Below are 72,089 nucleotides of genomic sequence, written 5' to 3'. Positions count from 1 at the left end.
GAAACTTGAAGAAAAGGTATGAATTTCTACCTTTTTATTGTGTTGTGAAGTTTTGATTGTGTTGTAGTATATGGAAATGTGTTGATTGTATGAAGAAATGGAAGTTTGCAATGTGGGTTTGGTATATGGCTTGTAGCCGTGTGTATATGCATGTTGTATAGCCAAATTGTATTGAATTTATGTTATATTCTAGTTATGATTGTGATGAAATGCATGTGGGAATTGAAAGTTGGATGAATTTAGTTGATATGGAAAAATAAGCATATGGCCGTGTGGTATCTTGGCTATGGAGTGGAATTGATTAAGTTTGTTTAGTGTATTGGAGTGTTGTTGTAATGCTTGGCATAGAAATGAAGTTAGAATGATATAAGTTTGTATTGAATTGGAATGTAGAAACTTATGTCGTTTTAGTATGATTTTCTGACATTAAGGAAATGAAGTTGTTTGGTTGTTAATGGTGATAATCATTGATGAATTTGGAAGTTGGAAACTTGTTATGGAATTGCATGCCAAAGATTTGATGTTTTGCATAAGTTAAGACTTTGGCGGACAATTGTATATTATGTATATCAAGTGTATATCTTAAGGCAATCGATATGAAATGTATCTAGAACTATATGGTGATGATCTTGATTGTTGATGAATGTGAAATTATTGATATTAGTGAAAGTTTGGATTGAAATGAAGGTTATGTCAACTTGTGAGAAAAATGTCTTGTTGAAGGATATTTGTGTTCTTAATGTTCTTTGTTGATGTTAATGTCGTCGTTTGGGTTGTTGTTGATGATTTCTAGCCGAGTTGAATTCTCGGGGTGCCATATGTATAGGGGAAGTGCTGCCGAAATTTCGGTAGGCAAATATGATTAAAGTTGTAATAATGGCATTAATAACTCACAATTGGTAAACTTGACCAATTGTAGTTTTTCGACGAAACGGGAAGTGAGTTTGGAAAGGCTTAAGGAGCGTGAAAGGTATGTAAAGCAAACCCAATTCTTCCCTTGGCATGCCCTTAGTGTGTTAGAGTCGGATCCGGGCCTCGAAGGACCCCTTGTCCCTCGGAATCCGCAAGACAAAATTTCAGTTTTTCCTTCAGTAGAATTGAACCATCTTTGATACGCTATTTCTTGAAATTATGCAACTTTGCTCCAAATTACTTGGAAAGTCATAGAATGTCTGTATAACCTTTTTAGGTGATACCATAAGCTTAGAGGGCATAATTTGAGCCCACCGCCTTATTTGTCCCGAGGCGGGCCCACTATTTCCGGTTTTGCCCCTAATATGCTAAAGCTTACTTTTTAAGCGATTTTTGAAAGAAATGTTTTGATTACCTTACTAATCGCTTAAAGAATATTATTTTAAATATTCTATTAAATCTTATAAATTATTTTGACACTCGGAATGACTTCAGGAAGGTTATATTCCTGTAAATTATTATGATATCTGAATTGTATTAGTTCTGATTCCGTTCGACTCCATTGGATTTGTTTGGCTTTGATACGCTTCATCGAGTCTTTGAAACCATTTATGATATTTTTAAATTGCATTAGTCTCTCACTACTCCATTCGTGGATGTCCCAATGTTTCCCACACTGAGCCCGGGCCAGGATATGTTGTCAAGCGTAATTCTCTGCATTGTTCGCCGCGTCCCGATTTGAGGGGGCAGGTATACGCGTACATGGGTCTGTGGAGTATGATGTGCCATGTCCGCCTATTCTGATCTGATCTGTTATGGCCATTTTGATATGACATTATATGATACGGGGCCACGCCCCTTTTTCTGATTCCTCTGTATAGTGGCACCAGCGTCGGGAGGGTGGCCACATTCTGTCTGCCGAGTCCCGTGGCAGGGACCGGATATGATATGATATGACATATGTTTCTGTACACATTCTGTCTGATTTGGAAATATGCATTTGACACTCTGGATTTTGTACCCATTTTCTGTAATCATTATGATTTGACTTCTGTGATTCCGCTTTACATATTCAGTACATATTTCGTACTGACCCCCTTTCTTCGGGGGCTGCGTTTTCATGCCGCGCAGGTACGGACGACAGGTTTGCTGATCCGCACGTTTAGGATCCCATTTCTGCTATTTTGGGGCGCTCTCTTCTACAGAGCCCATCTTTTGGTACAGTCTGTCACTGCTATCTGGATATGTACTTTGTTCAGGGTATGTCGGGGCCCTGTCCCGTCTTATGATTGTGATATGTTCTGTAGAGGTCTGTGGATACATCTGTGTGGGTTCTGTACATATGTTTGGGATGTTTTGTTATATGACAGCCTTATCGGCTTCTGTGTGCCAAGTCTGCTCTTCTGCTAAATTCTGTAGCATCCACTAATGTTATTATTATATTATTATTCTGATAATATGCTAATTTGGGTATCGGGTACGTATAGGTGCCCAGCTAGGGCACTGGTCGCGGCCCACGGGGTTGGGTCGTGACACGGCATTCAGGACTAGATATGGGCATTATGAGTTCCGCGTTATGTCATTCGGATTGACTAATAATCCAGCTGTGTTTATGGACTTGATGAATCGTGTGTTCCGAGCCTTTCTAGATTTGCTTATGATTGTATTCACAGATGATATTCTGGTTTATTCACCGTCAGAAGCCGAACATGCAGACCACCTACGAGCGGTGCTTAGAGTTCTTCGAGATAAAGAACTATATGCGAAGTTTTTTAAGCGTGAGTTCTGGTTGAACTCTGTGGCTTTTCTTGGTCACATTATCTCAGATGAAGGTATTAGGGTGGATACCCAAAAGATTGAAGCCGTGAATAATTAGCCAAGGCCTATGACACCATCGGAAGTACGTAGTTTCTTAGGTTTGGCAGGTTACTATAGGAGGTTCGTAGAGGAATTTTCTTCTCTTTCAGCTCCATTGACCAAGCTGACTCAGAAATCGGCTAAGTTTCAGTGGACGGACGCATGTGAGTGGAATTTTCAGACATTGAAGAATAAGCTGACCTCAGCACCGGTCTTGACTCTTCCAGAAGGAATAGATGGCTATGTGATTTATTGTGATGCCTCAGGTGTTACGCTAGGCTGTGTATTAATGCAACATGGCAAGGCTATTGCTTATGCTTCTAGGCAGCTAAAGAAGCATGAGCAGAATTACCCAACTCACGATCTTGAGTTAGCTGCGGTGATTCACGCCTTGAAAATATGGAGGCACTACTTATACGGTGTTCATGTTGATATTTATACTGATCATAAGAGCCTCCAGTATATCTTTAAGCAGAAGGACCTGAATTTACGACAGAGGCGATAGCTAGAGTTGCTGAAAGACTATGACGTTGATATTTTGTACTGTTACAACCCGGAATAATTTCCCGTTAACGTATAGTGAATAGACTAACGAAGGGCACGATGTATACGATGTTTTAATAAGTAAGAAATAACATTTGATGATTCTAAATGAGATTTCAAAGACATTTGAGGTAGGAGAGGAAAGTTGTTAAGGAAAGCAGGGCATATGTTGTGTGTCGGGCAGAATTTACGAGTATCGAATTAATGATGGCTTAATGATGTTTTGGAGAAGAGTTATAATGTCCCTTATATTGTTAACGAGGTGTTAAACAAGTATCGAGAAGGTTACATAAGGATTTGAGATCAAACTAAATGACGAGAACAAAAATCGGAGAAGAGATAGATTATACGACCAATTATACGGTCCGTATAATATTATACGGTCTGTATAATGGTTCGCAAAATCGTCACAGTGAAGGTCCCACACTGATGGGATTATATGGTCACTTATACGGACCATATAAAATTATACGGACCGTATAATGTGCCGTATAATGGTCAAAGAATGAGTTGTTGCTGGGGATGATTTTACGGTCACTTATACGAACCGTATAAGTGTCCGTATAATTATGTCTTAAGTTTTAAATAAAGGACCCAAGTTCATTATTTTCATTTCCCAACTTCTCATTTCTTCTCCACACTTCAAGAACACTATAGAACCCTTTCCACACTCTTCATCTACAAGAATCCAAGTGAAACTAAGGATCAACTTCATCAAATCAAGAGAAACAAGTGCAAGAAACTCACTAGGGTTCATCTAAAGCAAGAAATCTCATGGGAAATGGAACTAGGGTTTTGCTCAAGTGAAGTATTTCCACTTAAAGCTCAATCCTACACTATCTAAGGTAATTTTTATGGTATTTCCCTGTTATTTAAGGTATTGAAAAGTTGAAACATTTGGATTGTAGGACGATATAGGGAATGGGTCATGAATGTAGGAATAGTGTCATTTTGAGTAGTAGTTTAGAATAAATCATGAATATTGATATGCTGTGAATGTAATTACGTTATGAAGGATGTTAAGAGCATGTTAGAAACATTAGATGAGAATGAATGAAAATTTGTATTGTGATCATGATTATGGAGGACCTTGAGAGGAAATTGTGGAGATTGGATAATGATGAATTTGACAAAAGTCATTGATGATGATATTAAGAATGTTATTATTGACGTTTGGTAGTTGATATAAGATATGGAGAAGTAGTAGAAACAAAGGAGATGCTGCTCAATTTTCTCTAGCTTTAGTTCAAACGCGCTTATGTTATCGATTATCTAATATCAGTATGAACTCTCTTGAAGGTAAAAATGTGAATATTGGAGAGGAACGTTCAAGTGATAGAGTAGCTAAATGAAGAGGTACGTAAGGCTAATCCTTTCCTTCTAAGGCATGAATCTTCCATAATCTTCCTAAATAATGGAAATTATGAGTCCATGACTATAAAAATCTACTTACGCACATGATAAAGAAAGGAGATATGATACGAGCATGTTAATGATGATGATGAATTTAAGTATGAAGAATCCTAGAGTAATATAAAATGTCCATGAAGCTAATGACCCTAAGTATAGTTCCATTGATGATTTTCCTTATGTACACTCACCTTAAAATTCTTGTCCCTCCAAGGTAAGATATGACGATTATGATCACTCCATAACGTAGTCGGGGGTTCACGACCTCATGTCACCCCGACATAGACACGGTTACCTTCAAGTTTTAATGTAGGATTAATGATTAATGCATGATGATGTTAAGTTATGATGAGATTATGATATGCCTATGAGATGTGTAAAAATGATAAGTTTATGTTGACTATATGACGATACGATTCCACCGTGCCTAGTTGGCCGGGCATGTCACCGCGAATGCGGGTTGCGTATGATTCCACCGTGCCTAAATGGTCGGGCATGTCACCGCTAAGGCGGGCTGCTATGTTTACAACGAGCCTAGAGGGCCGGGCATGACACCACTAGTAGGCGGCATATGATGGTTACCCGGACACGGGTTAACGATGATGATTTATGTGATACGATGATGTATGTGCTATGATGATACATGCACTATGATTGTATATATGATATATGTATGAAATGTATCCACCATTAAAAGTTATGCAGGTTATATCTTCATCTTATGACTTATGATTTCTCTATTATTAGTTTCATTTCATTCATGCCTTACATACTCAGTACAATGTTCGTACTGACGTCCGTTTTCTTTGGACGCTGTGTTCATGCCCACAGGTAGACAGGGAGGTGATCCAGACTCGTAGGAGCTACTAGCAAACTTGAGAGCACTCCATTGTTCCGGAGGTGCCATGGACTTATTCTTTTATGTATGTTTATGTATTTTGGGAACGACGGGGTCCTGTCCTATCCCTATGTCTATCACTCTAGTAGAGGCTCGTAGATACGTATGTGTGGGTAGTATGGTCTCACGACGTCCTCACATGTATATATATTATTTTGATAGACGGAGGGCTGATATATATATGAGGTAATTATGTTTCCAAATGAAAAATGATTTTCCTATGAATTGAGTATAAGATTAATGAATGAACGCTTAATGTGTACGATGGGTAACGAAATAAGTGGTGTTCGGTGGTTAGCCCCGAGTACCTATCATGGCCCCTAGTCGGGTCGTGACAAAAGTGGTATCAGAGCAGTTCAGTACTAGGAAGTGTCTACGAGCCGTGTGTAGTTCATGGTGTGTTGCGCGCCACACTAATAAACAGGAGGCTACAGGGCATTTAGGAAAAATGACCATCTTTCATCTTAAGAGATCGTGCGATAGAGCTGTGTTATAAGATTTTATCCTTCCTGATAGTGTGCCATGATTTCAGAAATGCCACCAAAGGGAAAAGCTACAGCCGCCCAGAAGGGCAAGACTACGATGAAAAGGCGAGTAGAAAGAGAGCCGCCAATGAATGTAGAAAAGGGTGAGTCACATAATGAGGCTCCATCTAATACTTCTCCCACTCCGCCTATTATATAAGAACAAGAAGGGGCTTCAGCTCCAGCTTCTATGCTTCCAGTTCCTCCACCGGCTACTTCGGGTCAAAAAGTGACCGGGGCTATTCATCTATTGACGCAGTTAGTTGCCGCCCAGGCACAGTGGCAGAATGTGGGTCCAAGTGATCGAGCAGCTAGTACCAGAGCCCGTGATTTCATGAGTTTGAATCCTCCAGATTTTTTTGGGTCAAAGCCGAATGAAGACCCGCAAAGTTTTATTGATGAAATGTTGAGGACGTTGAAGATTATTCATGCCTCTGAAACTGAATCTATGGAGTTGCCATCTTATAGACTCCGGGATGTGGCGGTATTATTACATCTCAGAAAATCTTTCGTTGATGCACAAGTGAATGAACTAGTGAGGAGTACGAGTATACGATATTTCCATGTGTAATAAATGGCATTTGATGACCCTAAGTGAGATTTCAAAGGCATCCAATGTTAGACGAGAAAGGTAGCCAAGAGAAAGCGATGCATACGATAGGTTTTGGAAAGGATATACGAGTAACGAGTTAACGAGGCTTTAATGATGTCTTGGAGAAGAGTGATAACGTCCCTTAGATTGGTATTGAAGTGTTGAACAAGTGTTAAGAAGGTTCCATAAGGATTGGAGATCAAATGAATCAACGAAACGAACTTCGGAACCACTGGGGGTTATACGGTCAAACATACTGGTCGTATAAATTATACGGTCCGTATGTTTAGGACCGTATAATCAGCCCAGAAATGAAAAAGTTTCTGGACCAAATATACGGCCAAACATACGGCTCGTATAAATTATACGGACCGTATGTTGGTCCGTATATACGGTCGGGCAGATTTTGGATCAATAAATGAAGGGGCCAAGTCTTATTTCATTTCACTTCTATATCACACCCCTTCTCTCTAAAACATCTCTCTACATTTATTCCACAAGAATTCAAGGATATTTGGTGATCAACAACATAAACCAAGTGAATCAAGTGTAAGAAAACCCATCAAAGATCATTCAAGTCAAGAAATCCAAATGGAGGTAAGCTAGGGTTTTTGCTCAAGTGGAGTATTATCAACTAAGGCTTGTTCCTACGACATCTAAGGTAATATTTATGATGTTTCTATGTTGCTTAAGGTATTTGAGAGTTGAAATACTCGGATTGTAGAAGGGTATAGAAAAATGGGTCATGAATGTGGAATAGTGCCATTTTGAGAAATAGTTTGAATTGAGTTATGATTCTTGATGTGTTGTGATGTAAATATGTTATAAATGACGTTGAGAAACATGGGATAGGTAAATGTACGTGAATGTACAAAGTCGTTTGATATGACCACGGGTATGGGGGATTGAAGGTAAATTAAGAAATGTGGATAATGTGGATGAATAATGACTATTGTTATAGTATTGTGGATGTATTATTGACCTCTGAGGGTTGATATACGTTATGGAGGAATGTCGTATAAATAAAGGAGATGTTGTCCGATTTTCTCTAGTTTTAGTCATATATGCTAGCTATCGATTCTAATGATAGTATGACTTTAATGAAGGTAGAAACGCGATCGTTGAAGGAGAACGTGCAAGTGTAGAATAGTTCGGCGGAAAGGTATGTAAGGCTAACCCTTCCTTCATAAGGCATGGTTCTTTGGCCAATTATCTAAATTTTCCATAAGTCTATGATGTCTCACAAATGATTCGATCTTCCGAGCTATTGAGCTCACGATTCTTGATATGCTACGATTGTACTAAGTTCCCCGTATGACGAGTAAGCTTATAAAGATAGATGTGATGAATGACGATAACAGCGATAATGATATTGACGACGACTACAATGGTAATAGCGATGACGATAACGATGACGATAACGATAATGATGATAATAGTAAAGATGCTTACGAGCTAATATGTATGTGTGCCTATGTATGGCTATTATGAGGCCCCGAGCCTATATGGGCGGGTAGAATATACAGATGAATATATATAGCTATATGACGATGCGCACGCACCACTGCAGTTGGGTACGGACAACACTGAGCCTTGGTAAGGCCAGGTATGTGTAACACTGAGCCTTGGTTGGCCAGGTATGCATAATCACCGAGCCTAGCTATGGTCGGGTACGTGAAACACCGAGCCTTCGTGGTCGGGTACGCTATATAAATGAGAAATGTATGATACGAATATGTATATGCTATGGTAGATATATGATACAGATATGAGTATGAATACGAATATGATATGATTATGAAATAGAATATGTACACGATATGAATGTGAATAAGTATACGTAAATGAGTACGGATATGAATATGGATTTGGATACGGATGTATGTACCAAATCACGCAAGCGAAATGGAAAGATCCTATGTAAGGCAAGTAAGTGCCCATGATGATGACATTACTATCTCCCATCTTATGTTGTTTCTTATGTTGCACATTATGCTTCTATATTGATATTCCTCATGCTTTACATACTCAGTACAATCTTCGTACTGACGTACTTTTGTTTGTGGACGCTGCGTCATGCCCGCAAGTGCACAGGGAGACAGACTTGATCCATAGCTACATTCTCAGGGACTACGTAGCAGAGCTCCATTTCATTCGGAGCCATAGCTTTTGGGTACTTATTTTTTTGTGTACATAGTTATGGGCATAGCGGGGTCCTGTCCAAATCATGTGATATGTTATACTCTTCTTAGAGGCTTGTAGACATTTGTATACGGTTAGATATGTCTGGCCTTGTCGGCCTATATTTTGTATATCATTTTGATAGCCTCGTCGGCTCATGTACGTTGATGTGGCATAGATGTCAGTGATGTTGTAAAGGCATTGTTGTCCAATGGGACTAGCATGATGAATGAACAGAATTATGTGTTTAATTATGTAGCTCACCTAGATGTAAGTGTAAGTGTAAGCCAAGGGGTGCTCGGGTGGGCTAGCACCGGGCGCTCGTCACGGCTGCCTAGACGGGTCATGACAAAAGTGGTATCAGAGCAGTTCAGTCCTAGGGTGTGTCTACGAGCCGTGTCTTGTAGAGTCTTGGTTATGGGTGTGTTGCGCGCCATACTTATAAACAAGAAGCTGCGGACATTTTAGGAATAAGTGACCTTTTTTCTTCATAAGAATCGTGCGATAGAGCTATGATATAAGAAATTCTTGTTCCTTAATCGTGTGTTGTGTATTTCAGAAATGCCTATAAAAAGAAATGCTATAGCTGCCCAAAAAGGCAAGATGGTGGCAGAAAAGCGGGCTGAAAGAGCACCGCCACCGGTAGTAGAGGAAAGTGAGTCCCAGAGTGCGGCTCAATCTCAGTCCTCCCGTTCAGTACCTATATTAGAGGAGCGTGAGGGAGCCTCATCCCCAGCTCCAGCACCTCCGGCTCCTCCACCGGATGCTTCAGGCCAAGATGTAAAAGAGGCCATACATTTGCTTACTCAGTTGGTTGCTGCTCAAACTCAGCGGCAAAGTGCAGGGCATGGTGATAGGGCTGCTAGTGCAAGGGCCCGTGACTTCATTACTTTGAACCCTCCGGAATTCTTTGGATCAAAGTCGGGGAGGACCCTCAGGATTTTATTGATGGTATGTTGAGGACGCTTCGATTGATACATGCTTCGAACACCGAATTGGTGGAGTTAGCATCGTATAGATTGAGAGATGTCTCGAGGTTTGGATGGCTTCACGGGGAGCCAATGCGCCTCCCCCGGTATGGCAAGAGTTTTTTGATTCTTTCCTCCGACACTATATGCCTCCAGAAGTTCGGCGAGCTAGGGCCGATAAATTCTTGAATTTGAGGCAAGGTAGCATGAGTGCTCTAGAGTACAGTCTCCGCTTCAATTCTTTGGCTAGGTATGCTTCGACTATGGTAGTGGATATGGGTGACCGAGTGCACCGATTTGTTAAAGGCCTAGGGCCGCATTTGATAGATAGATGTTTGACTGCGTCCCTTCAGGATAATATGGATATTGCACGCAGTCAGGCTCATGCTCAAAACATAGAAGAAAGCCTACAGTAGCAAAGAAGCGAACGTGAGCAGGATAGGGGTCATAGCAAAAGGGCCAGATCTTCAGGTCCGATGAGTGAGTTCAGAGGTGGGCACAGGCAACAGTTTTCCAGGCATTCAGGCTATTCTATGACTAGTGCACCTCTACTATTTCCAGGCCAGAGATTCAATAGATCTACTCATTCTGGGCCGAGTCAGAGTTTTTCAGGGTCCCAGTTCAAGGGTGATTCAGGTCAGGCAAGGCCACCCATGCCACGATGTTCCCAGTGTGGGAAGTTGGATTGGGGTCAATGCCGATTGGGTTCAGAGGGTTGCTATTCATGTGGTCGGTCGGGCCATATTATGCGTGATTGCCCTTCGATTCATGGTAGAGGTAGGACCCATCCTTCAGGGTCAGTAGCCGGATCTTCATCTTCTATGCGCCCTATGGGGCCAGGTTCACATGCGCCACTCGGCTATGGTAGAGGTAGAGGGAGAGTTCCCAGTTCTAGCGGTCCTCAGCACTGTGTTTATGCTTTGGCTGGACGCCAAGATCTTAAGTTTTCTCCTGACGTGGTTACAGGTATATTATCGGTATTCTCTCATGATGTATATGCTTTGATTGATCCAGGCTCCACATTGTCATATGTTACTCCATATATTGCGGGTCGATTTAGAGTCGAACCGGAGTCGATCAAACCTTTTGAGGTGTCTACACCCGTGGGTGAATCGCTAATAGCTAGCCGAGTATATAGAAATTGTGTAATTGTGATTTGTGATCATCGTACCATGATTGATTTGCATGAGTTATAAATGGTGTATTTTGATGTTATTATGGGCATGGATTGGTTGGCTTCTTGTTATGCCAATGTTGATTGTAGAATGAAAATGGTTCATTTCCAATTTCTAGGAGAACCAGTCTTAGAATGGAAAGGGGATACGGCGTCACCAAAAGGTAGGTTTATTTCCTATCTAAAGGCAAGGAAAATGATCACAAAAGGTTGCATTTATCATCTAGTCTGGGTTCAAGATGTAGAAGCTGAATCGCCGACTCTTCAGTCAGTTCCCATAGTAAATGAATTTTCGGATGTGTTCCCGAAAGAGCTTCCAGGCCTTCCTCCCGAGCGGGAGATTGATTTTGCTATTGATGTTTAGCCAGGCACTAAGCCGATATCTATTCCTCCTTATAGAATGGCTCCCGCAGAATTGAAAGAATTGAAGGAGCAGTTGAAAGACTTGCTTGAGAAAGGTTTTATTAGGCCTAGTTCATCCCCGTGGGGAGCACCCGTATTGTTTGTCCGAAAGAAAGATGGCTCCTTGAGAATGTGCATTGATTATCGGCAATTGAATAAGGTGACGATTAAGAAAAAGTATCCTCTTCCGAGGATTGATGACTTATTTGATCAATTACAAGGTGCCAGATGGTTTTCAAAGATAGATTTGAGGTCCGGGTATCACAAGGTGAGAGTTAGGGAGAAAGATATCCCTAAGACAGCCTTCAGAACAAGATATGGTCATTTTAAGTTCCGGGTAATGTCATTTGTGCTAACTAATGCGCCGGCGGTGTTTATGGATTTGATGAACAATGTGTTCAGGCCCTTCCAGGATTTATTTGTGATCGTATTTATCAATGATATCTTGGTGTATGCTAGATCCGAGGCAGAACATGCGGATCATTTGCGTATTGTTCTTGGAGTTCTTCGAACTCGAGAGTTGTTTGCAAAATTTTCCAAATGTGAGTTTTTGTTGAACTCAGTGACATTTCTGGGGCATATTGTTGCAGCCGATGGTATTCAAGTGGACAGTCAAAAGATTGAGGTCGTGAAGACTTGGCCAAGGCCCACGACTCCTACGGAGGTTCGTAGCTTTCTGGGCTTAGCAGGTTATTACAGGAGATTTGTTGAGGGTTTTTCTTCTATTTCTTCACCACTCATGAAGTTGACCCAGAAATCAGCAAAGTTTCAATGGACAGATGCTTGTGAACGTAGTTTCCAAGAGTTAAAAGGTAGATTGACTTCCGCCCCAGTCTTGACACTTCCAGAGGGATTGGAAGGGTATGTTGTTTATTGCGATGCTTCAGGCATTGGGCTAGGCTGTGTATTGATGCTACATGGTAAGGATATTGTGTATGCTTCAAGGCAATTCCGGAAACATGAGCAGAATTATCTGACCCGTGATTTAGAATTGGCTATAGTGGGTCATGCGCAAAAGATATGGAGACATTATTTATATGGTGTCCATGTGGATATTTATACGGATCACAAGAGCCTTCAGTATATCTTCAAGCAGAAAGAGTTGAATTTGCGGCAACGACAATGGTTGGAATTGTTAAAAGATTATGATGTTGATATCTTGTATCACCCCGGAAAGGCAAATGTTGTGGCTGATGCTCTTAACCGTAGATCGATGGGAAGTTTATGTGATGTACGACCAGAGAAAAGAGAAATGGCTCGTGAGCTCCAGCAGTTAGCTAGCCTAGGAGTTCGAGTAGTGGACTCAGGTAGCAAGGGAACTACTATTCAGAATTCAGCAGTCTCGTCGCTAGTAACGGAAGTGAAAGAGCGGCAATACGAAGATTCCATGCTAAGGCATTATAGAGATACACTCCCTCAGAAAGAGGAGTCCTCATTTGAGCTTTCAGGAGACGGAGTTCTCCGATGTCGAGGCAGATTATGCGTTCCCGATGTGGCAGGTCTACGCCACTAGATATTGAGGGAAACTCGTTGTTCCCGCTATTCTGTTCACCCCGGTGCGATGAAAACGTATCATGACCTTAAGTCTATATATTGGTGTAATGGAATGAAGAAAGATATAGCGGAATTCGTAGCTCAATGTCCGAATTGTCAACAAGTGAAAATCGAGCATCAAAAGTCGGGTGGATTGCTGCAAGCTATAGAAATCCCAACTTGGAAGTGGTAAGTGATTAACATGAATTTCATTACAGGCTTACCCCTTTCTTGATGCAAGTATGACTCTATATGGGTGATTGTAGACAGGCTCACAAAGTCAGCTCATTTCTTACCGGTCAGAACGACCTATGTGGCAGAAGATTATGCAAGACTTTATGTTAAAGAGATAGTGAGACTCCATGGTTTTCCAGCATCTATTATCTTTGATAGGGGGACTCAATATACAGCAAATTTTTGGAAGTCTTTCTAAGAGGGTTTAGGGACCCAAGTGAGCCTTAGCACGACATTTCATCCGCAGACCGATGGGAAAGCTGAACGCACCATTCAAACTCTTGAAGATATGTTATGGGCATGTATGATAGATTTTGGAGGTAATTGGGATGATCATTTGCCACTCATTGAATTTTCTTACAATAATAGTTACCATTCTAGCATTCAAATGGCACCGTATGAAGCTTTATATGGGCGAAAGTGTAGATCCCTGATCGGGTGGTTTGAAACAGGAGAGACTAAATTGATAGGCCCAGACTTGGTCCAGCAATCCATAGAGAAAGTCAAGCTCATACAAGATCAGTTGTTAGCAGCCCAAAGTCGTCAAAAGTCCTATGCTGATAATCGTCGAAGGGACTTAGAGTTCCAAGCGAAAGATTGGGTGTTCTTGAAAGTGTCACCGATGAAGGGTGTAATGAGATTTGGCAAGAAGGGGAAGCTTAGTCCCCGATACATTGGGCCTTATGAGATTGTGCGCAAAGTAGGAAAAGTGGCCTATGAATTAGATCTACCTCCGGATTTGGAGTCAGTCCATCCAGTTTTCCATGTCTCGATGCTTCAAAAATGCATTGGAGATCCTAGTAGGATCGTGCCAATATGTGATGTGCAAGTGACAGAAAAGTTGACTTATGAATAGGTACCCATTGCCATACGAGATAGGAAAGTACGGAGGCTTAGAAACAAAGAAGTGGCCTCAGTTAAGGTTTTATGGAGAAGCAGTAAATGAGAAGAGATGACATGGGAAGCGGATGAAAGAATGCAATCCAGATACCCGCATTTATTTCAGCCCTTGGAAGAGATCCAAGATGAGACGTCAAGATCATAAGGTACGTATGTTTTCCTTTTATGCTTTTTGGTCGAGTGTGGCCACATTTTTGTTGCTATTATGTTGTAGCCCTGTGAGGCATCGATATTATGGGGTGTTGTGACAGGATGGTAGTGCCATATTATAGGGGAAACTCTGGCGAATTTTTTATAGAATCCCCAAAGACTTTAACATTCGAGGATGAATGTTCTTAAGAGGGGAAGAATGTTACACCTCGAAAAATCATTCGTTGATGCACAAGTGAATGAACGATTGAGGAGTACGAGTATATGATATTTCCATGTGTAAGAAATGACATTTGATGACCCTAAGTGACATTTCAAAGGCATCCAATGTTAGACGAGAAGTTAGCCAAGAGAAGGCGAGGCATACGATAGGTTTTGGAAAGGATATATGCGTAACGAGTTAATGAGGATTTAATGATGTCTTGGAGAAGAGTGATAACGTCCCTTAGATTGGTATTGAAGTGTTGAACAAGTGTTAAGAAGGTTCCATAAGGATTGGAGATCAAACGAATCGACGAAACGAACTTCGGAACCACTGAGGGTTATACGGCCAAACATACTGGCCGTATAAATAATACGGTCCGTATTTTTGGGACCGTATAATCAGCCCAGAAAGGAAAAGGTTTCTAGACCAAATATACGGCCAAACATACGGCCAGTATAAATTATACCGACCGTATGTTGGTCCGTATATACGGTCGGGCAGATTTTGGATCAATAAATGAAGGGGCCAAGTCTTATTTCATTTCACTTCTATATCACACCCCTTCTCTCTAAAACATCTCTCTACATTTATTCCACAAGAATTCAAGGATATTTGATGATCAAAAACATAAAATAAGTGAATCAAGTGTTAGAAAACCCATCAAAGATCATTCAAGTCAAGAAATCCAAATGGAGGTAAGCTAGGGTTTTTGCTCAAGTGGAGTATTATCAACTAAGGTTTGTTCCTACGACATCTAAGGTAAGATTTATGATGTTTCTATGTTGCTTAAGGTATTTGAGAGTTGAAATACTTGGATTGTAGAAGGGTATAGAAAAATGGGTCATGAATGTGGAATAGTGCCATTTTGAGAAATAGTTTGAATTGAGTTTTGATTCTTGATGTGTTGTGATGTAAATATGTTATAAATGACGTTGAGAAGCATGGGATAGGTAAATGTACGTGAATGTACAAAGTCGTGTGATATGACCACGGGTATGGGGGATTGAAGGTAAATTAAGAAATGTGGATGAATAATGATTATTGTTATAGTATTGTGGATGTATTATTGACGTCTGGGAGTTGATATACGTTATGGAGGAATGTCGTATAAATAAAGGAGATTCTGTCTGATTTTCTCTAGTTTTAGTCATATATGCTAGCTATCGATTCTAATAATAGTATGACTTTAATGAAGGTAGAAACGCGATCGTTGAAGGAGAACGTGCAAGTGTAGAATAGTTCGGCGGAAAGGTATGTAAGGCTAACCCTTCCTTCATAAGGCATGGTTCTTTGGCCAATTATCTAAATCTTCCATAAGTCTATGATGTCTCACAAATGATTCGATCTTCCGAGCGATTGAGCTCACGATTCTTGATATGCTACGATTGTACTAAGTTCCCCGTATAACGAGTAAGCCTATAAAGATAGATGTGATGAATGACGATAATAGCGATAATGATATTGATGACGACTACAATGGTAATAGCGATGACGATAACGATGACGATAATGATAATGATGATAATAGTAAAGATGCTTACGAGCTAATATGTATGTGTGCCTATGTATGGCTATTAGGAGGCCCCGAGTCGGGTACGTGAAACACCGAGCCTTCGTGGTTGAGTACGCTATGTAAATGAGAAATGTATGATACGAATATGTATATGCTATGGTAGATTTATGATACAGATATGAGTATGAATACGAATATCATATGATTACGAAATAGGATATGTACACGATATGAATGTGAATAAGTATACGTAAATGAGTACGGATATGAATATGGATTCGGATACGGATGTATGTACCAAATCACGCAAGCGAAATGGAAAGATCCTATGTAAGGCAAGTAAGTGCCCATGATGATGACATTACTATCTCCCATCTTATGTTGTTTCTTATGTTGCACATTATGCTTCTATATTGATATTGCTCTTGCTTTACATACTCAGTACAATCTTCGTACTGACGTAATTTTGTTTATTGTCGCTGCGTCATGCCCGCAGGTGCACAGGGAGACAGACTTGATCCATAGCTACATTCTCAGGGACTACGTAGCAGAGCTCCATTTCATTCGGAGCCATATCTTTTGGGTACTTATTCTTTTGTCTACATAGTTATGGGCATAGCGGGGTCCTGTCCTGCTCATGTGATATGTTATACTCTTCTTAGAGGCTCGTAGACATGTGTATATGGTTAGATATGTCTGGCCTTGTCGGCCTATATTTTGTATATCATTTTGATAGCCTCGTCGGCTCATGTACGTATATGTGGCATAGATGCCAGTGATGATGTAAAGGCATTGTTGTCCAATGGGACTAGCATGATGAATGAACAGAATTATGTGGCTCACCTAGATATAAGTGTAAGTGTAAGTCAAGGGGTGCTCGGGTGGGCTAGCACCAGGCGCTCGTCGTGGCCCCCTAGACGGGTCATGACAGGTATTATGGTACAATAATTGGCTATCATCAAGAAAAGAGGATGCGCTTCCTCCCGTTTGGTAAGAATTTGTAGATGCCTTCATCCACCACTGTCACGACCCAACTAGGGGCCGCGACGGGTACCCGATACTACTATACCGAGTACCTCTTATTTCACATCTTACTCTTATTACTGAGGGGGCCGTATGAACGATACCGTCGTTTCTTTACTCGACACCATCATTAATAACATGCTCGTAAACAAGTGGTAATAAACTTTGCTAACATATTATACAGCGACAAGGACGAACAACAGTGTGAAACATCTGACTGTACCTATCTGTCTACGAGCCTCTAAACAAGATGCATATAATCACAAGGAGGGTCGGGTTCTGTCGTGCCCGAGTATGTACACAAAAAGTAGTACCAATAAACTGAAGCGCTGGAACAACTGGAGCGCTCTCAATATACCGCTGATGGAGCTCCTAGGAGTCGAACTCGTCTACCTGCTTACCTGCGTGGCATGAAACGCAGCGTCCGCAATAAGGGACGTCAGTACGAGTAATGTACCGAGTATGTAAGGCATGAAAAGCAGCATAATAAGGAACATAAAGTATGAATAACAATATCATAGGATCATAGAGCATATAGTGAGATAAGAGAGTAACCTGTACATATGAGTGCCTTTTATGACGGATGCCATGCATGCTTATCTTTCTTTTGAAAAGAAAACATTTCTTGTCCATATATAGAAAATAGAACATGTCATCATGTCATAGCGCAGAATAACGTCGGCTCCCCCACATATATCCCGCGTCCGGGCATCCCGCGTCCGGGATGAGTTACGCCAGCTGACCAGGTGGCAACGCGTCTATAGCGCAACATATGTCCCTTCCCCCATATCCCCCATATACATATACATATATCATGTCCATGTGTAATATACATATATCATATAAGCAGCATGCATGAGAGCCCAAAGAAGGTCATATATCCATCGGAGTGACGTAAGGTCGGTAACCTCCGATTATATTATGGAATAACCGTGGTCGCTTTGTCTGACCTTGAAGGAACGATAATTATAAGATGAGACTAGCAACGAATCACAGCGTTAAGAGAACATGTAATAGGACCACAAATCTCATAGGGCGTCGTTTCATATACATATGCACATAGAACAAATTCTTTTGACTCGGTGGGTACGTACATAAATCGACACATGAAGGCTCGAAACAAGTTTCGGGTCAATCGGATTTAGTATAAGAAAGTTATGAGCGTTTGAAGTACAAAACCTTCTATGAACGTTTTGGAAGCTATTTTTGGAAAATCAAAGCAATAATCATATCAAGTACCTTTAAACATGAAATCATAGAAACATTCTCATCCTTGACATCATCAACGTCATTGTAAAACATATCCATCGTTATCGTCATAAAGGCTTACAATACCATAACCTTTGTTTTGGAAAATACGGACATTTTTGGAAAACATTAACGGTTTATCGGGAAGGGAATCATTCCTTAGAATCATAAACATCTAACTTTTGAAAAAAAGGAAAATATGGAAGCAATTATGAAATCATAACATCGGAATCATGCCTTGAAAGAAAGGGGCGAGCCTTAACATACCTTGTCCGCTTCCTTAGTCAATCCAACTTAACTCTTGGCCTTCCCAAAATATATAACAATGTTAATGAATACAAACATTAGCTATAGATATCCAAGAATCTCATCCTAACTAACACTTTGTCTACCGAAATTTCGGCAGCATTTCCCCTGTAAATACACTGTCCCCGAGAATCTAACTCGGCCAATTTTATCAACAACAATCCGAGAATTCAACTCGGCCAAACCATCAACAACAATACCATCAATCATACTAACAATTTTAACAATGAATCCAAAATATATTTTAACATCAACAATACTTGCCGCACAATTCATCGGCATTTTATTTGTATTCTATTCAATCACATATAATCCAACTAACACCAATGATTCCACATTTAAGTATTAATCCGAAATCTTTCTAACATGATTCAAGAATACTTCAAACCATTCACATGACATTCAAAACAACTCGATTAACATACTACTTCCCCTGAGACCTTCCAACTTCAATAAGAACAATGACAACCTAATTTCTTCTTTCAAGTTCAATCACAACAACCCAACAATTTACACACTCACAATATTACCTTCCATAAATACAAGAAGACTATTTTCAAATCACACTAATTTCTAAAACAACTCTCCAACCATCACAACCTCACTAGAATCATCCAACTTTCATTATCCACATAGCATCCACAACAACAACAACCAAACACTAGATAAAACAATTAAATCATTACTCCTACACACATACATACATGCACGGCCACAACAAGTGTCCATATTTCCATGAATTTCATCCACTTTCACATACTACAACATACATAACCATCCATAACATATAAGAAAAGGATTAAACCTTACCTTTTTCCTTGATTCTTCACTTGGCTAGAATTCGCAACTTGTATGAATATATGTTTTTCTTGCTCCAATAACCACTTCACTTTGCTAAAGACCCTTCAATGGATTTTTTAGCTAGAAGAAAATAATTTTTGATGAATTTTTTCCAAGGTTCTTGTTGGATTGCATAGGGCCGAATGGCCTCTTGTTCTTTCTCCTTCTCTTTTGTTCTTTAAAGTTCTTGAAATTTCTAGGGAATAAAATGAATAAGATGACTTAGTCATCTTTTTATTTGTCCATTAAAATTCTAGGTGGGCCTAAGCCCACTCCAAATGGGACGGCCCAATTGGCCCCTTTTTATTCCAAGCCCCCCCCCCCCCCCCCCCCCCCCGCTTTTTTTTGTTTTGTTTTGCACTTCATGAAAATTTATTTTTTTCAAATTCCAAATTTGCCCTTCGCCTTCCTCCATATTTCCACGAGTCATATTGCGAATTTCCCTTTTTACCCTTAACCTTTCTTAATACTTTCACTTCAAAATTTTCATACACAACTTGTGTGCTAAACCAAAAATCAAAATATAACCTCGTCCTTAACTTTCCGCGATTATCTTAAATTATCCGAACGTACAAAATGCGGGATATAACAACCACTATTTGCCACCCGAGGTCCGCCGAGCTAGAGCGGATAGGTTCTTAAATTTGAAACAAGGGAATACGAGTGCCCGGGAGTGTAGCCTTCAGTTTAATTCATTGGCTAGATATACCCCGACTATAGTGGCCGACATGGGAGATAGAGTGCACCGATTGGTGAGTGGCTTAGGGCCACATTTGTTCAAGGACTGCTTGACGGCTTCGTTGCAAGATGGGATGGATATTTCTCGCATTCAAGCCCATGCCTAGAATTTAGAAGGACAACAACATCCACAAAAGGGTGATCGTGATACTGATAGAAGGTAAAGCAAGAGGGCCAGATCTATGGGGGCAGGAAGTGATTATAGAGGGGAATCAAGGCAGGTATATTCTAGACATTTGGCCCAGTCAGCCACTAGTGCACCTCCATGATTTGCAGGTAGGAGATTTGATCGCTGTTATACCCCGTATTTTTATACGCCGAATTATTCGCAAGGAATCGACACGAGTTAAGGACGGAACTCTAATTTTGTTTAAATTTCTAAATTAGAATTAATTGTTATAAATTTTATTTAGTGTAAAAATATTATTATTGGAGATTAGGAATTAATAAATGGTGCTTAGATTATTTAGTGGAAATTAGTAATTAATTCAATTAATTAAAGTTAATTAGTAATGTGGGCCCCACCCGAATTAAGTACAAAAAAAATGATGAAATCATCAAGTACATGCCACCTTAGAAGGGCACGTGTAGGGCCTAGACAATACATATATAAGTTAGTAATATGACTCATATTCATCACTTTCAACATTGCAAAACAAAACAAAAAAAAGGAGCAAATTGGAGAGGGAGGTTCGGCCATGGGCAATTGAAGCCAAGAGAGAGCTTTAGGGGAGGCATATAAATGTATGTTGGATGAGTAATTCATCCATTACATCTTCATTATAGTTAAACAATTGAAATTTGAAAGGAGAAAAAGAAGTGAGGCTCTCGGCCAAGGTGGTTTGGCCGAGAATAGTGTTGAAGGAAAATTTCAAGTTCACGGTGATGTGATGATCAAGGTGTTATGAAGATTCAAGTAATTAGCAAGATTAAGAGGTCAAGTGTATTAAGGTAAAAATTTGATCTTCTTTTACACGTTTAGGAGGATTGTAAACTTGTTTAACTTGATAAAGGTGTGTTGAATATGAAAGATTTTAAATGTTGTTGTTGAAATGTAAATTGAGACCGTGTAGGGACTGTTTTGTGTAGAAGGTGGTGAACTAATTTTAATTGGTATTTTGATTGTTGTTGTTATGAATTTTATGATGAGAATGCAGGTATTTAATGGTTAGAGTTGGAGTTAAATTTGTTTGTGGGCTGTTGTAAGGATTATAGTGATAATAATGTAGCTTACTTGCATATGAATAGATGATGTAGTTGTCGTGTGGCTGCTGTTGTAATTTTACCAAAATTAGATGAAAAGATTATATGAAATAACGTGTAAGAATCGTATGTGGTTTGCTTGGTGTGTTCGTAAGTATTCGCAAGATTTTCGAGCACATTTTATGTCATAGTTAGGGGCTGTTTTTGATATGTCATTGTTGTTTTTGTTGAGCTTGAAAGGTTAAGTGTAACTAAAGTTATACATGATGTTATTGTATTGGTTGGGCTGTTAGAAGATCGTTCGATGAAAACGTTAAGACTGTGGATTATTAAGGGTAACTTGAATGTGTAGTAGTAGTATGTGGTTGGTTTGAAAACAAGGGAAACGCCGTCTAACTATCTAGAAAGGAATTACTAACGTTGGAATACGTTTTGAATCTCTCCGTAGCTTAACCATAGTTCTTGACGCTTTAATATAGGCTAAGACGACTCGGGCAGCATATACGTGTTGTGTTGCAAACAAGCGCTAAAGGTATGTAAAGCTGACCCTTCTTTCTTTTGGCATGTCTTAGATTTAAGTGATGAATGATACGAACTTTGGGGTAATTCCATTCATAGACTTAGAGTGATATTTATGACTTTTATTCACTTCTTGATATTGCAATTCTCAAGTGATTGAGCCTCCCTACGCAGTTTTCGGTATGTTGGATAATAGTCGATATATATCCGTTCCTATTCTTAGGAACTCTATGATAACTAGTGACTGGACTTCTATAAGGCGTTTCATACCATAGTGACATATGACTATGATCCTTAAGGCTTTGTGATATACTTATAATGACGTTCAAGGGATGTTTGATATGTTTCCGAGTGACATTCGAAAGGTATTTGATACGACTATTGTCTTGATTTTCAAATGGTAATTCGTGTTGATTATTCTATTGAGTCTTTGAATTTTTTTTTAAAATTGCATATAGTTTCTCACTACTCTGCTCGTGCCTGCCTCAATATGTCCTCCACTGAGTCCCGGGCCAGAATCTGTTATCATGCGCACTTCCACTGCATTATTCACCGAGTCCCTCACTAGAGGGTCGGGTACGGTATATATATATATATATATATATATATATATATATATATATATATATATATATATATATATTATGGTGTTATGCTGTGTTATGGTGTTATGCTGTGTTATGGTGCTATGCTGTGTTACGGAGTTATGCTGTGTTACAGAGTTATACTATATTCTGGAGTATGTTGTGTTATGGCGCCAAAGATGGAGTGGCGACCATGTTCACCGAGTCCCATAATGGGGCCGGATATGATATATGATATTGACATGCATGTTTTATGTTCAAAAGCAAGTATTTTGGTATTCTTATTATTGTACTCGTTTTTTGTACTTCTTATGTCAGTTATGATCCTGTTACTGTATTTCATGCTTTACATGCTCAGTACATATTCCGTACTGACCCCCTTTCTTCGAGGGGCTGCGTTTCATGCCCGCAGGTGCAGATACTCGCTTTGGTGATCCGCTAGCTTAGGATTTCCTTTCTGTTGTCTTGGAGAGCTCCGTCGTTCCGGAGCCTAGATTTTGGTATAGACTTCCTGCTATGTATATATACATGTATATGTTTTTGTCCAGGGGTACGACGGGGCCATGTCCCGTCATATGTTACTGTTAATACTCTTAGTGGTCTGTAGACATATATACGAGTTGTATTCAGATGTGATCAGTTGTGTGTAGGATCAGTATGAGTGTTCTATCGTTGTAGCAGCCTTGCCGGCTTGCATATATTGTCATGTTGTGGTAGCAGCCTTGTCAGCTTGCTTGTGTTATTGTTTCATAGTGGCAGCCTTGTCGTCTTGCGTATATATCTAGTTGGGACGTTCCCACATGTTATGACAGCCTTTTCGGCTTTTGTATTGTGTTATCTGTTAACAGTTGTGACTCCTCAGGAGACAGGTTGCTGGACATGTACATACATTTATGCGACACCTCCGAGAGTATGTTTTGGTCTTTATAAGTTCCATGTTATGTTTTGTTATGGATTGATCATATAGCTAACAGGTGTGTATACGAGTGTCCAGCTCGGGCACTAGTCACGACCTACGGGGTTGGGTCGTGACAATCGCTCCTTTCTTTCAGAACAGGGTCAGAGTTCGAGAGCTTCAGGTTATCAGTTTGGGGGTGATCATAGTCAGAGGAGACCCCCAGTGTCGCGATGTAGTCAGTGCGGTAAATTACATTCGAGGCCATGTTGTCAGGGCACAGATGCTTGCTATGTTTGTGGACAAATTGGACACTTCATGCGAGATTGTCCCTCGAGGTATGGTAGAGGTGGGGTTCAGCCCACAGGATCAGCGACTGGTTCTTCTTCGATGCGCCCGGTAGGGCAGACTTCCCAAATTCCAGTAGGTCGAGGTAGAGGCAGAGAGGGAGCATCTACTTCAGGTGCCACTCAGCCCCATATGTATGCTTTAACTGGACGACAGGATCTTGAGTCCTCCCTTGATGTGGTTACAGGTACATTATCCGTATTTTCCCATGATGTGTATGCATTGATAGATCCGGGTTCTACCTTATCTTATATTACTCCGTATGTTGCTGGTCGTATTGGGGTGAAACCTGAGCCAATTAAAACTTTTGAGGTATCTACTCCGGTTGGTGATCCCGTGATAGCTAGACAAGTGTATAAAAATTGTGTAATTGTGATATGCGACCGCCAGACTAAAGCTTATTTAATTGAGCTGGAAATGTTAGATTTCGATGTGATTATGGGTATGGATTGGTTGGCCTCATGTTATGCTAATGTTGATTTTCGGATGAAAGTGGTCTGATTTCAATTTTCGGGAGAGCCCGTACTTGAATAGAAGGGTAATACAGCATCTCTAAGAGGTAGGTTTATTTCCTATCTTAAGGCAAGAAAGATGATAGCTAAGAGATATATTTATCACTTAATCTGAGTTCATGATGCCGAAGAGAGTCGCAAACTTTTCAATCCATTCCGGTAGTGAATGAATTCCCGGATGTATTTCCAGATGAACTTTCAGGTCTTCCACCGGAAAGAGAGATTGATTTTTCCATTGATGTGTTGCCGGACACCAAGCCTATTTCTATTCCTCCTTACTGAATGGCTCCGGCATAATTGAAAGAATTAAAGGCACAGTTGAAAGATTTTCTTGAGAAGGGATTTATTAGACCCAGTTCATCACCGTAGGGAGCACCAGTCCTATTCGTGAGAAAGAAAGATGGTTCCTTACGAATGTGCATCGATTATAGACAGTTGAATAAGGTGACGATAAAGCACAAATATCCTCTCCCAAGGATTGATGATTTGTTTGATCAACTACAGGGTGCCAAGTGGTTTTCCAAAATAGGCGGTCAGGTTATCATCAAGTGAGAGTTAAAGAAGAAGATATTCCCAAAACAGCTTTCAGAACGAGATATGGCCATTATGAATTCCTAGTGATGTCGTTTGGGTTAACCAATGCTCCGGCAGTGTTCATGAATTTGATGAATAATGTATTCAGGCCTCTCTTGGATTTATTCGTAATAGTATTCATTGACGATATTCTGGTATACTCTCGCACAGAATCAGAACATGCAGATCTTTTACGTATTGTTCTTGGAATTCTTCGAACCCGAGAATTGTATGCAAAATTTTCAAAGTGCGAGTTTTGGCTAAATTTTGTGACATTTCTGGGCCATGTTATTTCAGATGATGGCATTCGAGTTGATACTCAGAAAATCAAAGTTGTGAAGACTTGGCCAAGGCCTACGATGCCTGCAGAAGTCCATAGTTTTTTGGGATTGGCAGGGTACTATAGAAGGATTTTCCTCTATTTCAGCCCCATTGACGAAGCTAACCCAAAAGTCAGCTAAGTTTCAATGGAGTGATGCTTGTGAACGTAGCTTTCAAGAGTTGAAGGATAGATTGACCTCAGCCCCAGTCTTGACACTCCCAAAAGGGCCAGATAGTTATCTTGTATATTGTGATGCTTTCGGCGTTGGGTTAGGATGTGTACTGATGCAGCACGGTAAAGTCATTGCTTATGCCTCGAGACAGCTGCGGAAACATGAAAAGAACTACCCAACTCATGACCTTGAATTGGCTGCAGTTATTCATGCATTAAAGATGTGGAGACATTACTTGTATGGTGTACATGTTGATATCTATACAGATCACAAGAGTCTTCAATATATTTTCAGACAGAAGGAGTTGAATCTGCGACAGAGGCGGTGGCTAGAATTATTGAAAGATTATGATGTGAGTATTTTATACCACCCCGGCAAGGCAAATGTAGTAGCTGATGCGCTTAGCCGCCGATCGATGGGCAGCCTATATGAAGTTCCTCCGGAAAAGAAAGAATTAATTTATGAGCTCCACCAACTAGCTAATCTTGGAGTACGTTTAATTGATTCAGGTAGTCCAGGGATTGGTATTAATAATCCCACAGTTTCGTCCTTGAATATGGAAGTAAAAGAGCGTCAATATGAAGATCCTCAGTTGAGCCAATATAGGGACACACTTCATGAAAAAGAGAAGTCTCCATTTGAAACTTCTATGGATGGAATTCTTAGATACCGAGGCAGGCTATGTGTTCCGAATGTTGCAGAATTGAGCCGTCGAATTATAGAAGAAGCTCATTATTCTCGGTATTCTATTCACCCAGGTACAACAAAGATGTATCATGATCTCAAGTTTATATATTGGTGGGATGGCATGAAGAGAGACATAGCAGAATTTGTAGCTCAATGTCCAAATTACCAACAAGTGAAAATCGAACATCAAAAGCCAGGAGGATTATTTCAAGCAATGAAAATCCCTACTTGGAAATGGGAAGTGATCAACATGGATGTTATTATGGGGTTACCTCATTCCCGAGGCAAGTATGATTCCATATGGGTGATCGTGGACAGACTCACGAAAGCAGCTCATTTTCTTCCAGTCAGAACCGCATACTCAACAGAAGATTATGCAAGGTTCTATCTCAAGGAGATTGTGCGACTCCATGGTATTTCGACATCCATTATCACAGATAGAGGAGTGAAATTTACAGTCAAGTTCTGTAAATATTTCCAAGAAGGTCTAGGTACTTAAGTAAAGCTCAGCACGGCATTCCATCCGCAAACTAATGGGCAAGCTGAACGTACTATTCAGACCTTGGAAGATAAGCTATGGGCATGTGTACTAGATTTCGTTGGTAGCTGGGATGACCACTTACCTCTTATTGAGTTTGCATATAACAATAGCTACCATTCCAGTATCCAAATGGCTCCGTATGAAGCTCTATATGGAAGGAAGTGCAGGTCTCCAATTGGATGGTTTGAAATAGGAGAAGTACAACTAATAGGCCCTGAGTTGATTCAACAAGCAGTAGAAAAAGTCAAGGTGATCCGAGATCGATTATCGACGGCCCAAAGTCGCCAAAAATCTTATGCGGACAACCGCCGGCGAGACTTAGAATTTCATGTTGATGATTGGGTATTCTTAATGGTGTCACCAATGAAAGGTGTGATGAGATTTGGTAAGAAAGGAAAGTTAAGTCCTCGATACACTGGACCTTATAAGATTATCCGCAAGGTGGGTCAAGTAGCTTTGAATTGGACTTGCCTCCAGAACTTGAATCAGTCCATCCAGTTTTCCATGTCTCAATGCTCCGCAAGTGTGTTGGAGATCCTATGAAGATTTTCCCAATAGATGATGTTAAAGTGACAGAAAAGCTAGTCTTTGAAGAAGTGCCCATTGCCATACTAGACAGGCAAGTACGGAGACTTCGAAATAAGGAAGTGGCCTCAGTTAAAGTCTTATGGCGAAACAACAACCGGGAAGAAATGACTTGGGAAGCAGAAGAGAGAATGAAATCCAAATACCCGCATTTATTTCAGCCCCCAGAAGAGATCCACTATGAAACATCAAGATTATGAGGTATGTATGTTTTCCTTTTATGCATATAGGTCGTGTGTGGCCAACTTATATTGTTATTGTGTTGTGGCCCTGTGAGGCAATGTTATTATAGGCTGTTGTGACAGGATGGTAGTGCCATATTATAGGGGAAACTCTGGCGAAAGTTTCTGTCACACCCCGACCTTACTAGGGTGTGATGGGCACCCGACCCTTACTTAGGGCCGAGCGAACCCTCAGACTCTTGCCGCACATAAAATTACGTCAAACTTTTTAAATCAAATCAGGCAAAATACGCAGTAAAATATTTTTATTTTTTTTTTGAAATATTCCTTCTCGAATCTTCCAAGCGAACAAATCTGTAGTCATACACAATTCAATACACAACACAGACCAACATATCGGCTGACGGAGCCGCTTACAGACTGACACACCATACCCACGACGCTGTCTGCAAAGTCTCTACCATATATCAGACATCACAGCACACATACTCTGACTCGGCAGCACTCCAGCAGCAAATGGAGTTTGCCATCTTCGCTGGAACATCTTCTATATTATCTTCAACTCATCTGGGAGTACCTGCGCGGCATGAAACGCAGCCCCCGAAGAACAGGGGGTCAGTACGGAATATGTACTGAGTATGTAAGGCATGAAATACAGAAAGAAGAACCATAATCGAAACAAATAGTACAAAGGGTAAGCATATTATCCAGATTGCCGAATTACTTACTTCTCAGACACAGATCATACAGACCAATACAGATCATACAGGCCGACACAGATCGTACAGACCAATACAGATCATACAGACCGTACAAATCATACAGAGCATATAGAATGCTGACATACTCACTTTCCAAACACAGATCGTACATACCGTTGTCAGATATCAGAAGGAGTGTGGCACGTACAGAACGCACAGATAATGTCATACGTCGGACGGAGTTCAGAACGTACCGATTGCTCCGATGATGTCATATATCGGACGGAATACAGAACGTACAGTATACTCGGATAATGCCATATATCGGACGGGATTCAGAACGTACAGATTACTCAGAGGATGTCATATAGCAAACGGAATACAGGATATACGGAAGGTCAGAATGCTTACTCTCCAACACAAGTCATGCATATCGGAATCGGATATCATATCACATACGCGGTAACCCCGGGGACATATACCACGCCGGGACAAATACCATATCATACATACGGTAACCTCAGGGACAAATAACACGCCGAGGGACCGGTCACATCCTATCATATACATGGTAACCTCGGGGACAGGTAACACGCCGAGGAACCGGTGAGCAATGCCAAGGGATGAGCACGATAACATAGGAGCGTGGTCGCCACTCCTACCTTTGGCGCCACAACACATCATATTTCAGAAAATTTGCTCCGATCTCCGTCACACATCATAACATAACCACGGTACCCGGGGGCGGACAGATAACACGGCACCCCGAGCCCGGACACATCATACTTCATAATATATCCTCGGTAACCGGGGATGGACATATAACACAGTACCCCGGAATCGGACTCATCACACTTCGGAATTCGTATATGGAACCCAGCCCTCAACAGAGGACTCGGCGAACCATCCGCACGATACATACCGGCCCGGGACTCGGTGAAGGAAATCATAACATATGCACGAGCAGAATAGTGAGAAACCACATGCATAGAAATCAAGACTCGACAGACCGGTGTACTTACCGATACCTGGAGGCTCGGAACAGATTTCAGGTCAATCCGGCGTAGTATGAGAAAGTTACAAGCGTTCAAAGTACAGAACGCTTTATAAGCATTTTAGAAGCCTTTTTCGGGAAATCGGAATCATAGTCATATCAGACACCTTCAGATGTCCTTACGAATCAGATCAAATAGAGATTTTGGAACCATACTTACGTATAAGAAAATTATAGACGTCTTGATACAGAAACCTCTTCGAACATTTCAGAGCAATCCGAGATCGTATACGGAAGTTAGGGACATTAAATCTTACAGAAGTTCTCGAACCAGAATAAACATATCAGAATGCTCTTATCAGGATACTGATTTCGGAATTCTCATATCAGGATACTTATATCGGAATACTTATATCAACATACTTACATCAGAATACTTATATCAAAATACACATATCGACACACTTATATCAGAAGACTGATATCAAAAATGCTTATATCAAGACACTTATATCAAAATACTTATATCAGAATACCTATATCAAAATACGTATATCAGAATACTTGTACCAAAATACTTATATCAAAATACTTATATCAAATACTTATATCAAGGGATGAACTAGGATCACAAACTCAGGTCAAGAAGTGAATTAGAATCATAATCAGACTCAGCATCACAGAACAGAGTTACCCCAAGGCAGCATATCACATTATACCTTACTTGGCTCTAGGACATGCCAAATAAATAAAGGGTAACCCTTACATACCTGCGCCGTGACCAACTAGTTACGCTTGTGCCTCCAACTTGTTAATATACATTCAAGAGGATTCATCCATTCATTAGATTCGTTGTCACATACTTGCCCTAATCTTTCAAACACATTCTCTTATATTCTGCCGGAATTTCGGCAGCATCTCCCTTGTAAATGTACCAACCCCGAGAATATGGCTCGGCCCAATTCAACAACAACCAAACCAACAACCAAGCTATGGCATCAATAATCAATTCAAGAATACATTCTAACATTAGTAACTCTTTTCTACATAGTTCATCAACATACCATTCACTAGATGTCTCAAGCTAATTCCAATGCTCATACATTCATTACTAACTCAAGATCAACCAAACACCATTCAAAAGCATTTTATACCATTCTACAACATATACAAATTTTTAACCAAGACCACAATCCATCCGAAACCTCCAAATTTTTAGCATATACTTTCACAACACATTTTCATCTTCCAAATTCATAAACCACATTAGCAACTAGCATGTTAACTACATCATTTGCACAAATACAGGAAATGACACTATAATCTCATTAGCTTCCAAATCAGTCCATAATCATTCCAACATCAATTTAAACCACCAAGTTCCCATTCCCATCATAGAATACATATCAACAACAATCAAATTGCTACATAGAAATTTATTCATTTTTCCTACACAACACACATACCACACGGCCAAGACTCCAACATCTATAACCTAATGAGTTTCATCCACTTTCATTGTCAACATAGAACTTACAACAACTAAAACACCAAACAAAATAATTACACCATTATTCCTACATACCACATGCATGCACGGCCAACACCCAATTTCCATGCTTTCATGAATTTCATCCATTCCTATATACAACAACATACACAAGCCTCCTATAACATACAAAAGAACATGAATTCTTACCTTTTCCTCCCAACTTCTTTACTCAACCAAAGTGCGGAAAACAATGAAACGGATGGCCTATCTTCCGAAACAATTACACCACGTTGTAGAGGGCCCTTGAATTAGTAGTAATACATGAAGAAAATAATTTTTGGAATTAAAATTGAAGACTTGGATTTCCATGGTCATGGCCGAAACCATGGCCTTCTTGCTCTCTTATTTCTTTCTTGAATTGTCTAGAATGCAAGTGATAGATTTTTGTATTCTTTTTCAAGACTTTAGTCCTATATATACATATAGTTTTAGTGGCATGTGAGGGGCACATGCCCCTCTCTAGAGTTTTCTTGAAATTCCACAAAAAGAAGACTAATTTGTCATCCTTTTTAATTCTTTTTCTTTTTCATTTCATATATATAGTTTTTGTCACATGGCCAATATGGCCCTTTTTAAATTCTCATGAACCTCTTGGTGAAATTCCCGTTTTGCCCCTATTCTTTCCGCAATATTTCCATAAGCCATTTTGCGAATTTCTCTTCTTGCCCTTAGCCTCTTACCATATTTCCATACTAATAATAGTCACAAATAATATTCATGACAACTTGTGCATTAATATAACTTTTGAAAATGGTTTCGCCCTTAACTTTCCACGACGACTTTAGAATTTCCAAACGTACAATATACTGGCTATAACAGTTTCGTAGAATTCCCGAGTGCTTAACATTCGAGGACGAATGTTCCAAAAGGGGGGGAAGAATGTTACACCCCGAAATAATTTTTCGTTAACGTACAGTGAATAGACTAACGAAGGGCACGACGTATACGATGTTTTAATAAGTAAGAAATAACATTTGATGATTCTAAATGAGATTTCAAAGACATTTGAGGTAGGAGAGGAAAGTTGTTAAGGAAAGCAAGGCATATGTTGTGTGTCGGGCAGAATTTATGAGTATCGAATTAATGATGGCTTAATGATGTTTTGGAGAAGAGTTATAATGTCCCTTAGATTGTTAACGAGGTGTTAAACAAGTATCAAAAAGGTTCCATAAGGGTTTGAGATCAAACGAAGTGACGAGAACAAAAATCAGTGTAGAGATAGATTATACGACCAATTATACGGTCCGTATAATATTATACAGTCCGTATAATGGTCCGCAGAATTGTCACAGTGAAGGCCCTCACTGATGGGATTATACGGACCGTATAAAATTATACGGACCATATAATGTGTCGTATAATGGTCACAAAATGAGTTGTTGTTGGGGATGATTATACGGTCACTTATACGGACCATATAAATATATACGGACCGTATAAGTGTCCGTATAATTATGTCGGAACAGATTTTTAAGTTTTAAATAAAGGACCCAAGTTCATTATTTTCATTTCACAACTTCTCATTTCTTATCCACACTTCAAGAACACTCAAGAACCCTTTCCACACTCTTCATCTACAAGAATCCAAGTGAAACTAAGGATAAACTTCAACAAATCAAGAGAAACAAGTGCAAGAAACTCACTAGGGTTCATCTAAAGCAAGAAATCTCATGGGAAATGGAACTAGGGTTTTGCTCAAGTGAAGTATTTTAACTTAAAGCTCAATCCTACACTATCTAAGGTAAGTTTTATGGTATTTCCATGTTATTTAAGGTATTGAAAAGTTGAAACACTTGGATTGTAGGAGGATATAGGAAATGGGTCATGCATGTCAGAATAGCGTCATTTTGAGTAGTAGTTTAGAGTGAATCATGAATATTGATATGTTGTGAATGTAATTACGTTATGAAGGATGTTAAGAGCATGATAGAAACATTAGACGAGAATGAATGAAAAGTTGTATTGTGATCATGATTATGGAGGACCTTGAGAGGAAATTGTGAGGATTCGATAATGATGAATTTGACAAAAGTCATTGATGATGATATTAAGAATGTTATTATTGACGTTTGGGAGTTGATATAAGATATGGAGAAGTAGTAGAAACAAAGGAGATTCTGCTCAATTTTCTCTAGCTTTAGTTCAAACACGCTTATGTTATCGATTATCTAATATGAGTATAAACTCTATTGAAGGTAAAAACGTGAATATTACAGAGGAACGTTCAAGTGATAGAGTAGCTAAACGAAGAGGTACGTAAGGCTAATCATTTCTTTCTAAGGCATGAATCTTCCATAATCTTCCTAAATAACAAAAATTATGAGTCCATGACTATAAAAAGCAACTTACGCATATGATAAACAAAGGAGATACGATACAAGCATGTTAATGATGATGATGAATTTAAGTATGAAGAATCTGTTACACCTCAGAAAATTTTCCATTGGTACGCAAGTAAATGAACTAATGATGTGTGCGAGGAGTGCGAGTGTATAATGTTTCATGGGAAATGTATGTAAAGGGATGTGGATGATTAGAATGAAAAGTCGAGAAATGAGAAAAATTGAAAGTTGGCAAAACTGCCCAGTGGTCGTATAGTGCAAAATACGGACCGCAAAGTGCAATACGGTCCGTAAACTTGACGTCGTAAACTGTCATGTCTAACTTCAACTTTCTACCAGCTGAGGAAGTGGCTAAAATACGACCTGGTGGACGGACCGTAAAGTGATTTACGGCCCGTAAACCATGGTCGTAAATCACCATGCATGCAGGCCAAAGTTTCTGGTTCTGCTTAAGCTTAAAGACGACCACGAGGGACGGTCCGTAAACTGAAATACGGACCGTAAAACTCCATGGACGACCACTGTTCACCCAGCACAGATTTTTCAATTCATTAAATATGAGGATCAAGACTTGTCTTATTTCATTTACAACATTACACCACTTCTCTCTAGAACTTCTCTCTACATTTATTATATGAGTTTCCAAGGATTATAAGTCATCCATAACATTAAGACAAGTGAATCAAGGATAAGGGAGTCATCAAGGATCATCCAAGTCAAGAAATCCAAATGGAGAAAAACTAGGGTTTTGCTCAAAGAAGAGTATTATCAACCAAAGCTTGTTCCTACAACTTCTAAGGTAAGATTCATGATTTTTTCAAGATGTTTAAGGTATTGAAGAATTAAAATACATGGATTGTAGAAAATGTGGTCAACTAGGTCATGAATGATGAATAGTGACATTTTGAGAAATAGTTTGAATTGAGTTATGAATGTTGTTGTGTTGTGATATGAATGTGTTATAAATGGTATTAAGATCATGAACTAAACACTTTAGACGAATGGACGAAGATGGGTGTTATAATCATGAATGTGGGTGAATTAGAGGCAAATTGAGGAATCTAGATAATGTGGTTAATGTGAATGACTAATGGCCATTGTTATGACATTAATGAAGGTATAAACGCTAGCATTGGAAGGGAACGTGCAAGTGTAGAATAGTTCGACGGAAAGGTATGTAAGGCTAACCCTTCTTTCATAAGGCATGGTTCTTGGCCAAATTCCTAAATTCCTCTATATGAGTATGTTGTCTCCACATGGTTGGCATTCCGAGCTCATAAGCTCACGACCCTTGATATGTACTATGATTATACTATGTTCCTCGCTTGACGAGTAGGTCCATAATGTAGATGTAACGATAGTGATGAGGATAGAAATGATGATGAGAGTAAAATGAGATTAAAGATGCTTACGAGCTATGATATATGTATATGTGCCTATGAAGGGCTATAATGATACCCCGAGCTTATAACGCCGGGTAGGATATATATGTATATGATTATGTATAAAGTATGTATACGATTACGTAACGCGCGCACACCTCTGCAGAGGGTACGGATAACCCTGATGCCTTGGTAGGGCCAGGTATGTATGACCTTGAGCCTTGGTTAGTCAAGTATGTATAAGACACCAATCCCATGAGGTCGGGTATGCTATGTAAATGCTATGTATATGAAATGACTATGTATATAATATGAATATAAATGTGAAAAGACTATGTATAGGAATACGAATAAGAACATGAATACGAATATGAGCACAAGTATGGTACGAGTATTATTATGGGATACGAACGACGGTGTATGCAAGTAAGCAACATGATGATGATATTACTGTCTCCCCTCCCATGCTATCTTCATATGATATCTATTATGCTTCTATATTGATGTTGATCATGCTTTACATACTCAGTACATTCTTCGTACTGACGTCCTTTTGTTTGTGGACGCTGCGTCATGCCTGCAGGTGCGCAGGGAGACAGATTTGATCCTTAGCTGCTTATTTGGAGATTTCATAGAGAGCTCCATTTCCTTCGGAGCCATATCTTTTGGGTACTCAATCTTTTGTGTATATAATTATGGGCCTAGCGGGGTCCTGTCCCGCTAATGTGATATGTTATACTCTTAGAGGTTCGTAGACATGTGTGTGTGTGGGTAGATGTGTTTGGCCTTGTCGGCCTATGTTTTGTATATCATTTTGTCGGCCACGTTGGCCCAAGTATACTGATGTGGCATAAATGCCTATGGTGATATAAATGTGCGGTTGTCCATACGGGACTAGTTGACGAATGAATTGAAATGCATGTATAATTATGTGGCTCACCTAGATGTAAGTATAAGAGTAAGCTAAGAGGGTGCTCGGGTGGGTTAGCACCGGGTGCTCGTCGCGGCCCCGAGTCGGGTCGTGACAAAAGTGGTATCAGAGCCAGGTTCAGTCCTAGGATGTGTCTACTAGCCGTGTCTAGTAGAGTCTTGGTTATGGGTGTGTTGCGCGCCACACTTATAAACAAGAAGTTGCGGACATTTTAGGAATATATGACCTTCTTTCTTCATAAGAATCGTGCGATAGAGCTATGATGTAAGAAATTCTTGTTCCTAAATCGTGTGTTGTGTATTTCAGAGATGCCTAAAAAGAAAGAGGCTACAGCAGCCCAAAAGGGCAAGACGGTGGCAGAAAAGCGGGCTGAAAGAGCACCGCCACCGGTAGTAGAGAAAGATGAGTCCCAGAGTGCGGCTCAATCTCAGTCCTCCCAGACAGTGCCTATTACTGAAGAGCACGTGGGAGCCTCAGCCCCAGCTCCAGCTCCTCCACCGAATGCTTCGGGCCAAGACGTAAGAGAGGCCATTAATTTGTTGACTCAGTTGGTTGCGGCCCAGACTCAGAGGCCAAGCGCTGGGCAAGGTGACAGGACTGTTAGTGCAAGGGCCCGTGACTTCATTGCTTTGAAACCCCCGGAATTCTTTGGGTCGAAACTGGAGGAGGATCCCCAGGACTTTATTGATGGTATGCTAAGGACGCTTCGGTTGATACATGCTTCAGACACCGAATCGGTGGAGCTAGCGTCATACAGATTGAGGGATGTCTCAATCCAGTGGTATACGGTTTAGATGGCTTCGCGGGGAGCCAATGCACCTCTGCCGGTATGGCAAGAGTTTTTCGATGCTTTTATCCGTCACTACATGCCTCCAGAAGTTCGGCGAGCTAGGGCCGATAAATTCTTGAATCTGAGGCAAGGTAGTATGAGTGCTACAGAGTATAGTCTCCGCTTCAATTCCTTGGCTAGGTATGCTTCGGCCATGGTAGCGGATATGGGCGATCGGGTGCACTGGTTTGTGAAAGGCCTAGGGCCACACTTGATGGATAAATGTTTAACTGCATCCCTTCAAGATGGCATGGATATTGCACGCATTCAGGCACATGCTCAGGAATTAGAGGAACACCTACAGCAGCGGAGAAATGAACGTGAGCAGGATAGGGGCCATAACAAGAGGGCCAGACCTTCGGGTTCGAGCGGCGAGTCCAGGGGCGAACACAGAAAGCAGTTTCCCAGCCATTCAGGCTATTCTATGACCAGTACACCTCCACAGTTCACGGGGCAGAGATTTGACAGATCTACTCGTTCCGAGCCGAGTCAGGGTTATTCGGGGTCTCAGTTTAGAGGTGATTCAGGCCAGCCAAGGCCACCCGTACCACGATGTTCTCAGTGTGGAAAGTTGCATTGGGGTGAGTGCCGATCAGGTTCAGACGCTTGCTATTCAGGTGGTCGGCCAGGCCATATTATGCGTGATTGCCCCTCAGTACATGGTAGAGGTAGGACCCAGCCATCAGGGTCGGCAGCCGGATCTTCGGCATCTGTACGTCCTACGGGGCCAGGTTCACATGCGCCAGTCGGCCATGGTAGAGGTAGAGGCAGAGCTCCCAGTACTAGCGGTCCTCAGCACCGTATTTATGCTTTGGCTGGACGCCAAGATCTTGAGTCTTCTCCTGATGTGGTCACAGGTATATTATCGGTATTCTCTCATGATGTATATGCTTTAATTGATCCGGGCTCCACATTATCATATGTTACTCCATATATTGCGGGTCGATTTATAATTGAGCCGGAGTCTATCAAACCTTTTGAGGTGTCTACACCCGTGGGTGAATAGGTAATAGCTAGCCGAGTATATAGGAATTGTGTGATTGTGATTTGTGATCGTCGTACCATGATTGATTTGCATGAGCTAGAAATGGTAGATTTTGACGTTATTGTGGGCATGGATTGGTTGGCTTCTTGTTATGCCAATGTTGATTACCGAATGAAGATGGTTCGTTTCCAGTTTCCGGGAGAACCAGTCTTAGAATGGAAAGGGAATGCGGCATCACCAAAAGGTAGGTTTATTTCCTAACTAAAGGCAAGGAAGATGATCACGAAAGGGTGTATTTATCACCTAGTGCGAGTTCAAGATGTAGAAGCTGAGTCGCCGACTCTTCAGTCAGTTCCGGTAGTGAATGAATTTCCGGATGTGTTCCCGGAAGAGCTTCCAGGCCTTCCTCCCGAGCGAGAGATAGATTTTGCGATTGATGTGTTGCCAGACACTAAACCCATATCTATTCCTCCCTACAGGATGGCACCCGCAGAGTTGAAAGAGTTGAAGGAGCAATTAAAAGACCTGCTTGAAAAAGGCTTCATTAGGCCTAGTTCATCCCCGTGGGGAGCACCCGTATTGTTCGTCCGGAAGAAGGATGGCTCCTTGAGAATGTGCATTGATTATCGGCAATTGAATAAAGTGACAATTAAGAACAAGTATCCCCTCCCGAGGATTGATGATTTATTTGATCAATTGCAAGGTGCCAAATGGTTTTCAAAGATTGATTTGAGGTCCGGGTACCACCAAGTAAGAGTTAGGGAGAAAGATATCCCTAAGACAGCTTTCAGAACAAGATATGGCCATTTCGAGTTCCGAGTAATGTTGTTTGGGCTAACTAATGCACCGGCAGTGTTTATGGACTTAATGAACAATGTATTCAGGCCTTTTCTGGATTTATTCGTGATTGTATTCATCGATGATATCCAAGTGTATTCTAGATCCGAGGCAGAACATGCGGATCACTTGCGTGTTCTCCTTGGAGTTCTTCGAACTCGATAGTTATTCGCGAAGTTTTCCAAATGCGAGTTTTGGTTGAACTCAGTGGCATTTCTGGGCCACATTGTTGCAGCTGACGGTATTCGAGTGGATAGCCAAAAGATTGAGGCAGTGAAGACTTAGCCAAGGCCCACGACCCCTACGGAGGTCCGTAGCTTTTTGGGCTTAGCCGGTTATTACAGAAGATTTGTTGAGGGTTTCTCTTCTATTTCTGCATCGCTCACCAAGTTGACTCAGAAGTCAGCTAAGTTTCAATGGACAGATGCTTGCGAGCGTAGTTTCCAAGAGTTGAAAGACCGACTGACTTCAGCCCCAGTCTTGACACTTCCAGAGGGATTGAAAGGATATGTTATTTATTGTGATGCTTCAGGCGTCGGGCTAGGCTGTGTATTGATGCAAACTGGTAAGGTGATTGCGTATGCTTCTAGACAATTACGGAAACATGAGCAGAATTATCCTACCCATGACTTAGAATTGGCCGCGGTGGTCCATGCATTAAAGATATGGAGACATTACTTATATGGTGTCCACGTGGATATTTATACAGACCATAAGAGTCTCCAGTACATCTTCAAGCAGAAAGAGTTGAATTTGCGGCAACGACGATGGCTAGAGTTGCTAAAGGACTATGATGTCGAAATCCTATACCACCCCGGAAAGACAAATGTTGTGGCTGATGCTCTTAGTCGTAGGTCGATGGGAAGTCTAAGTGAGGTACGACCAGAAAAGAAAGAGATGGCCTGTGATCTTCAGCAGTTAGCTAGCCTAGGAGTCCGAGTGGTGGACTCAGGTAGCAGCGGAGCTACTATTCAGAATTCAGCAGTTTCATCGTTAGTAGCGGAAGTAAAAGAGTGACAATATGAGGATCCCATGCTAATGCAGTACAGAGATACACTCCCTCAGAAGGAGGGGTCATCATTTGACATTTTGGAAGACGGAGTTCTCCGATGTCGAAGCAGGTTATGTGTTCCCGATGTGGCAGGTCTACGCCATCAGATTTTGAGAGAAGCTCATTGTTCCCGTTACTCCGTTCACCCCGGAGCGACGAAAATGTATCATGATCTTAAGACTATATATTGGTGGAATGGGATGAAGAAAGACGTAGAACAATTCGTAGCTCAGTGTCCTAATTGCCAACAAGTGAAGATAAAACACCAAAAGCCGGGTGGCTTATTGCAAGCTATAGAAATCCCAACTTGGAAGTAGGAAGTGATTAATATGGATTTCATTACAGGGTTACCCCGTTCTCGACGTAAATATGATTCTATATGGGTGATCGTGGATAGGCTCACAAAGTCTTCGCATTTCTTACCGGTCAGAACGACCTATGTGGCAGAAGACTATGCCAAGCTTTATCTTAAAGAGATAGTGAGACTCCATGGCGTTCCGGTATCTATTATCTCCGATAGAGGGACTCAGTTTACAGCCAAGTTTTGGGGGTCTTTCCAAGAAGGTTTAGGGACCCAAGTGCGCCTAAGCACGGCGTTTCACCCACAGACCGATGGCCAAGCTGAACGTACTATTCAGACTCTTGAAGATATGTTACAGGCATGTATGATAGATTTTGGAGGAAATTGGGATGACCATTTGCCACTCATTGAGTTTGCTTACAATAACAGTTATCATTCTAGCATTCAAATGGCACCGTATGAAGCTCTATATGGGCAAAAGTGTAGATCCCCAATTGGGTGGTTTGAAATCGGAGAAGCCAAGTTGATAGGGCCAGATTTGGTCCAGCAAGCAATAGAGAAAGTCAAGCTTATACAAGATCGATTGTTAGCGGCTCAAAGTCGCCAGAAGTCCTATGCAGATAATCGTCGAAGGGACTTAGAGTTCCAAGTTAAGGATTGGGTATTCTTGAAAGTGTCGCCAATGAAAGGCGTTACGAGATTTGGCAAAAAGGGGAAGCTCAGTCCCCGGTATATCGGACCCTATAAGATTATACGCAAAATAGGCAAAGTGGCCTATGAGCTAGATCTACCTCCAGATTTGGAGTCAGTCCATCCAGTATTTCATGTCTCGATGCTTCGGAAGTGTGTTGGAGATCCTACGAGGATCGTCCCAGTGAATGATATTCAAGTGACAGAAAAGTTAACTTATGATGAAATACCCATTGCCATATTAGATAGGCAAGTACGGAGGCTTAGAAACAAAGAAGTGGCCTCAATTAAAGTTCTGTGGAGAAATAACAATCGAGAGGAAATGACATGGGAAGCAGAACAGAATATGCGATCCAAATACCCACATTTATTTCAGCCCTTGGAAGAAGTCCAAGATGAGACGTCAAAATCATAAGGTATGCATGTTTTCCTTTTATACATTCAGGTCGTGTGTAGCCAAATTTCTAGTGCTGTTGTATTATTGCCCTGTGAGGCATTGTTATTGTGGGTTGTTGTGACAGGGTGGTAGTGCCACATTACAGAGGAAACTCTGGCAAATTTGTTATAAAATTCCCCAAGCCTTTAACATTCGAGGACGAATGTTCCTAAGGGGGGTAGAATGTTACACCTCAGAAAATTTTCCGTTGGTATGCAAGTAAATGAACTAATGATGTGTGCGAGGAGTGCGAGTGTATAATGTTTCATGGGAAATGTATGTAAAGGGATGTGGATGATTAGAATGAAAAGTCGAGAAATGAGAAAAATTGAAAGTTGGCAAAACTGCCCAGTGGTCGTATAGTGCAAAATACGGACGGTAAAGTGCAATACGGTCCGTAAACTTGATGTCGTAAACTGGCATGTCCAACTTCAACTTTCTGCCAGCTGAGGAAGTGGCTAAAATACGACCTGGTGGACGGACCGTAAAGTGATTTACGGTCCGTAAACCATGGTCATAAATCACCATGCATGCAGGCCAAAGTTTCTGGTTCTGCTTAAGCTTAAAGACGACCACGAGGGACGGTCCGTAAACTGAAATACGGACCGTAAACCTCCATGGACGACCACTGTTAACCCAGCACAGATTTTTCAATTCATTAAATATGAGGATCAAGACTTGTCTTATTTCATTTACAACATTACACCACTTCTCTCTAGAACTTCTCTCTACATTTATTATATGAGTTTCCAAGGATTATAAGTCATCCATAACATTAAGACAAGTTAATCAAGGATAAGGGAGTCATCAAGGATCATCCAAGTCAAGAAATCCAAATGGAGAAAAACTAGGGTTTTGCTCAAAGAAGAGTATTATCAACCAAAGCTTGTTCCTACAACTTCTAAGGTAAGATTCATGATTTTTACAAGATGTTTAAGGTATTGAAGAATTAAAATACATGGATTGTAGAAAATGTGGTCAACTAGGTCATGAATGATGAATAGTGACATTTTGAGAAATAGTTTGAATTGAGTTATGAATGTTGTTGTGTTGTGATATGAATGTGTTATAAATGGTATTAAGATCATGAACTAAACACTTTAGACGAATGGACGAAGATGGGTGTTATAATCATGAATGTGGGTGAATTAGAGGCAAATTGAGGAATCTAGATAATGTGGTTAATGTGAATGACTAATGGCCATTGTTATGACATTAATGAAGGTATAAACGCTAGCATTGGAAGGGAACGTGCAAGTGTAGAATAGTTCGACGGAAAGGTATGTAAGGCTAACCCTTCTTTCATAAGGCATGGTTCTTGGCCAAATTCCTAAATTCCTCTATATGAGTATGTTGTCTCCACATGGTTGGCATTCCGAGCTCATAAGCTCACGACCCTTGATATGTACTGTGATTATACTATGTTCCTCGCTTGACGAGTAAGTCCATAATGAAGATGTAACGATAGTGATGAGGATAGAAATGATGATGAGAGTAAAATGAGATTAAAGATGCTTACGAGCTATGATATATGTATATGTGCCTATGAAGGGCTATAATGATACCCCGAGCTTATAACGCCGGGTAGGATATATATGTATATGATTATGTATAAAGTATGTATACGATTACGTAACGCGCGCACACCTCTGCAGAGGGTACGGATAACCCTGATGCCTTGGTAGGGCCAGGTATGTATGACCTTGAGCCTTGGTTGGCCAAGTATGTATAAGACACCGATCCTATGAGGTCGGGTATGCTATGTAAATGTTATGTATATGAAATGACTATGTATATAATATGAATATGAATGTGAAAAGACTATGTATAGGAATACGAATAAGAACATGTATACGAATATGAGCACAAATATGGTACGAGTATTATTATGGGATACGAACGACGGTGTATGCAAGTAAGCGACATGATGATGATATTACTGTCTCCCCTCCCATGCTATCTTCATATGATATCTATTATGCTTCTATATTGATGTTGATCATGCTTTACATACTCAGTACATTCTTCGTACTGACGTCCTTTTGTTTGTGGACATTGCGTCATGCCCGCAGGTGCGCAGGGAGACAGATTTGATCCTTAGCTGCTTATTCGGAGATTTCATAGAGAGCTCCATTTCCTTCGGAGCCATATATTTTGGGTACTCAATCATTTGTGTATATAATTATGGGCATAGCGGGGTCCTGTCCCGCTAATGTGATATGTTATACTCTTAGAGGCTCGTAGACATGTGTGTGTGTGGGTAGATGTGTTTGGCCTTGTCGGCCTATGTTTTGTATATCATTTTGTCGGCCACGTTGGCCCACGTATATTGATGTGGCATAAATGCCTATGGTGATATAAATGTGCGGTTGTCCATACGGGACTAGTTGACGAATGAATGAAAATGCATGTATAATTATGTGGCTCACCTAGATGTAAGTATAAGAGTAAGCTAAGAGGGTGCTCGGGTGGGTTAGCACCGGGTGCTCGTCGCGGCCCCGAGTCGGGTCGTGCCAGAATCCTAGAGTAATATAAAATTTCCATGAAGCTAATGATCCTAAGTATAGTTCCATTGATGATTTTCCTTATGTACACTCACCTTAAAATGTTAGTCCCTCCAAGGTGAGATATGACGATTATGATCACTCCATAACGTAGTCGGGGGTTCACGACCTCATGTCACCCCGACATAGCCACGGTTACCTTCAAGTTTTAATGTAGGATTAATGATGAATGTATGATGATGTTAAGTTATGATGAGATTATGATATGCCTATGAGATGTGTAAAAATGATAAGTTTATGTTGACTATATGACGATACGATTCCACCGTGCCTAGTTGGCCAGGCATGTCCCCGCGTAAGCGGGCTGCGTACGATTCCACCGTGCCTAAATAGCTGGCCATGTCATCGCTAAGGCGAGCTGCTATGTTTATACCTAGCCTAGAGGGCCGGGCATGACACCACTAGTGGGCGGCATATGATGGTTACCCGAACGCCGCTTAACGATGATGATTTATATGATACAATGATGTATGCGCTGTGATGATACATGCACTATGATTGTATATATGATATATGTATGAAATGTGTCCACCCTTAAAAGTGACACAGGTTACATCTTCATCTTATGACTTATGATTTCTCTATTATTATGCTCATTTCATTCATGCCTTACATACTCAGTACAATGTTCATACAGACGTCCGTTTTCTTTAGACGTTGTGTTCATGCCCATAGGTAGACAGGGAGGTAATCCAGACTCGTAGGAGCTACTAGCAGACTTGAGAGCACTCCATTGTTCCGGAGGTGCCATTGACTTATTCTTTTGTGTGTGTATATGTATTTTGGGCACGACGGGGTCCTGTCCCGTCCCTATATCTAGCACTCTAGTAGAGGGTCGTAGATACATATATGTGGGTAGTATGGTCTCACGATGTCCTCACATGTATATATATTATTTTGATAGTCGGAGGGCTTATATATATAAGGTAATTATGTTTCCAACTGAAAAATGATTTTCCTATGAATTGAGTATAAGATTAATGAATGAACGCTTAATGTGTACGATGGGTAACAGAATGAGTGGTGCTCGGTGGTTAGCCCCGAGTACCCGTCATAGCCCCTAGTCGGGTCGTGACATGTACCATCCTGGAGAGACCAACGTAGTTGCAGATGCTCTTAGTCGTAAATCCATGGGTAGTTTGTCATATGTGTGGCTAGAGAAAAGCGAGATAGCATGTGATGTTAGTCAGCTAGCCAGCTTGGGAGTTCGGTTGATAGACACAGGTGATGGAGGAGTTACAATTCTAGGTATATCTGAGATAAAGAAGCAGCAATACGAAGACACCGAGATGCAGCTCCTCAGAAAGAAAAGACACCCTTCGTGGTCACAGGAGATGGAGTACTCAGGTATCGAGGTAGGTTATGTATTCCTAATATTGCGGGTCTTCGTCAGCAGGTTATGGAGGAAGCTCATTATTCCCGCTATTCGATTCACCCAGGTACAACAAAAATGTACCATGATCTCAAAGAAGTTTATTGGTGGGATGGTATGAAAAGAGATATATCAGAGCTTGTCGCTCAGTGCCCGAATTGTCAACAAGTCAAGATAGAACACCAGAAGCCCGGAGGTTTACTGCAGGCTATGGAAATTCTGACATGGAAATGGGAAGTAATTAACATGGACTTTATTACAGGATTGCCCCGCACTCAGCGGAAGTACGATTCAATATAGGTCATAGTTGATAGGCTTACAAAGTCCGCCCACTTCTTGCGTGTCAGAACTACATATTCGACCGAAGACTATGCGAAGCTTTATCTTAAGGAGATTGTACGACTTCATGGTGTTCCTACAGCCATTATCTCAGATAGAGGAGCGCAGTTCACAGCTAACTTCTGGAGATCTTTCCATGAATGATTAGGGACTCAGGTGAGTCTCAGTACTGCATTTCATCCCCAGACAGATGGGCGAGCGGAGCGTACTATACAGACACTTGAAGACATGCTGAGAGTTATGTAATTGACTTTCGAAGTAGATGGGATGATCATTTACCTCTTATCGAGTTTGCATATAATAATAGTTATCATTACAATATCCAGATGGCTCCTTATGAGGCTTTATACGGGCGGAGATGTAGATCACCTATAGGTTGGTTTGATGTTGCAAAGAATCAGTTAGCCGGCCAAAATTTGATACAACAAGCAGTCGACAAAGTGAAAACCATCCAAGAAAGATTATAAGCGACACAGAGTCGACATAAATCCTATGCAGATAACCGGCGTCGCAAGCTAGAGTTCGAGGTAGGATATTGGGTTTTCTTGAAGGTCTCGCCTATGAAAGGGGTGGTGAGGTTTGGCAAGAAAGGTAAGCTAAGCCCTCGGTACATCGGACCATATAAGATTATTCGTACAGTGGGTAAAGAAGCATATCAGTTATAATTACCTTCTGAGTTAGAGTCCGTACATCTGGTATTCCATGTGTCCATGATCCGTAAATGCATAGGAGATCCCTTGAGTGTCGTGCCAGTAGATGATATCCAGGTGACTGAGCAATTATCGTATGAGAAGATCCCTGTGGCTATATTAGATAGATAAGTCTGTCGGTTACGAACTAAGGATGTGGCTTCTGTTAAAGTACTCTGGAGAAATAATAATGTCGAGGAGATGACTTGGGAGGTTGAAGAAGAGATGAAGACTAAGTACCCGCACTTGTTTCCGTTGTCCCGGGAGGCCCAGTTTGAGACATCATAACCCCCAGGTATTGGATTTACTTATAGCTATTATAATTGGTTGTGTGGGGCCATATTGTCGTATATATTAGTATGTGGCCCTGTGTGTGGCATCATCTTGGTTCGCTGTGTATAGGTTGGATTCATATATTTGCAAAGGAAACTCTGGCAAAATTTTCGTAGAATTCCTAAGAGTTTTAACATTCGAAGATGAATGTTTCTAAGGGAGGGAGGATGTTACACCTCGTAGATTGAACGTTGAGTGTCGTAGGTGTCAACTGCTTGATAGTGAACACTGGAGTGATATGCGCCTATTTTATGGTTATAAGGGTTTACGATCATTTGTGAGAAGTATTGGAAGGATTGGAGGTCAAATGGCCGGAAGATGAAAAATTGGGCGAACTGGGCAGAATTGCCCTTCGCGTTCGCGAGATGGCCTAGTGTTTGCAATGGCCATGCAAATTCTAGACCATCGCGTTCACGAGAGGGCCTCGCGTTCGCGAACTTCAATTATTAAGTCGGTTCCACCAACTTTGACCCCCTATATAAAGGGTAAAAACCCTTCTTTTTCACCAGATATTTCCCAAAAAACCTCAGAAAATAGATGAGGGTGTGAGGATATCATGAATAGTGATTTTTAGGTGGCGGAATATTAGTTTGGGTTCGAATAGCGCGTAGTTGTGATTTGTAGTATTGTTTTGAGATGGATTCGGTTTGGATTCTAGGCGAAAACTGAAGATATTGCTGTCCTAGTAAGAATAAGGTATGAATCCCTCCCTATTGATATTAAACATCTACGGAAATAGAGTGATTAAATGGTCGTATAATGAAGTAGTTGGTTGAAAAATCGGATAAACATCATATGGGATGTCTTATGGAGTATTTGGACATTGATGGTAACATTGTTGATGATAGTATTGTGGTTGTTGTTGGTATTGTGATTTCGGGCTAGGGATATAAACAGGGGAGATGTTGCCGAAATAACAGCAGATTCTAGGAAGAGTTAATTTAAAGGCTTAAGATAAGCACTTGATAACGAGCCTAACAATAGTATGAATTACCTTGATTGTAGATTTGCGAGTTCGGGAAGTAGAAGTTGGGCGCATAGATAAGCTTTAAGGTATGTTAAGGCTTCCCTTTTCTTTCATTTTAGCATGATCCTTATCGTATGTGTCACGACCCAACCCCGTAAGCCGCGACTAGTGCCCAACATGGACACTCGTACATACTTACTGACCAAATTTCACTTGCGTTTACATATTATAAATCTCGTGCATACAAAACCATATACATATCGTTTAAATCGTTACTTATATTATAACACATAAATCGATCAAGTTAACGTGGTGTAAGGGAAAGCCGGACACAACCCAAATAAACATCACTGAACAACCACGACCCACGACCCACATACATGTCTACAGGCCTATAATACAGACAACAGAATCATATGACGGGACAAGGCCCCGCCGTACCCAAACTAATCATAAACACAAAGGTATGTACAACAGAAAGATCTTTACCAAAAGTATGGGCTCCGGATCAAAGGAGCGCTTCAGAACAGCAGAATGTGTACCCTAGGCTGGCAGATCACCTCAATAAGCGTCTGTACCTGCGGGCATGAAACGCAGCCCCCGAAAAAAGGGGGTCAGTACGGAATATGTACTGAGTATGTAAAGCATGGAATACAGAAGACAGAATCATAACCGGAACAACAGTACAAAAAAGTAAGTATACCAGTCAAAATACCAAGGTGCTTATCTTCCAGAATGCAAATCGTATATACCGATGTCGTATGTCAGAAGAAGTACGGAAGATAAGTAAGTCGTTCAGAGTGCCAAAACACTTACTTTCCAAATACAGATCATGCGTGCCGACATCATATGTCGTCATATACATATACACATAACCGAACCATATGTAGTCTGATAGTGCCGAGGAACGTACGACCCGATCCATAAACATATATTATATTGCTGCGGAATGTGCAACCCGATCCATACATATATATATATAGTACTGACGACATCATATCTCAGAAGAAATACAGAAGGTAAGTAGCTTATCCAGAATGTCAGAGTGCTTACTTTTAAATCACAAATGATGCATATCAAAGTCATGCATAGGGCACAGGAACATGGTCGCCACTCCTGTCTCTGGCGCCATAACACATCATACTCCAGAAGATTTTATATCTCCGAACGTCTCCGTCACATAACACATCATAGCATATACACGGTACCCGGGGACATACCACACGTCGGGGAACCGGACACATCATACTTCGTAACATATACACGGTACCCAGGGACATATCACACGCCGGGGAACCGGACACATCATACTTCGGAATTCATATATGGAACCCGGCCCTCAAGCAAGGGACTCGGCGAACCATTCGCACGATACATACCGGCCCGGGACCCGGTGAAAGAGATCATGACACATGCACGAGCAGAGTAGTGGGAGACCAAATGCACATATATCCAGACTCGATAAATACGAACACTTGCCAATGTTTGAAGATCACAAACACGTTCCGAGTCAATCGGAGTTAGTATGTGAAAATTTCGGATAATTTTTACCACAAAGCTTTACGTACATTTCAAAGCAAATCTGAGATCTCTTACGAAAGTTAGGGACATCAAAACTTACAGAACTCTTTTAGAAACAAAATTCTTTATACTTATTTCGTTATTCATTCATATAATAAACTCAACTATACCGAGCGTACTCATGTCTAAAGTGAATAGGAATCATAGACGGACTCGGAAACATATCAAATAGGGCTTCAGAAGTCATAGATACATATCAAAACCATATGTCGATGGACGAATATACTTACCGACACCCGAAGGCTCAGAAACAAGTTTCGGGTCAATCCGAATTAGTATACGAAAGTTACAAACTTTTGAAGTACAGAACTTTCTAAAAGCATTTCAGAAGCTCTTTTTGGAAATTCAAGTAACAATCATATTTAGGGAACTTTCAACTATCGCTATGGAGCAAATCAAATGGAGCCTTAGAATCATATGTACATATCAAAATATATATCCAAGACTTTAGCCATATCAAATATTTTCCGGACATCTGTTATATCCCGTGTTTTCACACGTTTGGAAAAACTTGTCATATATTGGATTTTTGAGATATAAGGTCAAATTTGATATTTTGTTGAACATAGGAGTTATGCATGAAAGAATAGAGTCATGAAAGTGTGGGACAAGGCTAAGGGCAATTTTGGAAATTAGTTTCGGGAATTACAACATATGATTCACAAGCTATTGGGCTCAAAAATTTAATTGGAAGTAAAGCCCAAAAGGGGTGTCATGGCCGGCCACTTAAGGCCTTGATCCAAGCCCATTTTAGTTGGTCATGTGCTTGGTCATGTGACCAAGCACTTCAACTATATACATAGAATAATTGTGATAAGAATGAAGCAAGATCAAACAAGAGCAAAAAAAAAAAAAGAGCAAGGAGGGTTTCGGGTTTGGTGGTGAAGATTTCACTCCCACAAATCTTGTTCTAAAAATTTATTTCTTGTTGAATTCTTACTAAGTCAAGGTTCCTTTGTGACTTGGTATAGTTGTTTTGGAGTGGGAAGCATTTGAATCACCAAAGGGATCATATCTCCAAGTGAAGAAGACTTGAGGAAAAGGTAAGAATTTCTACCTTTTTATTGTGTTATGAAGTTTTGATTGTGTTGTAGTATATAGAAATGTGTTGATTGTATGAAGAAATGGAAGTTTGCAAAGTGGGTGTGTGTGGTGAGTGTGTAGCCGTGGGTATGTCCTAATTATATAGCCACGATGTGTTGAATTCATGTTGTATTCTAGTTGTGAATGTGATGGAATTTATGTTGAGAATGAAAGTGGAATAAATTTGATTGAATTGATGAAAATAGCATTTGGCCGTGTGGTATGGAGTGGTTTGGAATGGAATGGGTTAAGTTTGTTTAGTGTGTTAAAGTGTTGTTGTGATGTTTGTAATGTAAATGACGTTAGAATGATATAAGTTTGTATTGAATTGGAATGTAGAAACTTATGTCGTTTTAGTATGATTTTCCGACATTAAGGAAATGAAGTTGTTTGGTTGTGAATTATGATGATCATTGATGAACTTGGAAGTTGGAAACTTGTTATGAAGTTGTATGCCAAAGATTTGATGTTCTGCATAAGTTATGACTTTGACGGAAAGTTGTATATTGTGTATATCGAGTGTATAACTTGAGGAAAACGATATGAAATGCTTCTAGAACTATATGGTGATGATCTTGATTGTTGATGAATGTGAAATTATTAATAGTAGTTGAAAGTTGGGTTGAAATGAAGGTTATGTCAACTTGTTAGAAAAATGATTAGTTGAAGGATATTTGTGTTTTTAATGTTCGTTGTTGATATTGATGTTGTCGTTTGGGTTGTTGTTGATGATTTCCAGCCGATTTGAATTCTCGGGGTGCTATATGTATAGGGGAAGTGCTGCCGAAATTTCGGTAGACAAATATGCATTAAGTTGAAACTTTGGTATTCATAGCTTACAATTGGTAAACTTGACCAATTGCAGTTTTTCGACGAAACGGGAAGTGAGTTTGGAAAGGCGTAAAGAGCTTGAAAGGTATGTAAAGCAACCCCAATTCTTCCCTTGGCATGCCCTTAGTGTGTTAGGGTCGGATCCGGGCCTCGAAAGACTTCTTGGCCCTCGGAACCCGCAAGAGAAAATTTCAGTTTTTCCTTCAGTAGAATTGAACTACTTTGGTACACTTTCTTGAAATTATGCAATTTTGTTCTAAATTACTTGGAAAGTCATAGAATGTCTGTAGAACCCTTTTAGGTGATACCATAAGCTTAGAGGGCATAATTTGAGCCCGCCGCCTTGTTTGTTCCGAGGCGGGCCCACTATTCCCGGTTTTGCCCTTAATGTACTTAAGTCTTCTTTTCGAATAGTTCTTAAAAGAAACGTTTTGACTACCATTCTAATTACCTAACAAACGTTGTTTTAAATATTCCATTAAGTCTGATAAATTGTTTTGATACGCGAAACTCATTTACTATGATTCCTTCCGACTTCATTGGATCGGTTTGTCTTTGATATGCCTCATCGAGTCTATGGAAACATTCATGATATTTTAATTGCATTAGTCTCTCACTACTCCATTCGTGGATGCCCCAATGTTTCCCACACTGAGCCCGGGCCAGGATATGTTGTCAAGCGTGATCCTTTGCATTGTTCGCCGTGCCTCGATGAGAGGGGGCAGGTATACGCGTACATGGGTTTGTGGAGTATGTTGTGCCATGTACGCTTGTTCTGATATGATTTACTATGGCCATCTGATATGACATATTATGTTACGGGGTTATGCCCCTATTCTGATTCTTCTGTGTTGTGGCACCAGCGTCGGGAGGGTGGCCATGTTCTGTCTGCCGAGTCCCTTGGCAGGGGCCGGATTTGATATGACATATGTTTCTGTACACACTCCGCATGTTTTGAAAATATATATCTGATACTTTGTATTTTCTGTTTACTTTCTGTACGTTATGATTTTGTTTCTGCAACTCAGGCTTTACATATTCAGTACATATTTCGTACTGACCCCCTTTCCTCGGGGGCTGCGTTTTCATGCCGCACAGGTACCGACGACAGGTTTGCTGATCCGTCCGCTTAGGATCTCATTCTGCTATTTTTGGAGCGCTTTTTTATTCAGAGCCATCTTTTGGTATAGTCTGTCACTTCTATATATGTATATTCTCGTTCATGGGTACGGCGGGGCCCTGTCCCGTCATATGATTCTGTCGGTCTGTTAGAGGTCTGTGGACATGTTTGTGGATTGGGATCTTTCTGTACAGCTGTGTGTATATGTTGTGTTTGGGCGATCCCATTCGCCGCGGTGGCCGGTCCGCATATATTTAAATGTTACTCTGTTGGCCCTGTGTGGCCTTTGTTGGTATTTTCTGCGTGCAGGGTATATGGGATAGTCCGTAAAACAAAGGAAACTCTGCCAAAATTTTTCTGGAGATTATCTAAATTGGAACTAAAGCCTTGTCGGCTTCTGCTATATACTAGAATGTGATTGAGTGCCCAGACCGGGCACTAGTCACGGCCTACGGTTGGGTCGTGACAAAAGTGGTATCAGAGCGGTTCGACCTCGGAATGTCTACAGACCATGTCTAGTAGAGTCTTGTTTATCGGTGTGTTGTGCACCACACCTATAAACAGGAGGCTACAGGGCATTTAGGATACTACCCTTCTTTCTGTCTTAGATCGTGCGATAGAGCTGTGTTATCAGGATGATTCCACCCTAACGAATTGTTACATTTGCAGTTATGCCTCCAAAAAAGACGACAGCGGCCCAAAAGGCCAAGGCAGCAGCCGTGGGAGAGACTAGTCGGGCCCAGAGGGTTACCAGGGCCCATGCACATATTGCTCCTGATATTTTGCCCCCGGCAGAGGGCTCTTCTACACCGCCACATGTAGAGGAGATTGGAGCAGCAGCAGCTGCAGGTCGAGGGGCGGCTCCACCGCCAGCTCCTGAGATTCCAGTACCTGAGCCCCCAGCTCCACGGCCAGGCACTGAGGATCAGTCCATGAGAGAGGCAGTCCAGCTATTGACCAGACTTGTGGCAGGACAGGTTCAGGGGCACGGACTGGGAGGTGACCGGGCTTACAGGCGTGACAGTTCGAGAGCCCGTGAGTTCTTGACTTGTGGTCCTCCAGAGTTCTTCGGGACTAAGCCCGAGGAGGATCCTGAGGAGTTTATCAGGAAGATGCGGCGCACTTTACAGCTGATTAATGCTTCCGAGACAGAGTCAGTTGCGTTGGCCTCGTACCGGTTGTATGATGTGGCGGCTAATTGGTACGAGTCATGGGAGTTATCTAGGGGTGACGGCACTCCCCCAGCAGTTTGGGATGATTTTTCTCAGGCTTTTCTTAGACATTTTCTGCCTCCGGAGTTACGGCGGGCCAAGCCTGATAGATTCTTATTATTGAGACAGAGGGGTCGCAGTGTTCGAGAGTACAGTATGGAGTTCGACTCATTGGCCCGATACGCACCTGCTGTGGTAGCTACTATGGCTGACAGGATGCACAGGTACATTATGGGGCTGGACCGTTATTTTGTCGACAGTTGTTTGGTATTGGCTGCTCAGCCCGGCATGGATATTGCCCGGATTCAGGCCCACGCCCAGGGCATGGAGGACCGGCATAGAGAGCGTCAGCCTGATAGGAGCCAGGATCGGAGACAGCCCAAGAGGGCCAGATCGTCTGGGTATTCTGGAGATTTTCGGGGCAGACAGCCACAGCAACCTAGCAGACATCTATCCCAGCCGGCACAGAGCGCACCTCCACAGCCTACAGGTCACAGATTTGATAGCCCAGGGTATTCAGGAGCAGGTCAGAGCTCCAGGGCTTCAGGTTCGCGGACAGATAGGGGTTCTGGTCAGACGAGGCCACCTAGCCCTCAGTGTTCTTATTGTGGCAGATACCATCCTGGGGAGTGCTACAGAGCCACCGGTGCATGTATTTCTTGTGGCCGTCAGGGCCATTCTGTGAGAGATTGCCCGTATAAGGGTAGTTCGGGTGGTGCAGCGCAGCCTACCGGATCAGCCGCCGGGTCTTCATCTTCATCAGTGGCTATGCGCCCTACGGGGCCAGGTACTTCAGCACCGGCAGGTCGCGGCAGAGGCCGTGGTGGAGCTTCTGGTACTAGCGGTCCTTCGAACCGCATTTATGCTCTGTCCAGCCGCCAGGATCAGGAGGCATCGCCTAATGTCGTTACAGGTACATTATCGGTTTTCTCTCGGTCTGTGTATGCATTGATTGATCCAGGTTCGACTTTATCATATATTTCGCCTCTGTTTGCTAGTAAAATTGGTATAACGTCTGAACCTATAGAGCCGTTTGAGGTAGCCACACCGATTGGGGACTTTATTGTAGCGAAACAGGTGTATAAAGACTGTTCTGTAATTATATGCGGCCGAGACACTAAGGCAGATCTGGTGGAGTTAGATATGATCGAGTTCGATGTTATTATGGGTATGGACTGGCTAGCTTCCTGTTATGCTAATGTTGACTGCCAAAATAAAGTAGTTTGTTTCCAGTTTCCCGGGGAGCCAGTTATAGAATGGGCCGGTAATACAGCATCGCCAAAAGGTAAGTTTATTTCATACCTTAAGGCGAAGAAAATGATCAGAAAGGGTTATTTTTATCATCTGGTTCGGGTACAAGACTTGACAGCAGAAACGCCGACTCTTCAGTCAGTTCCCGTGGTTAATGAATTTCCGGATGTATTCCCAGATGAGCTTCCAGGCCTTCCTCTGGAGCGGGAGATAGATTTTACTATTGATTTACTTCCAGATACTCAGCCGATATCTATTCCCCCGTACAGAATGGCACCGGCAGAATTGAAAGAACTGAAAGAGCAGTTGAAGGATCTGTTAGAAAAAGGCTTTATCAGGACCAGTACTTCGCCTTGGGGGGCCCCGGTATTATTTGTACGTAAGAAAGACGGGTCGCTGCGTATGTGTATTGATTATCGGCAGCTGAATAAGGTAACTATAAAGAATAAATACCCCCTCCCCAGAATTGATGACTTGTTTGATCAGTTGCAGGGCGCCAAATATTTTTCAAAGATAGATCTTCGGTCAGGCTATCATCAGGTACGGGTACGAGAGGCTGATATTCCTAAGACAGCATTCCGGACCAGATATGGGCATTATGAATTCAGAGTTATGTCTTTTGGGCTGACTAATGCTCCTGCGGTATTCATGGATTTAATGAACCGGGTATTCAGGCCGTTCTTAGACATGTTCGTAATTGTATTTATCGATGATATCCTGGTTTATTCTCGGTCCGAGGCAGAACACGCAGATCATCTGAGAGCGGTACTTGGGGTACTTCGGCATCGGAAATTATATGCAAAATTTTCTAAATGTGAATTCTGGCTGACTTCAGTGGCATTCCTGGGGCATATTATTGCAGCTGATGGTGTCCGGGTGGATACACAGAAGATTGAGGCCGTGAAAAATTGGCCCAGACCCACGACGCCCACAGAGGTACGTAGTTTCCTGGGGTTAGCTGGCTATTACAGAAGATTTGTGGAAACGTTTGCTTCGATTTCAGCGCCTTTGACAAGGCTAACTCAGAAGGGAGCCAAGTTCCAGTGGACTGATGCTTGCGAACGAAGCTTCCAGTTGCTGAAAGAGAAGCTGACTACAGCCCCAGTTCTGACTCTTCCAGAGGGACCCGATGGACATGTTATTTATTGTGATGCTTCTGGTGTGGGATTGGGCTGTGTATTGATGCAGCACGGCAGAGTTATAGCTTATGCTTCTCGGCAGTTGAAAAAGCATGAAAAGAATTATCCTACTCACGATCTGGAGCTTGCAGCGGTGATCCATGCCCTGAAGATATGGAGACATTATTTATATGGCGTTCATGTTGATATCTATACAGATCATAAGAGTCTCCAGTATATTTTCAAGCAGAAAGAACTTAATTTGCGGCAGCGGAGGTGGCTAGAGCTCCTGAAAGACTATGATGTGGATATTCTGTATCATCCGGGCAAGGCTAATGTTGTTGCAGATGCGCTTAGCCGGAAATCTATGGGCAGCTTGGCAGATTTACAGCCAGACAAGAGAGAGATAGTGCGTGACCTTCATCAGTTGGCTAATCTTGGGGTTCGTCTGGCTGAATCTGGAGGTACACGGATTTCTGTCCGAGGGGTTTCTGAATCATCTATTAAGGAAGATATCAAACGGCATCAATATGAAGATCCTGTTTTCGCACGATACAGAGACACAGCCTATGATAAGGAGAAGACTCCGTTCGAGTTCGCTCCGGACGGGACTTTATTATTCAGGGGCAGGTTGTGTGTACCTGATATTGCAGGTCTTCGGCAGCAGGTTATGAGCGAGGCACATTATGCTCGCTATTTGGTCCATCCTGGGTCTACGAAGATGTACCATCATCTCCGATGCTTATACTGGTGGGATGGCATGAAACGGGATATCGCAGAGTTCGTCGCCCAGTGTCCCAATTGTCAACAGGTCAAAATTGAACATCAGAAACCGGGTGGACTGTTACAGGAAATGGAAATTCCGACGTGGAAGTGGGAGATCATTAATATGGACTTCGTTACAGGGTTGCCTCGCACTCCACGGAAGTATGATTCCATCTGGGTTATTGTTGATAGGCTGACAAAATCAGCCCATTTTCTCCCCGTCAGAACTACTTACTCCGCTGAGGATTATGCCAGGCTTTATATTAAAGAAATTGTGCGACTTCATGGAGTTCCTATATCTATTATCACTAACAGAGGTGCTCAGTTCACAGCGAACTTCTGGAGATCTTTTCAGGAAGGATTAGGGACTCAGCTGAGCCTGAGCACAGCTTTCCATCCTCAGAGTGACGGACAGGCCGAGCGCACTATCCAGACGCTTGAAGATATGTTACGGGCCTGTGTTATTGATTTCAGAGGTAGCTGGGAGGATCACTTTCCATTGATTGAATTTTCTTATAATAACAACTACCATTCCAGCATCCAGATGGCTCCGTACGAGGCTTTATATGGTAGGAAATGCAGGTCACCTATCGGCTGGTTTGATATTGGCGAGACAGAGTTAATCGGCACGGATATGATTCAGCAGGCCGTTGATAAGGTGAAACTTATTCGGGAACGACTATTGGCAGCCCAGAGTCGACAGAAATCATACGCTGATAAACGGCGTCGTCCTTTGGAATTCCAGGTTGGTGATTGGGTATTTCTGAAGGTATCGCCTATGAAAGGTGTAATGCGGTTCGGCAGAAAGGGCAAACTTAGTCCGCGTTATATTGGGCCCTATTTGATTGTGCGGAAAATTGGGAATGTCGCCTATGAGTTAGATTTGCCATCTGATTTGGAGGCGGTACATCCGGTATTCCATGTATCTATGCTCCGCAAGTGCATCGGTGATCCCTCCAGAATATTTCCTGCAGATGATATTCAGGTGACGGAGCAGTTATCTTACGAGGAGCAGCCCGTAGCCATTCTAGACCGCCAGGTAAGAAAGCTCCGAAACAAAGATGTAGCCTCTGTTAAGGTGCTGTGGCGGAACAACAATAGGGAAGAAATGACCTGGGAGGCCGAAGAGGAAATGAAGAAGAAATATCCTCAATTGTTCCCTATGTCCACAGGTAACCTTAAATCCCTGCTTAAATTTATTTCAATACCAATCGTATGTCCTATGTGTTGTCTATAATCAGAAACACCCCCCAAAGTATTTTCCAACCCTATAAGATTAATTTTACATTCGAGGACGAATGTTATAAAGGGGGGGAGGATGTTATATCCCGTGTTTTCACACGTTTTGAAAAAGCTTGTCATATATTGGATTTTTGAGATATAAGGTCAAATTTGATATTTTGTTGAACATAGGAGTTATGCATGAAAGAATAGAGTCATGAAAGTGTGGGACAAGGCTAAGGGCAATTTTGGAAATTAGTTTCGGGAATTACAACATATGATTCACAAGCTATTGGGCTCAAAAATTTAATTGGAAGTAAAGCCCAAAAGGGGTGTCATGGCCGGCCACTTAAGGCCTTGATCCAAGCCCATTTTAGTTGGTCATGTGCTTGGTCATGTGACCAAGCACTTCAACTATATACATAGAATAATTGTGATAAGAATGAAGCAAGATCAAACAAGAGCAAAAAAAAAAAAAGCAAGGAGGGTTTCGGGTTTGGTGGTGAAGATTTCACTCCCACAAATCTTGTTCTAAAAATTTATTTCTTGTTAAATTCTTACTAAGTCAAGGTTCCTTTGTGACTTGGTATAGTTGTTTTGGAGTGGGAAGCATTAGAATCACCAAAGGGATCATATCTCCAAGTGAAGAAGACTTGAGGAAAAGGTAAGAATTTCTACCTTTTTATTGTGTTATGAAGTTTTGATTGTGTTGTAGTATATAGAAATGTGTTGATTGTATGAAGAAATGGAAGTTTGCAAAGTGGGTGTGTGTGGTGAGTGTGTAGCCGTGGGTATGTCCTAATTATATAGCCACGATGTGTTGAATTCATGTTGTATTCTAGTTGTGAATGTGATGGAATTTATGTTGAGAATGAAAGTGGAATAAATTTGATTGAATTGATGAAAATAGCATTTGGCCGTGTGGTATGGAGTGGTTTGGAATGGAATGGGTTAAAAGTTTGTTTAGTGTGTTAAAGTGTTGTTGTGATGTTTGTAATGTAAATGAAGTTAGAATGATATAAGTTTGTATTGAATTGGAATGTAGAAACTTATGTCGTTTTAGTATGATTTTCCGACATTAAGGAAATGAAGTTGTTTGGTTGTGAATTATGATGATCATTGATGAACTTGGAAGTTGGAAACTTGTTATGAAGTTGTATGCCAAAGATTTGATGTTCTGCATAAGTTATGACTTTGACGGAAAGTTGTATATTGTGTATATCGAGTGTATAACTTGAGGAAAACGATATGAAATGCTTCTAGAACTATATGGTGATGATCTTGATTGTTGATGAATGTGAAATTATTAATAGTAGTTGAAAGTTGGGTTGAAATGAAGGTTATGTCAACTTGTTAGAAAAATGATTAGTTGAAGGATATTTGTGTTTTTAATGTTCGTTGTTGATATTGATGTTGTCGTTTGGGTTGTTGTTGATGATTTCCAGCCGATTTGAATTCTCGGGGTGCTATATGTATAGGGGAAGTGCTGCCGAAATTTCGGTAGACAAATATGCAATAAGTTGAAACTTTGGTATTCATAGCTTACAATTGGTAAACTTGACCAATTGCAGTTTTTCGACGAAACGGGAAGTGAGTTTGGAAAGGCGTAAAGAGCTTGAAAGGTATGTAAAGCAACCCCAATTCTTCCCTTGGCATGCCCTTAGTGTGTTAGGGTCGGATCCGGGCCTCGAAAGACTTCTTGGCCCTCGGAATCCGCAAGAGAAACTTTCAGTTTTTCCTTCAGTAGAATTGAACTACTTTGGTACACTTTCTTGAAATTATGCAATTTTGTTCTAAATTACTTGGAAAGTCATAGAATGTCTGTAGAACCCTTTTAGGTGATACCATAAGCTTAGAGGGCATAATTTGAGCCCGCCGCCTTGTTTGTTCCGAGGCGGGCCCACTATTCCCGGTTTTGCCCTTAATGTACTTAAGTCTTCTTTTCGAATAGTTCTTAAAAGAAACGTTTTGACTACCATTCTAATTACCTAACAAACGTTGTTTTAAATATTCCATTAAGTCTGATAAATTGTTTTGATACTCGAAACTCATTTACTATGATTCCTTAAGACTTCATTGGATCGGTTTGTCTTTGATATGCCTCATCGAGTCTATGGAAACATTCATGATATTTTAATTGCATTAGTCTCTCACTACTCCATTCGTGGATGCCCCAATGTTTCCCACACTGAGCCCGGGCCAGGATATGTTGTCAAGCGTGATCCTTTGCATTGTTCGCCGTGCCTCGATGTGAGGGGGCAGGTATACGCGTACATGGGTTTGTGGAGTATGTTGTGCCATGTACGCTTGTTCTGATATGATTTACTATTGCCATCTGATATGACATATTATGTTACGGGGTTATGCCCCTATTCTGATTCTTCTGTGTTGTGGCACCAGCGTCGGGAGGGTGGCCACGTTCTGTCTGCCGAGTCCCTTGGCAGGGGCCAGATTTGATATGACATATGTTTCTGTACACACTCTGCATGTTTTGAAAATATATATTTGATACTTTGTATTTTCGATTTACTTTATGTACGTTATGATTTTGTTTCTGCAACTCAGGCTTTACATATTCAGTACATATTTCGTACTGACCCCCTCAATAAGCGTCTGTACCTGCGGGCATGAAACGCAGCCCCCGAAGAAAGGGGGTCAGTACGGAATATGTACTGAGTATGTAAGGCATGGAATACAGAAGACAAAATCATAACCGGAACAACAATACAAAAAAGTAAGTACACTAGTCAAAATACCAGGGTGCTTATCTTCCAGAATGCAAATCGTATATACCGATGTCGTATGGCAGAAGAAGTACGGAAGATAAGTAAGTCGTTCAGAGTGCCAAAACACTTACTTTCCAAATACAGATCATGCGTGCCGACATCATATGTCGTCATATACATATACACATAACCGAACCATATGTAGTCTGATAGTGCCGAGGAACGTACGGCCCGATCCATAAACATATATTATATTGCTGCGGAACGTGCAGCCCGATCCATACATATATATATATAGTACTAACGACATCATATCTCAGAAGAAATACAGAAGGTAAGTAGCTTATCCAGAATGTCAGAGTGCTTACTTTTAAATCACAAATGATGCATATCAAAGTCATGCATAGGGCACAGGAACATGGTCGCCACTCCTGTCTCTGGCGCCATAACACATCATACTCCAGAAGATTTTATATCTCCGAACGTCTCTGTCACATAACACATCATAGCATATACACGGTACCCGGGGACATACCACACTCCGGGGAACGGGACACATCATACTTCGTAACATATACACGGTACCCGGGGACATATCACACGCCGGGGAACCGGACACATCATACTTCGGAATTCATATATGGAACCCGGCCCTCAAGCAAGGGACTCGGCGAACCATTCGCACGATACATACCGGCCCGGGACCCGGTGAAAGAGATCATGACACATGCACGAGCAGAGTAGTGAGAGACCAAATGCACATATATCCAGACTCGATAAATACGAACACTTGCCAATGTTTGAAGATCACAAACACGTTCCGAGTCAATCGGAGTTAGTATGTGAAAATTTCGGATAATTTTTACCACAAAGCTTTACGTACATTTCAAAGCAAATCTGAGATCTCTTACGAAAGTTAGGGACATCAAAACTTACAGAACTCTTTTAGAAACAAAATTCTTTATACTTATTTCGTTATTCATTCATATAATAAACTCAACTATACCGAGCGTACTCATGTCTAAAGTGAATAGGAATCATAGACGGACTCGGAAACATATCAAATAGGGCTTCAGAAGTCATAGATACATATCAAAACCATATGTCGATGGACGAATATACTTACCGACACCCGAAGGCTCAGAAACAAGTTTCGGGTCAATCCGAATCAGTATACGAAAGTTACAAACTTTTGAAGTACAGAACTTTCTAAAAGCATTTCAGAAGCTCTATTCGGAAATTCAAGTAACAATCATATTTAGGGAACTTTCAACTATCGCTATGGAGCAAATCAAATGGAGCCTTAGAATCATATGTACATATCAAAATATATATCCAAGACTTTAGCCATATCAAATATTTTCCAGACATCATTCGGAAACATAACAACTAGAATCTTCGAACGTCATAAACACGTATCAAACTATACGGAATAGCTTATGGAGGTCAAACACGTCGGCTATCCTAGTGGCTCTAAGAATAGAATTTTCTTTAGAAGCATACATATATGTCATTCGTTCATTTCATAAGGACCATGCCAAAAGAAAGGAAGGTTAGCCTTACATACCTTGCCCGCTCCCTACGCAAATCCGAATTTAAGTCTTTGACTTCGCGAAATCTACAACAATATTCATGTATGCCAATCATTAGCCATAAACACTTAGAGTCCAATTCTAAACCAACACTTAATCTACAGAAATTTCAGCAGCATTTCCCCTGTAAATTCAACATCCCCGAGAATTTAACTCGGCCAAATTCATCAACAACCATACCAACAATACCAACAACCATACCAATAACATCAATAATCAATTCAAAACACATTCTAACATTAGTAACCTTCTTTTCTACATAGTTCATCATCATTCAATTCAACTACGTACGTTCAAGCCGATATCGACACTTACATATTCACTCACTAATTCAAGATTATTCAAACATAATTCAAGGACATTTCAAACAATTTGTACAATATTCAAACAATCTCACTAACACCATATTCCACCCGAAACTTCCACAAATGCAATGAAACTACGACGACGCATTTTCTTCTTTCAAATTCATCAATAACAACAACAATTCCACTTTAGCAACTCCACTTCCATAATTACATAAAACCATATTTAATCACATAATTTCCTACAACAACTTACAACCAAATTTTCATGCCAACTTGAGCTATTATTCTTCCATTTACATCACAAAGGCCACAATCAACACAATTAACATAATAAATAAAATTTGTTCATTCTTCTCCACCAACAATACTACACGGCCACACACCCACACACCCACAACACACAAATTTCATACTTTTCATTCATTTACACATACTACAACATATATATATATATATATATATATATATATATATATATATAAGTCGTTCATAACAAAAAGGATAGAATTTTTTACCTTTTCTTAAATTTTCCACTTGCCACAAAAGTAGTTTTCTCGCCTCAAAATTATACCACGTTGAAGAGGGTCTTGAGCTTAGTAGGAATACTAGAAAATTATAATTTTTTGATCAAAGTTGGAAGGCTTAAAAATTTTTCTCTCTTCCTCTAAGGTGGTCCAATGCCCCTTCTTTTTCTTGCTCTATCTTTTGTTTTCTTGAACTTTCTTGAGCAATGAATAAATTGTAGCCCCTTTTTATCTATTTATTTCATGGATATAAATTACATGGGCTTGGACCATTTTTTTTCCTCCATGGTCGGCCACCCACATGAATTGGGCCTTTTGTTTTCTTTTTTTTTTTCCTTTCTTTTGAGCCCAATTAGTTATGGGTCTTATTTTGTAATTCCCGAAACTAATTTCCAAAATTTCCCATTTTGCCCTTGGCCTTCCTCCTTATTACCACATCAACATTTTTCATGAACAACACATATATATTAAATAAGACCAAAATGTTTCCTTGTCTCTTATTAGTCACGCTTATTTCAATTTATCCGAATGTGCAGAATTACGGGATATAACATCCTCCCCCCTTTAGAACATTCGTCCTCGAATGTTCAACTGACCTTATGGGGTCTTGTAATACTTCGGGGAGGTCTCTTTCTTTCCTTCAGAATTTTTCCAAACGTCACAATTACTATCCCCTTTTTACGTACTCGCTTTCTTTCTATTCCCGAACATCGTTGTACTGGGACTTTTCAGTCTTAACTAGTGGTGGAACCAGTATCAGTCTACTTTGTAATACATGTACCATGTCTTTCGCTTTGTCTCTTAAATTGCGTTCAGTTAATGTCTTTCATATATTGCGACACTGGCTGCTGGGGCCTATCTGTGGATCGGTACAGTCATGAATGGGGTGTCATATGCACACATATACATTTACTACCATTTCACTTACAAAACATTTCCCAAACGCTTATTCAAACTTACTCTCATTCCAAAGCTGCGTTGTGCTATCTTCTTCTTCACCGGCCTATTTTACCTTAATCTACCCGACCTCTTTAAGATTTCTAATCACTCAGCATATTCTAATTTCCCTTAGGTTACCACAAATTTCCTATTTGTCTCTTAGATCTATATTTGTGAAAACTTTAGTACACTTCCCAGGGGGTCACCCATCCCAAAATTGCTCTGGCCCTAGCACGCTTAACCTCGAAACTTCAATTCATTTCAGTACGTTAACGCTGGTATAATTGCACCCACTTCCCCTCACGACCTTTTTCACATATCCTAGGGCAAGTCGGGGTCTTAACAATTTCCGAAAAGTTCTCGTAGCGGGTCCCACTCCGATCTAGAGAGGATCTTTTATTTTTCTGATTATGTAACTACCGAGCTAGCCTTTTTAAATTCTCAACATTCACTTTTTACCTGCATATACGACTACCTCAGACGGTTCTATCGATTCGGGTCTTATCTCCATTATGCTGGCAATCGGGGGAAAAATATACGATAAAACAGAATCTGGATCTACCAATGCATATATATATATTTCAAAAAAAGATCGACAGTATACCTGTAACCACGTCTGGTGACGCCTCTGGGTCCTGTCGGCGAGCCAAAGCATATGTGCGGTTCGAAGGACCGCTAGAACTGGGAGCTCCGTCACGACCTCTACCGCGGCCTGCTGGTGTCGGCATACCCTGCCCCGTAGGGCGCATAGCTACAAAAGGGGAAATAAACCAGTAACTGACCCAGTGAGCTAGGCTGAACCACCTGGACCACCCCTATATGGACACTCCCTCATAGTATGGCCTTGACGGCCACAAGAAAAGCAAGCACCAGTGGCACGATAACACTCACCAGGGTGACGCCTCCTACAATGAGGACACCGAGGTATGGATGGCCCCATCTGATCGGAACCTCTATCTACTTGCGAACCCGAAGCCCTGGAGCTCTGACCTACCCCTGAACTCCCTGCCCTATTTGGTCTCCTGCCGGCAAACTGTGGGGGTGTACTCCGCGCGGGCTAAGAAAACTGTCTAATATGCTGTCGAGGCTGCCCGCCTCGAAACTCCCCAGAATAACTAACTGATCTAGCCCTCTTGGGCTGGCCCCGGTCATAATCTCTATCGGGCTGATGCTCTCTGCGTCTATCCTCCATCCCTTGGGCATATGCTTGCACCCGGGCAATATCCAGCCCGGGCGGGGATGCCACCGCCATACAGCTGTCAATCAGATAATCATCCAACCCTATCACGTACCGATGCATCCTCTCAGCCATATCAGCTACGATGGTAGGTGCATATCTGGCCAGGGAGTCAAACTCTAGACTGTACTCCCGGACACTCCTGCCCCTCTGTCTCAGCTGCAAAAATCTGTCAACCCTCGCTCGCCGCATCTCGGGAGGCAGAAAATGGCTGAGAAAGGCGGATACAAACTCGTCCCACACAGCTGGAGGGGCATCCTCGCCTCTGGACAGCTCCCAGGACTCATACCAATTAATCACTACGTCCCGCAACCGGTGTGAAGCCAACTCGACAGACTCAGTCTCAGAAGCCCTGACTAGTCTCAGCACACGCTGCATCTGTCGAATGAAATCCTGGGGGTCCTCGTCGGGTTTAGACCCGTAGAACTCTGGGGGATTACAGGTCAAGAAATCACGAACCCTCAAACTGTCGCGCCTGTCATCATCATCACCCCCTAGCCCGCGTCTGCGATCCTGTCCTGCTACTAATCTCGTCAATAGCTGTACCGCATCTCTCATCACCCTATCCTCCGCCCCTGGCTGAGGAGCTGGAGGCCCGGGCGCTGGAGCCTCTGGAGCTACTGGTGGAGCCGTTCCAAGCTCCTTTGATGGTGATGGTGTAGCAGAACCTGCTGAATGGGGCGCAATATCGGGCATAGTCTGAGAACGAGCCCGAGTGACCCTCGGTACCTGACTGGTCTCTCCTGCCACTGCTTTGCCCTTCTGGGCAGCCGTCGCCTTCTTCGGAGGCATCACTGTAAACATAATAATCGGTCGGAAGACATCATCCTAATAGCACAGCTCTATCGCACGATCTAAGATCCAAAGAAAGGTAACACCCTAAATGTCTTGTAGCCTCCTGTTTATAGATGTGGTGCACAACACACCGATAAACAACACTGCCTGTAGACATTCCGAGGACAAACCGCTCTGATACCACTTTTGTCACGACCCAACCCCGTAGGCCGCGACTAGTGCCCGACATGGACACTCATACATACTTACTGACCAAATTTCACTTGCGTTTACATATTATAAATCTCGTGCATACAAAACCATATACATATCGTTTAAATCGTTACTTATATTATAACACATAAATCGATCAAGTTAACGTGGTGTAAGGGAAAGCCGGACACAACCCAAATAAACATCACTGAACAACCACGACCCACGACCCACATACATGTCTACAGGCCTATAATATAGACAACAGAATCATATGACGGGACAGGGCCCCGCCGCCCAAACTAATCACAAACACAAAGGTATGTACAACAGAAAGATCTGTACCAAAAGTATAGGCTCCGGATCAAAGGAGCGCTTCAGAACAGCAGAATGTGTACCCTAGGCTGGCAGATCACCTCAATAAGCGTCTGTACCTGCGGGCATGAAACGCAGCCCCCGAAGAAAGGGGGTCAGTACGGAATATGTACTGAGTATGTAAGGCATGGAATACAGAAGACAGAATCATAACCGGAACAACAGTACAAAAAAGTAAGTACACTAGTCAAAATACCAGGGTGCTTATCTTCCAGAATGCAAATCGTATATACCGATGTCGTATGTCAGAAGAAGTACGGAAGATAAGTAAGTCGTTCAGAGTGCCAAAACACTTACTTTCCAAATACAGATCATGCGTGCCGACATCATATGTCGTCATATACATATACACATAACCGAACCATATGTAGTCTGATAGTGCCGAGGAACGTACGGCCCGATCCATAAACATATATTATATTGCTGCGGAACGTGCAACCCGATCCATACATATATATATATAGTACTGACGACATCATATCTCAGAAGAAATACAGAAGGTAAGTAGCTTATCCAGAATGTCAGAGTGCTTACTTTTAAATCACAAATGATGCATATCAAAGTCATGCATAGGGCACAGGAACATGGTCGCCACTCCTGTCTCTGGCGCCATAACACATCATACTCCAGAAGATTTTATATCTCCGAACGTCTCCATCACATAACACATCATAGCATATACACGGTACCCGGGGACATACCACACTCCGGGGAACCGGACACATCATACTTCGTAACATATACACGGTACCCGGGGACATATCACACGCCGGGGAACCGGACACATCATACTTCGGAATTCATATATGGAACCCGGCCCTCAAGCAAGGGACTCGGCGAACCTTTCGCACGATACATACCGGCCCGGGACCCGATGAAAGAGATCATGACACATGCACGAGCAGAGTAGTGGGAGACCAAATGCACATATATCCAGACTCGATAAATACGAACACTTGCCAATGTTTGAAGATCACAAACACGTTCCGAGTCAATCGGAGTTAGTATGTGAAAATTTCGGATAATTTTTACCACAAAGCTTTACGTACATTTCAAAGAAAATCTGAGAACTCTTACGAAAGTTAGTGACATCAAAACTTACAGAACTCTTTTAGAAACAAAATTCTTTATACTTATTTTGTTATTCATTCATATAATAAACTCAACTATACCGAGCGTACTCATGTCTAAAGTGAATAGGAATCATAGACGGACTCGGAAACATATCAAATAGGGCTTCAGAAGTCATAGATACATATCAAAACCATATGTCGATGGACGAATATACTTACCGACACCCGAAGGCTCAGAAACAAGTTTCGGGTCAATCCGAATCAGTATACGAAAGTTACAAACTTTTGAAGTACAGAACTTTCTAAAAGCATTTCAGAAGCTCTTTTCGGAAATTCAAGTAACAATCATATTTAGGGAACTTTCAACTATCGCTATGGAGCAAATCAAATGGAGCCTTAGAATCATATGTACATATCAAAATATATATCCAAGACTTTAGCCATATCAAATATTTTCCGGACATCATTCGGAAACATAACAACTAGAATCTTCGAATGTCATAAACACGTATCAAACTATACGGAATAGCTTATGGAGGTCAAACACGTCGGCCATCCTAGTGGCTCTAAGAATAGAATTTTCTTTAGAAGCATACATATATGTCATTCGTTCATTTCATAAGACCATGCCAAAAGAAAGGAAGGTTAGCCTTACATACCTTGCCCGCTCCCTACGCAAATCCGAATTTAAGTCTTTGACTTCGCGAAATCTACAACAATATTCATGTATGCCAATCATTAGCCATAAACACTTAGAGTCCAATTCTAAACGAACACTTAATCTACAGAAATTTCGGCAGCATTTCCCCTGTAAATTCAACATCCCCGAGAATTTAACTCGGCCAAATTCATCAACAACCATACCAACAATACCAACAACCATACCAATAACATCAATAATCAATTCAAAACGCATTCTAACATTAGTAACCTTCTTTTCTACATAGTTCATCATCATTCAATTCGACTACGTACGTTCAAGCCGATATCGACACTTACATATTCACTCACTAATTCAAGATTATTCAAACATAATTCAAGGACATTTCAAACAATTTGTACAATATTCAAACAATCTCACTAACACCATATTCCACCCGAAACTTCCACAAATGCAATGAAACTACGACGACGCATTTTCTTCTTTCAAATTCATCAATAACAACAACAATTCCACTTTAGCAACTCCACTTCCATAATTACATAAAACCATATTTAATCACATAATTTCCTACAGCTTACAACCAAATTTTCATGCCAACTTGAGTTATTATTCTTCCATTTACATCACAAAGGCCACAATCAACACAATTAACATAATAAATAAAATTTGTTCATTCTTCTCCACCAACAATACTACACAGCCACACACCTACACACCCACAACACACAAATTTCATACTTTTCATTCATTTACACATACTACAACATATATATATATATATATATATATATATATATATATATATATATATATAAGTCTTTCATAACAAAAAGGATAGAATTTTTTACCTTTTCTTAAATTTTCCACTTGCCACAAAAGTAGTTTTCTCGCCTCAAAAATCATACCACGTTGAAGAGGGTCTTGAGCTTAGTAGGAATACTAGAAAATTATAATTTTTTGATCAAAGTTGGAAGGCTTAAATTTTTTTCCCTCTTCCTCTAAGGTGGCCGAATGCCCCTTCTTTTTCTTGCTCTATCTTTTGTTTTCTTGAACCTTCTTGAGCAATGAATAAATTGTAGCCCCTTTTTATCTATTTATTTCATGGATATAAATTACATGGGCTTGGCCCATTTTTTTTCCGCCATGGCCGGCCACCCACATGAATTGGGCCTTTTGTTTTCTTTTTTTTTAATTTCTTTTGAGCCCAATTAGTTATGGGTCTTATTTTGTAATTCCCGAAACTAATTTCCAAAATTCCCCATTTTGCCCTTGGCCTTCCTCCTTATTTCCACATCAACATTTTTCATGAACAACACATATATATTAAATAAGACCAAAATGTTGCCTTGTCTCTTATTAGTCATGCTTATTTAAATTTATCCGAATGTGCAGAATTACGGGATATAACAGTATGAACGAGACAATAAGCAAGCGAGTTCCAAAGACTCTATTCTTAGACAATGTAGGGATATTTCATGTCCTTGGCCTCTTATGTTGATGATCATAGCCTCCAGAGGCTTATCATATTAGTCTCTTATGTCACAGAGAGTCCTTATGTCACGACCCGACTAGGGGACCGCGACGAGCACCCGGTGCTAGTCCACCCGGGCACCCCTTATCTTACACTTATGCTTGCATCTAGGTGAGCCACATAATTAAACATACACTTCCTTTCATTTATCAAACTAGTCCCATTTGGACAACAACATCTATATGTCATCATAGGCATCTATGCCACATCAACGTACATGAGCCGACAAGGCTAACAAAATGATATACCAAACATAGGCTGACAAGGCCAGACATATCTAACCATATACACGTGACTACGAGCCTCTAAGAAGAGTATGACATAACACATGAGCGGGATAGGACCCCGCTATGCCCATAATTATATACACAAAAGAATAGGTACCCAAAAGCTACGACTCCGAATGAAATGGAGCTCTGTTATGAAATCCCTGAGAAAGCAGCTATGGATCAAGTCTGTCTCCCTGTGCACCTGCGGGTATGACGCAGCGTCCACAAACAAAAGGACGTCAGTACGAAGAATGTACTTAGTATGTAAAGCATGATTAATATCGACATAGAAGCATAATAGAAAACATGTGAAGTAGCATAGGAAGGGAGACAATAATATCATCATCATGGCACTTACTTGCTTCCCATAGGGACATTTCGTTTCTATTGCGTATCCGCATGCATACATTCATATCCGTACTTAATTACCCTCACAATCATTTACATCTCATATACATAACATATTCGTACTCTTAATGACGTCATATACATAGCATATACACATATATACATAGCGTGCCCGACCATGAAGGTTCGGTGTTTCATACATACTTGGCCAACCAAGGCTCAAGGTTATATCTACCTGGCCCTACCAAGGCATCAGGGTTACCCGTACCGTCTGCAGATGTGCGTGCGCGTTACGTAATCATATACATACTCTATATACATCCATATACATATATTCTACCCGGCGTTATAAGCTCGGGGTTTCATTATATCCCTTCATAGGCACACATACGTATAATAGCCCATAGGCACCTTTAGCATCATTATTATTATCATTATCATTACTATCAATATCACTATAATTGTCGTTGTCATTACATATATCTTATGGCCTTACTCGTCATATGAGGAACGTAGTACAATCGCAGTACACATCAAGGATCATAGGCTCAGTAGCCTTGAGAATAGAATCATATGGAGCACATCATGAGCTCATAGAAGGATAAATGACTGGCCAAAGAACCATGTCTTATGAAAGAAGGGTTAGCCTTACATACCGTTTCGTTGAACTATTCTACACTTGCACGTACTCCTCCAATGCTCACGTTTCTACCTTCATTAAGGTCATACTATCGTTAGAATCGATAACTAGCACACATGGCTAAGGCTAGAGAAAATCGGGCAGCACCCCCTTTATTTATACAACATTCGCCCATATCATAATTCAACTCCCAAACGTCGACAATAAATTCACAATATCATAACAATAGCCATTAATCATCTACATTATCCATATTATCTAGATTTCTCAATTTGCTTCTAATTCACCCATATTCATAGTCATAATGCATGATTTCGTCCATTCACATACAATGTCTATTTCATGATCTCAATGTCCTTTATAACCCATTCATGTCACAACTAAACAATAATCATGATTCAATTCAAACTATTTCACAAAACGTCATTATTCATCCTTCATAACCCATTTTGCTATACTCTTCTACAATCCGAGTATTTTAACTCCCAAATACCTTAAACAACATATAAATATCATGAATCTTACCTTAGATGTTGTAGGAGCAAGTCGTAGTTGATAATACTCCACTTGAGCAAAAACCCTAGTTTTCCTCCATTTGGATTTCTTGACTTGAATGGCCTTTAATAGGTTTCCTTGCTCTTGATTCACTTGATTTATGTTTTTGATGACTTATAAGCCTTGAAACCTTGTGGAATAAATGTAGAGAGATGTTTTTGAGAGAAGGATGAAATGTGGAAATGATTTCATGAACTTGGTCCCATATTTAATAACCCATCTGTTATAGCCCGCATTTTGAACGTTCGGATAGTTTGAGGTAATCGCGGGGAGTTAAGGAAGTGACTATTTCTCAAGGTTATTTTAAATATGAATGGACTATGAATATTGTTTATGGGTATTATTAGCACGGAATTATTGAGAAATATTAAGGGTGAAGGAAGAAATTCATGAAATGACTCAAGGTAATCACGCAAAGGTCTAAGGGCAAAATGGTAATTTCACAAGGCCTTCATGAAAAGGCCATGTTGGCCAATTGATTTAGACCATAAAAAGGGGACATGAGATTATATTATATTGCAAGACATGCACATGTGGGCAAAAGTTGACCAAGTCAAGAGACTATGCAAATTTGAAGCCTTAAAGGATAATCTTGAACAATTTAAAGAAATTAGTGGAAAATAGGGGGCACATGACCGGCCATGTGCCCATTTGTGTGTATAAATGTGTTCAAGTCTTGCAAAAGAAGACTAATTTACTACTCTACAATTCAAGAAGGTTCAAGAAGGAAAACTTGAAGGACAAAGGCAAGCAAGATTCGGCCATAGTAAGATCCACAAGGAAAAATTGATAAAATTCTTCCAAAAATCATTTCCTACTAAGTGGAGGGTGCTTAACAAGGTAGAGTTGTTGTTGGAGCAAGAAAGATTCAAAATCATATAAGTTGCCAAGAGATAAGCAAGTGAGAAGTTGAAGAACAAAGGTAAATTCTAACCTTGTTTTATGTGTTATACATGGGTTATATGTGTTGTAGTATGCAAAAATGGATGAAATTCATGAAGGAGATAAATATAGTATATGGCCGTGTACATATATGTATGTGTAGGAGCCATGCTTCAATTGTTTTAACTAGTGTTTGGTTGTTATTGTTGTGAATGATATGTGGAAAATGGAAATTGAATGAGTTTGGAGAATATTGATGTTGTGTTGTGGCCGTGAGGTATATGGTGTGTGTATGGCCGTGTATATTGTATGTATAGTAGTGTATATGTGTTGAAGCATGAAGAAATGGTAAGCAAGTGCTAGTTAGTATTTTGGTTGTTGTGTTGATTGATAATGGTGGCCGAATGTAGTGTTGTTGTGTTGGACAATCGAATTGATTTTTATGTAGTGTTTGATTGTTGTTATCATGGATTCAATAATAAAAATGAAGTTGTAATCATCGTAGATTTCATATCGCAAATAAAGGTTTGATAACTTTGGAAGTATTGATAATTGGGAGATTATGTATATTGAAGGAAATATGTGAATTGTTAGTGCGATTGTTGAGTTATGTTAATAGTTTGGCCGGGTTTGAATTCCCGGATTGTGTTTGATGAGGATTTGACTAAATTGAATGTCGAGGATGGTAT

The sequence above is a fragment of the Lycium barbarum genome, chromosome 2, assembly GCF_019175385.1.
Source record: "Lycium barbarum isolate Lr01 chromosome 2, ASM1917538v2, whole genome shotgun sequence".
Lineage (NCBI taxonomy): Eukaryota > Viridiplantae > Streptophyta > Magnoliopsida > Solanales > Solanaceae > Lycium > Lycium barbarum.
Note: the sequence above shows the minus strand (reverse complement) of the source record.